Raw genomic sequence first — 72089 nt, 5'->3', positions numbered from 1 at the left:
GTGTATTATCGTACAGCTTATCAAACAAGAAAGATAATATTGTGCCTCACTTTTCACACTTTTGTCGATTTGGAAACAAGAGACTAGACCACAAAATGATTTCAAGAATCCTCATACATGTGTTATACCCCAACTTGGTTGTCGGACCCAGCTTATGTTGAGACTGTCCCAATGGGCAGGCCTAACTTGGGTTGGGCACTGCTACTCATACATGGATGTTAGAGGGCGCGCATTTACCAACGAGCGTACACGATGACCACATCCACGGCCATGTGCTGCAAAGTGTCATCAGACAAACTGAGCCATTTATACAACAAGGCTACCCTGGAAGTTGCTGTAAAAAGACGACATGTTTGATTTGCCTCTGAGCTCCCAGGCCCGGCCTGAGCGTGTGCCCTTGGTCCTCCCATCCGGACAGTAGGACCAAGCATCCTACATGTAGCCCTGTCCAGCCAGTCCTCATCCCAAGGGCCTACTTTAATTTTATCATCGTTTTGCTCGACAAAAATCATGGCAATGGTTGCTGCCCAAGTTGGGCCTGCCCAACTGGATCACCCAAGTTCGGACAGTCCCAACATATATTGGGACCGACGACCAAGTTGGGGCGTAACACACGTAGGCTAAGCAAACTGATGCGGCTATTGTAACTGCTTAATCTATTGAACATCCAAAAGCCCATTACTTTTGTAACCTTCATATTTTCCTAATAAATACAATGTTGTGGATAATGTATCATAGCAGGTTCAATGAACTTTGATGTTTCTTAAAAGTAAAAAAATATGTTCCTCAATAAAATTCACTTCATGGACGTTGCCAACGTACAGGATTTGCAGGTCAGCATTTTAGCGTGAGGTAGGCAATTCGTTACCGACACCGTGACCACGAAGTAATCCTCAGTTCTGCATGGGTGCCAAGCACGCATGCATTTTTTTTTTTACAGAACCATGTTATTTTCGTTTTCACGAAGTAACAGCCGGCACAGTGTGGCACCGGATGCGTGCAATCCATACATTTTCTTTTTCACGAACTAACACTGATTTGTGATTTGTAGACTTGTTTTGCGGACTTTTTGATTACAAGGTATTTATATGTGGGAATTTCTATGTGCTTGGCTGAATGTTTCAAACCGGCTAGGGGCATGGCATGGCCCTCGCCTTCGGCTGGGTCATTATTGGCAACCAGACACTAGCTGGTTTTAAACGTACTTGTTTCAAACCGGCCAAATGCATATTTATTCCATTAAAATGGTCATTAAGTTCAATGCTTGTTCATATTATCCCTTTATTTTTGCGTGCCTTTTGGGGGGGGGGGGGGGGGGGGGAGGGCGGGGAATGAGTAATTGAGAGTGACCTACAATACAGGCATTTTCATTAAAGGGAATATACATCATTTGCTTTTGCTGTAATTTTCAGAAATGGATGGAATTGGGGGGTTGGAAATATGAAGCAAATATAGTTACACTGACTTTTTGGAGGTTTGGGTTCGAAAATGCTATAAAAACCAAGAAAAACGATCATTTTCCTGTAGTCTGGTTCCCTGACTCCATATAAGAAGAAACAGAGCAGTTTACATACAATGGGGAATTGTAAGGTCAGGGAACCAGTCTAGCTGGCCCGTACCCGTTCATAGGTTTGTAATCGATTGCAAACAAGTGCAATGGTCAATTGTGGCCAGTATTTGAAAAAAAACCAGTTGTTTCCAACGCTGATCGGCCGATCAGCGTTGGAAATTGATACAAAAATACCAATTTTCTTGAAAATGACAGTATACCAGGTGCCATAATTTTACAGGATGCTTTAGACTGTCATTTACCAACATCCTATTAAGGTATTTCGCAAAAACTTGGTAGTTTTATTTTTCGATGTTTGCAAATGTTGTATATTCCCTTTAAACTGATTCAGTCCAACGTGTAAAAATCAAAACATATACATGTATAAGGTCAGAAACAAAACAGGTTGCCGCTTCTTGACTAGCCTTTTACTTGTGCCGTGAATGAACTAGCCTTGGTCAAGGTGTTCGTCAATAGTGCTTTATACAGTGCATAGCGCATGCCCAGCGCATGTCAGATACCATCACAGACATTATCAACGAACACCTTGACCAAGGCTAGTTCCAACGCGGTGCAAACAAATCGCAGTTCAACTTGAGGCTGGCCTATGACCCATCTCCTTCATTGAAGTACTGGGCTGTGAGTTTACAGATAGTAGGGTAATCGGGTATCTGATAAACACATGGGCTGGATTGTGTTTGAATATCTGTCAAAGAGGACAGGGATGATGGTGGATTTGAACCATTCAATTCTGAGCAAACCAGAAAGTCACACACTATACACTCTTCCTCACATACTCATCTTAAGGTAAAATGCAATACAACAGAATGTGACTGACACAAAATGATCACACCAGAAACAATTGTGAGATACTAACATCATGTATTTTAATATGGAACCTGAATGCAATCCATATGTCTACTCCATATTACTGGGCAAGTCCAAGAATTCACACACGCTACGTCCTGGGAAAGTTTAATCCTCTAAAAAGCAATCATCTGTGTGTGCTTTTTCATTCTACTATTGGGCATCTGAAAGGAAAATATACCGTACAAAAAAACAAATTTGTGTTAGTTTTTGTGATTAAGAAGACATTGTACGTTACGTATGGGACCACAGGGACCTTTTCTTGGACTTGCCCTACTTGCAAAAAAAAAGAGAATTTTCTAGTTATTTTTTAAAAGTAGGTTAATTAATATGTGAATACAGATATAAATGCCAACAAAGTCTTTTAATTGAAAAACTTCTTAAATAAAGAAAATTTGCAGCATTTTCAGCCACTGAAAAATACAATCAGTGAATTTGACATTACTCTCATTTACATCCAAATATGTCAGAATATTCTTTGGATGTTTTTACAATACAAACAAAATTGTATGCAACTAGTCAGTTGCCCTTTGTGATTTATTTGAAGAAGAAAAAGAATATCCTTTGTTTTCATATTTCACTGAATAATTTTAATTTTCAATGAATAGGCTCACTCAATGATGGTCATCTCTGTAGGAGAACTGCAACTGCGTATTTAACGCACATGGCGGGACTGTAGGAAATGACGTCATTTGAACGAGACCTATACAATGATCCCGAAAACATTTGCTAAGGTAACCACCCCCCCCCCCCCCCAATGCTGGTCAAATCAGTGATTCCTTCATCTTTTGCAGTTTTTAAAACTGATCTTCCCACTAACTTTTGCACCAATGTTTACACAAAATATGAGCAAAATATAAAATTAAAATTCTTAAAAACATTATTTTCAACAAAAGTCACTATTTTGTGGTTGGAATAATCCCAAACTACTCTTTTAAATGTCTGCCATAAGTACAATAATATTCAGGCAGCCTAATATAGGTTTTCTCGGTCAATTTCGGCAAATGAGCAGCCGATTTAATTTTTGTGCGTTCGAATTGAAGCTATTTTGCCTCTCCAGTTGTTACTGCGTTTCAAATTCAGAATTCGGCGATTCAATTTCGTTTTGAGGCATTCAAATTCCTTTAGCACTGTGTTCAATTTAGCATATCGTCTGGGAAAACTGCATCACACTCTTGAATTGTGTCCGCAAGAAACTCCTCGAATCTCTCTCGCGTCACAGTTTCGAATGCGATTCGGTGGTGCACCAAGCCTACTTCACTAGAAACAGCGAAGGTGACATTGCAATTTCTCCCTCGTTGTCTGTCGACGACTCGTCTTGCAGCGATCCCTCGTGGAGCTCTACCCTGGGAGCGTCGAGTCCAGACGTTATAACCTGTCTCGTCAATGAAGACTAGATGCGCCAGAACACCATGCTGCAGGAACCACTCACCATACTGGACGCGTTGATCAAGAACTTCAGGGGAATTTCTTGCATCAGGGACGTCCTCCACTAGTTTCAGTGTAATCATCATCCCATCCAAGGCCCTGGCTATGGTGGCAGTAGAAACCTGGGGCTTCTCTGGCAGATGCTCACTCAAACGAGCCTTCATTTGTTGAAGTGTCAAGACGGGATTAGCGTCAAGGATGCCTTGCAGATGGTTTCGCATGTCATCATCCATCTTGCTGTGGGTTGCTCCTCCTCTTGCCAGCGTCTCTCGCCTTCCAGTCCTCAAATATGTTGCAACAATTGATCTGGCTGTGGATTTGTTGATGTTCAAATTGACCGCAAGCTGAAGGTAGTCTTGCTCGTTTCCCTCGAAGGCCTCAATCAACCTTTTTCGATCTACCTGGGCCACTCTAACGTAGCGACCACGAGCTGCCATTTCTAGAAATATGCGTGTAAAACTGTAGCGAAAGCTCGTCTTCGAAGTACATCGGCAAAGTGACTCAAGTGCCAAAAAGTGAACCGTATTTATGCCTTCAGCATTCTTAAGGAAACAAAAATTTAACAAAGCGTTTTTTAGATTGCACAAATTCCAGAAATGACTGCCCAAAACTGAATTTGAATGACTAAACGCACGCCTCAAAAAGCTCCTGCGAATTTGAATGCTGCTTTGTTGAATTGTTAAATTGCATGATTATTTTGTTAAATCGAATGACGCAACAGTACATTTGACTGGTCATAAAACGAAATCGAATGACCCTTTTCAGTAGCATTTGATTTCGCGCGAAATAGAATAGCGTAGTGGTTAAATTAGCTGCTCATCTGCCGAAATTGACCGAGAAAAACTATAAACAAAATATAACATAAACATTCTTTAAAAAATTATTTACAAAAAAGTCACTAATTGGTGGCTGAAATAATCCAAAACTACTCAGGGTAAAACTTCATTTTTTGATCCGTTATACAAGCACAATTAAGCCACTTGGCCAATGAGTCTCCAAAAATATACTTTATTAACAAAATATACATGTTTTCCATCTTGGAATAATTACATACGATAACTTCTCATTGTTTAAACGTGATACATCAATACAACTGTTGTCAGGTCAACAAGTCTCAACTTGGAAATGGACCAAACCAACCATACAGCCTCCGAAATCAACAAATACCATATATCCACTGGGTTTTCGAATTAGTGATGTTTTCATGCACACACGTAAAGATTTGAGGTCTACAGTCATTTTGTTTGCCACTTCAAAAAGTTTCCAGATGTGGAATCTCCACTTATTCACAAAATGGAGATTCACAAAATGGTAAACCAGGGATCTTATTTGCATCAACTAACGTTTTCAAAAAAAAATTTTAAGTCCGAGAATAGACAGCTTGGAACTGTAGATTTGTGCAAGATTTGCCCCGTCCATTCTTAGCACGAATCTACAGTTCCTTGTCCATTCTCCTTGACCCAATCAGCAAATCATAGACACTCTCATATGTCATGGGTCAGATTCGACCCAAATCCAGCTCAAATTTGACCTGACATTTTTCCGGGTCAAAATCACGCTTCTCTTGAGTCACCTTTCAAGCCATTTGACCAAAAAAATTTATTTTGACCCAGATTTTGGTCCAATCTGTCCCGGATGCAGGGTTATATCTAAACCTGGGCTTTAAGAGTGTCAGTTTGACTTTGATGACAAACTACGGTGTCATGTGACCCTACTGACCATCTGAATCCAGAATGTGTTATGATGTTTTTGTTTAAATTGCAAGCAGACATCCTGGAATAACACATTTTTAATTATCTGTTTTTGGAATTTGCACAGGTCCCTGATTTTATAGTATTGTTTTTTCAATGGTGAACAGCTAATTGTCTTACATGCAGGATGAACCTACTGATGATCTATTGTGAGAATGGTCCTGCTTAGGATTGAAACATTAGACCCTCTAATTTTGTTGATTTTCTTGTAAATTTCATTTCCTTTTATTGAGAATGTTATCATTTTGATATTGTTATGCCTAGTACATGTAATTCAAAAGTGAGCTTGGCAAGGGAGAATTACAATGCAACCCTAAGTGATGGGAAGAAGGACTGTAACTTATCCCATCCATACAATGCCCCGTTGCCAACAAGATTCAAGTCAGTCAGTCTGGGCATGTTACCTACAGCCGAGGCAATGTGTGGAATGTCTGACCTTGTCAAATTGCAACTGCACAGGTTCAGCTCATTTAAGTGCATCATTTTGGGTAATTCCTTGGCCCACACTGCAGCACATCCACCCAATGTCTCGTTGATACCAAGATCCAAGTCAGTCAGTTTGGGCATGTCACCTACAGCCGAGGCAATGTGTGGAATGTCTGACTGTGTCAAATCGCACCAGCTCAGGTCCAGCTTATTTAAGTGCATCATTTTGGGCAATTCCTTGGCCCACAAGTCATTGGATTCGCTCAATGTCATGTTGGCAGGAAGGTTCAAGGCAGTCAGTTTGGGCATGTCATGTACAGCCGAGGCAATGTGTTCAATGTCTGTGCTCTGAAGTTGGCACCACCTTACTCTAAGTTTCTCAAGGCTTGTCAAGTGTTTGATATGAGGGGCCCATTCTACAGCTCTACCTCCCAATGTCATGCAACGCTGTATGACAAGACTGGTCAAGAGATAGTTGCATTTCAGTGATGACAGGATTTTCTCAAGCTCACCCTTCACTAAAGGACAACCCCAGAGCATCAGATGACTGAGGTTTTCCATGTAACCCACGGCAAAGGCTAAACCACTGACTGAAGACACCTGAGAAGAAACCCTAATGGTTTCAATGCGTGACAGTTGTGGTGCCTGGACTTCTGACCTACAGATGATTTCAAGAAGGTATATGAGAATGCGGAAATCAGTATTGTTATTCACCTTGATATCTGATGGGATGAGTGAGTAGCTGGTGAGACACCGTGGGACCTTTTTGGATTGGCTTTCAAAAAAACATTGTCTACTGATAGCTTGTGTAACAGCTTTTTGGTACATGCACCCGGGCTTATTTTGCTCCTTGAATTTACGTTCAAGCAAGGTTACAATGTCTAACATACACTTTTCATTGTCACCACAACAAAAACGCAAAAGGAAATCATTTGAAACAATACCCTCAATTGTCTGACATAGTTGCCTTAAATTGTTTTGAAATTCTCCAAATGGAACAAATTTGTAAACTGTACGCTTTACAAATCCTGGGTTTGACATATGTACACTTTGCAAGTATTTACTAGCACAGTATTCCTGAATAGTCTTGTGCATGAATTGTATGTTGTTGTGGCATTTGAGGTTTTTGATAACTCTCTGCTGGGTTAGGATGCCCGCTTTCAGTGCCAGGTCCAGCGCATTTGGTTCAAACTCATCTTTTTGAAATGAGAAATTCTGGTCGGCACTTACGAAACCACTCAGTGCAGTTTTTCCTATAGCAATCACTGTTTTTGATGCATCTTCGGAGCTATATCCTTTTCTTGTGAACATGTATTCAACTGCCTCAGTGAAGAGGCGTGAAGTTGTTTCGGGGAGTTGTTTTTTCTCCCTCCACAACAAACACATGAGAAGGAGAAGCATTGGATTCGTGGAGAAATCGAGCAGTGTGTTGGATTTTTCAATGTTTTGGATCAGTGCACTGCCACTATCAGGATCTTCGTAATAGAATTTCTGAATGTATTCATTAACATCTTCCTTGGTAAACCCCAGAACCTCTACGTGTGTGCAAGGATTTTGGACAAGTGATTTTGACATCAGTGTCTCAAGATGAGAGGGGCGGGTTGAGACAAAAATGCAACACTTCCTGTATTCTGTTCTATTGAGCGCTTTTAGGATAGAGCCGAATGAGGCTGCATCAAGTGTTTTGGTCCTCATTTCATCAAAACCATCCAAAAGTATCAACACCTTATTTGAGTTGTCCTGAATATATTGATCAAGTTCATCTTTGGCTACTCCTGACTTTACGCCTAAAAGTTGATCAAAAATGGAATCAACAAGATCAGATTCTTGGAACAGGGCATACATCTTTAAAAGAAAGACAAGCTTGAATCTTTTCAGGATTTCACATGCCTCATCGGCCCAGTCATATGCAATCTTGTCAAAAATGGTTGACTTCCCGACACCACCAATGCCAAATACAATAGCACGATTGAACTCAGTCTCAGGCCAATCTTTCAATACTTTCTCATACTCTGTGGAATATACAGTTTTGTCACAGAATTCTTCTTCTAAAGTACCTTTCTTTGTTCTAACCCGCAATTTAGTGTAAATGCCAACAATAGGTCTTTGATCATCGGGAGCCCCAGGGTTCAACTGAACATAGCTACCCGTTGTCTTGTAACATGTCCTCAAAATGTCCCTGGTCTTGTTACCGACGTCTTGGTTGAGATCCCCCACTCTCGGTACTTGGTCTGGTTCCTGATTCTGCGGATGTACTCCTGTTGAGGTCAAACAAGCAACAAGTACATGTTATAGTAAGCAGGAGGTCATAGGTTCGAGTCCCACCAAAGTGATTTTTTCTCATGAACACTCGAGACAACACTCAGTATAGTGGAATCCAGTGATCAGAATCAGCTTTTACTGCGGTGGTGTCACGCTCACGCGCATGCTGCTCGCGTTCTTAAAGACGAGGCGCGCGCATTTTGGTATTCCTGTTGGTGGAAGGAGCCCGAAGTGTGGGTATACATACCTGAGCGCAACTCGCGCGAGCCTTTTTCGACACTGCAGTAAATGGCTGCCCCCAGATTTGTCTATACAGTGTTTATACAATACATGTATGTCGGTGGAGGGCAAAACCCTATATTGAATGTACATGTATTATTTCAGTTTAACATTGTTTCTGAAATGATTGAATAGTCTTCCTCTACTGAGGCAAACATATAAAAGAAATGGTGACTTGAGATTTACAGTTCGTTAGTAAGGCAGTGTAAAAAATAAATTTGCCCCCCCCCAAAAAAAATAATCAAATGAATATTTTGGCTTTTGTACCATCTGTTCGACACAAACTTGTCAGATGTTGTTTAATAGTATTTACACATTGTTTTTTTTTACACTGACAACAATAAATTCAGACAAAAAACTGGTAACTGCATTTGGAGGCCTCCAAAACTTGATTCCATTTTTCCCCCCCACTTTTTTTTCTTCCCAATGTGACACACACAATACGGGGTGCCATTTGGTGTGGGTATATAAAGAACACATTACAAGACTCCTAATGTCGTCACCATATCTTATTACAAACTGGTTTATATCGTAGCAACAAAAAATGTAGACTCTTTCGTGGAATTGGCAATCCGTCTTTTGTGTCCATGTTTGTGTAGTCTATCATCTCCATCCCCCTCCCCTACAAAATATACAATAATATCTGATAATATAGATATCAAGTAGTGTAACAAACAAGATCATATTTACCTGCTCCATCTGACGACAAGTTGTAAGTGACAGTAACTTCACCTGAACCAGTAATGATAGGATTGTTTCTACCGCTGACTGTGCCCATGTTTCCGATGGCTCCAGTTTGTTTTGGGGAATCTAAAATCAGAAGAATTCAAACATCCTTTAAAGGATACCGACAAAATGATTCATGTACTTTAGTACATCTCCAGTTGTCCGTTTTTGGAAGGTAGAGACTTCTCTACACATGTAGATCATTTGTCAGGCCAAACAAAAAAATGGTGTGTTTACGGTAACGGCCTGAAAAAAATCCAGGTAGGTAGGTAGGGAAATAATTTTATTTTGTATTTTTTTTTTTCATTTCAGTTCTGCATGCCCATGTGTGTTTTTTCGCAAAAAAAAATGTATAAAAAAATTATTCAATTATTCAAGCATTCAAGATATTCAATCGATACACTTCATTCCAAATTATAAATTTGTACCGTCCCAGGGTTCTCCCCAGGATTTTTGCAACCTGTGGGGAAGTTCTGCTGCGATTCAACAACCTGCGAAGCCATGGCCTGGGGTTTTGAACTTTGGAAGCTCTCTGGTGCACTTTAGAGCAAATCTGGGGGTCTTTAACTTAAGATTTCTCCTTAAAATTCAGAGGAGATCCTGTAGGCCCCTAATATTTTTGTAATTAAAGAAAAAATCAAAATTGTTAACTTAAAAAAAATCAACATTTCATAACCTGTGTTTAGCTTCCTGAACTAGAAAAGTATGGATTACATTTACAAGTAAGTTTCAAATTAAGAAATTAAGGTGAAGAAAAAAACACTTTTGCTTCCGATTACATGCCTTTCAAAATAGCGTCGGTAGGTCGGAAAATTTATTTCACCACTTTTTTTGGGGGGGGGATGCTGATTATGGAGAATCATGATAGTATTAGTATAGAGCAAGGAATCATGTTTATTTTGTGCCTGGCCAGCAAAATTGATTAAAACTTGCCTCACCTAATTAAAAACAATTTGAGGTGGGTGATTCGGCGTAAACACACCATTTTTTTGTTTGGCCTCATATTTGCATTTGTTTCTTTTGAAGCAACAACAGTCCTCAAAATCTAAAGATGGGTGCTCAACAACTAACCTGCTGAACTTTCAGCTCAGTGAATGCTGTTTATTCCGAGAAAATCATTTTTCAGGATCTCGATTTCAAATCAAAGTTGCAGAACCTTGTTTTGAATTGATTGCAGCCGATTGCAACGACGCTATGTCACGCACTGACCAAACAAATAATAGCAACCACGCACGCATGTGCATCGTGTCAATGCTCACGCGCACCCATTCACAGATTCACCCAATTACAAACCAACTACTAATGGAAATTTCCAAAAATTGTTCAATGCACAATCTTTGGTAATGACTTCTTTTAATGTCTTCTTTGTCCAATTACTATCTTTAAACCAAAGTAAGCTTTCAAAAATAATTTGGTCAGTTACTTTTTGGATAGCTGCAAATGATCTACTCTACCTTTAAAGAAGATACATGTATATAGAGAAATCTGATTGTCCAAAGTTGAAACCTGCAACTTCAAAAAAATCTTGGGGAGTGTGTGAATGTGTGAGTTGAGTGGAGAGGGGGAGTTAATGCCCCTCCCTCCCTCATTGACCCCATGCAAATGGTCTAGCTACTAAATGTACTCACCTGTTGCAGCTGAGGGGGTGGGTACCTGTGCCTCCTGTTGCATCGTGGTAGGGACAGCAGTCTGGCAGGCTGCTTCAGATTGAGCAGCCATGGTACTTTGGATCACCCAGCCACAAATGGAAGACCTGTTTGCCAATGATAAATGAAAAGCTGTAACACACTGGTCTTCATTCCAGCTTCAATCTCATTCTTTAGCATGAAAACTTGTACCTACAATGCCATTTATGTTTGGAATAAAGACTAGAAATTCCACGCGGAAGTGATCTTTAGAGCTACATGAATCACAAGCTCAAATGTGGTATGAAATTAAAGGAAACAACAAGACCTTTTATTTTAATGGTGTGCCAGTGAGTTGGAATTGGAAAGTTAGAAACTGCACCAGAATAATTCACAGTTGACTATCAGTCAGTGCAGCTATTTGTAACCTGAGATCACTGTATATGGTTCACTCTTCATCCGGGATCAGTTCGCTTTGCCTTTGTGACATCCGTGGCATGTTGATTTGTTTTTTGTTCAACATGATTTATTGCACACACATCCGTGTTTCAGTCTCGGTACCATGTGGTACCACGGATACAAGAAAGTCATAGCCGAAAGTTCAACAGGTTACCAAACTACTAGCCTTTCCAATGGTCCAAGGGACTTGCTATTTGTAACATGAGATCACTGTATATGCTTCACTCTTCATCCGGGATCAGTTCGCTTTGCCTTTGTGACATCCGTGGCATGTTGATTTGTTTTTGTTCAACATTTTATTGCACGCACATCCGCCGCTTTTCAGTCTCGGTACCGTGTGGTACCATCGATACAAGAAGTTCACTAGCTGAAAGTTCAACAGGTTACCAAACCACTAGACTTTCCAATGGTTCATAGGACTTGCTATTTGTAACCTGAGATCACTGTATATATGGTTCACTCTTAATTTTGCTTAATTTTGTATGCTTGTAATAAATCAAGGAACCATAATTTGAAAACAAAAACAGATTCTCACTTAGAAAATTGAGTAAATATACACCAACTTTTGTTTCACGAAACTCGAACAATTCATCGAAATAAGAGTGTCGTAAGATTATTATACAACATTTTTAAGCCGAATCGCTTAGAAATTAAACAATAAGTGATAATTTAGCCTGAATGTGCTCATTAAATGTGCTCTGAACACTCAACGATACTTTCCTCACTTTTAATGTAACTTATCCAGCAAAAAAAAGTTTTACAGAAATTAGGGTGCGAAACCTTAGATCACTTTTTTTGCTATGTGTAACTAGGTTTTACCTTTCATGTGCATGCGCGCTAACTTAATGGCCACCGTGAACACACGTTGGCACACCCAGACTTGTTTCACATACCTAGTGTGGACTTTCCTTTCTTTTCGTGTAGTTAAGGAACACCAGTGGAAAAACTCATTTTTCTCAAACTGTGAAAACTCTTACAACCCAATTTTTTTTCAATGATTCCCTTTAGTGTTTCTCTTCATTCTGCTACAGATAAACCTAACCCAAAAATGCCTCTAAACCTGTTTTCCAGAAATGGGGAAACACTGTGTGGACGTGGGCAAGTCCACACTTCGTCGCTGCTACCTACATTATGTGGACGTCTTTTGTTCGGAAGTCCACACTGCGTATGTAAGACAAGCTCACCATCACATGTTGCTTTCCTAGCCTGTCAAACTCAGGCCAGTATTGCATGTTAATTCATACTGGCTATACACCCAACAAATCTTATCCTTATTCAGTACAACGCGAAGATGTATCTACCTACCGCTGATGCATTCTAGATTTAGTCGGGCTTGCTTTAATGCAGTCCTTATCAGCTATCACTTCAATTTTTTTTTCTTAAAAGCTCATAATTCTAAATTTATTTCAAAAGTGTTAAACCCTAAGATTAATATTGTCCTTCTGTTTAACTTTTACTTTTCACCTTTTGACCACCATCACTTTCTATCATGTGACCCTTCCTTCCGGTTAAAACCGGAAGTACCTTAGTTTTTAAAATTGGCAGAAAATACGAACTTGCTTTCAAACATGTGAGTGTCTGCCTAGGCTGTACTTCAGAAATATATTACAGGTGACGTCATCAAATGTCAGAGCGTCCTCTAGCAGCAGGTTAAAAAACATCAAAAACGCATTTTCACTTGATGTCTGTGGCGAAGTTTGCGGTATTCACTTCAAAATTAATGTACATGATGACCTTAAAGCAGACAAGACATATGCGCGAAAAAAAATGATTACGTCATCAGATCGGAAGTTACAATAAAAAGACCTTCAAAAATCAACCGTGATAGATATAATCCAGATTGGGCTATAGCACAGTTGAAATAGCTCTTGAAATTTCTGGTAATAACATCACAATGACGTCATCAAGTATCATATTGCAAGCAATCAAAGATTTCTAGATTTAATCTTTGAAAATCAATATAAAATCAAATGCTACAGATTTGATTTTGTTTCTTATGGCAATCGATACAATATTGCAGGGTCTTCATTTTTGGTATTAAGTGCAAAATCACTTTATCCTTCCTTCCGGCCCAAACCGGAAGTGCCTTATAATTTGAAATTGGCAGAAGATGCGAACTTGCTTTCAACGATGTGAGTGTCTGCCTAGGCAGTACTGTACAAAAAATTTACAGGTGACGTTATCAAATGTTAGAGCGCCCTCTGGCGGCATGTTGAAAAAGTCAAACATGGATTTAAACATGCATATTTTGAGTTGATGTGTGTGGCATGACGTGAACACTCGTCCTAAGACCAACCCGACCAACCATATAGGCAACTCCGGTTGGAACACACCATTTTGGAGAGCCTAGCTGCCCTAAGAGATTAAGATATTTATAAGCACTTATCTTATAATTGATTCCTAATAGGAGTGAAGGTCACTCTGCCTGAGAGATTTCAAGCATAATATTTGGTTGCTAAATTTAATCTGTCGGCCAACAAAAGTATTATATTAATGATGTACCTGAAATGTTAACTTGTTTTATATGTTGAAATGTGAAAATCCGTGAATAAATGGCTGAGAACGATCTGTTACTGTTATGCTAGCATAAAACCACATTTCATTAGAGAGTATAGTTCCAGAAAGCTGTGTGGCTAACAGGTGGTATTTCATTTAACCCCAAGTCATTATCTCTCTGGGACTGTGGAGCAGGGAGTGGAGTTTGGTTTACATAAGGGCTCCCCAGGGGCTACCAACAGAGGTCCAAAATGGTGTGTGAAACTAGCAAAATAGGTTTAAAGGACTTTTTATTGTAACTTCCGGTCTGATGACCTACTCTTTTTTTTTTCACGTACAGCCGTTGTCTGCATTAAAGTTATCATGAACATTAATTTTGAAGCGAATACCGCAAACTTCGCCACAGACATCAAGTGAAAATGAGTTTTTGATGTTTTTTAACCTGCCGCTAGAGGGCGCTCCAACTCTTCATGGCGTCACCCATTATTTTTTTGGAAAGGTCAATCCAGTCAGACCCCAATATCGTTGAAAGCAAGTTCATATCTTTTTCCACTTTCAAATTATTAGGCACTTCCGGTTTCGACCGAAGGAAGGGTCACGGATTTTACGCGCACAAGATTCATGTCGATTCCCGCAAAATTCAAGTTCCGGTCTCTCGAGGTTGATTTTATATTGAATTTCAAAGAATAAATTTATTATTTTTTGAAGTGACGTCATGTGACCCATGATGATGTCATGTTGACGTTATTGCAAAAAAGAACATCTTCAGTGGGTTGTGCATTCATGAATTGACAAATGAAGTTCTTATATGTTTCCATTTTTCCAAACACAACCAATCAAAGTGATCTTACTCAGCTGATAGTAGAGTCAATTATCAGTTCAGTTTGTGGCCTCAAACTACCACAGTTCTCCCAAAATGAAGTCTTTCCGATCAATGACAGCCGTCACGCGTCATGTTGCTTTTCACTTACGTGTTCGTTACTTGGTTACTGAAAGAACGCCCTCCATCGGCACTTGCAACGAATGTAAACAAACGTTCATTCATAAATGTTTCTGTCCGGAACAAACGTTTCAAGACGTATACGGCGTCGTCAACTTCACATTTCAAGGGGGCTGCATGACATCTAAAAGTTCACTTATTGGCACGAAACATGAGGAAGTTTTAGACCTATTTCTAATCTGCCATTTAACCAACAAAAAGAGATTAAATCCCTCAGGGTTGATTTTCCAGGAATGTTCAAAGGAAAAAAGGTCTTTTCCTTTTAAATTCCGGTCTGATGACGTAATCATTTTTTTTGTGCATACAGGTCTTGTCTGCATTAAGGTCATCATGTATATTCATTTTGAGGCAATTACCACAAAATTCGCCATAGACATCCACTTAAAAATTTGTTTTGGACATTTTTTTAACCTGCCGCTACAGGGAGCTCGAACTGTTCTTGGCGTCACCGATCACGTTTTTTTTAAATGTCAACCATCCAAACACTAACATCATTAAAAGCAAGTTCATATCTTTTTCCCTTTTAAAATTATTAGGCACTTCCGGTTTGGACCGGAAGAAAGAATCAGGTGATTTTGCACGCACAAGATAAATTGAAAGTCATGTCTAATCATGTCGATTCCCGCAAAATTCAAGTTGCGGTCTCTGACGGTTGATTTTATATTGAATTTCAAAGATTAAATTGATTAGTTTTTGAAGTGACGACACGTGACCCGTTCTGACGTCATAATGACGTAATTGCAAAAAAGCACATCTTCCGTGGGTTGTGCATTCATGTATTGACAATTGAAGCTCACATATGTTTTCATTTTGACAAACTGTTTCGGAGAAGAATTTGCAAATTTTTGCATAGGAGAATAGTCAACAAACACAAAAATACACTAGAGGTTGTAGGAACAACCACACGGTGTTGGGCCATTGTTGATGTTGACCTTAATTGTTGATGTTAATGTTGATGTTGATGTTGAGGGTTGAAAGTTGAAAAATAGCGCGTGTAGTAATTATACAGAGGATAGTTAAAAAGAGTCAGGTGAGGATCTGCATGCGCATATGCTGCTGTACTGTAAACTGATCAAGTATATAGACCAGGAGCCAGGGGGGGGGGGGTCAGCCTAGCTGGAAAGTTAACCAATTTTCATGTATGCAGCAATGATCCACATGCATACCAATGTAGGGAAATGGACGTCTGCCGGGCACACTGTGGTGGGTATGGTCAGGAGGGCCATGAGAAAGGGGCCACAAAATTGAGCTAGATCAGCTGGTGAGTTAACCCAATGAAACCTACTGGAAAATGTTGGGCCTAGTCCCAGGTATCATGAATGGCCACTGCCAGACATTTTCAGTGGTGGAAGGTGCCCGCCAGACATGAAAAACCTGTTTAGGAGGGGGCGTGGCCATAACCCCCTCCCATTCCTTTTCGCCGATAAAGTAGCAACGCATCGATATAGAAAAATGTAAAACCAGTTTCTATATGTGCCCTGACTCTTGTAGAATACAAAAATATAACTTACGAGTAATTTAAGATCTGACTAATTAACTTAAGAGCGGCGCGAATAGCTTGGAGGGGGCGGGGCTACCACCCCTCCAAGCATATTTTCGCTTATATCATTGCAACGCATTCTATTAATTCTGTCAAATTTTCCTGGCATGTTTGCCGATGCCTGTTGGCTATTGTGTATCCATTTTTAACAAAATAAAGCACACTGTTCTCATCAGATGTCTATTTCCCGAAACAAATAGGCTATTGACCAGGTTAGCAGTACATGTACATTAGATTACACGTGCTGGAGTCAGAGCTTATAGAAAAGGATACAGATAGTAAACACTTAAAAACTTACAAGAACAGGTTTTTTGCACCTTTTCCCCTGTTCAATTATGCTTTAAAATACATTTGGGCACAAGGTAAAACATTCTCACGTTATAACACTTGTTATTTTACCCTTTTGTGGGCGTGACCTAAATATGTAAATCAGGGTGTGATTAAGAGCACTCTGATTCAAACAAGGTCAATTTGTAATTTTGCTGACAAATGACAGTGGTACTGGTATGTATATAAAGAAACACGTGCCATTGGGGGACACACGGGCATGTAGGGATGGATGGAGAAACATATGAGAGAGATAAAGAGTAAGGAGGGGGAGATACATAGGGTAGGCCTATTATGCTTGGGTAAGAATGGAGGAGAGGGGGTTGGGAAGGAGGGGGCACAGGAGGAAAACAATACCCAATTTTTAAGTCTCCTATGATCCCACTTCTTGCCACTCTCTTTATCCCCCAGCCTGATATCTCTCTCAACCCCCGCCCATTTCGTTTATCCTCGCCCAAACAAATTTCTTTTGTCCGTTGCCGGTCATTTCTTCTTTATATGATGTTCACCTGTGGATCTCTCCTCAAATCCAATAATCCCTCTTTTGTGTGCTGGCCCTATACATTTTTCTTGTAAATGCCATTTTGAGTTTTAATAATATCGTATTTATAAACGCTGTGTACTCACACGAATTTAATACACCTGCCACTTTAATACGTCCCTTCTTCCTTTCTGTTCTCTTCGGTTCTGATAGAAATATTTAACTAAATACATGTAGCGTTTTCCTCGTCAAGTCGAATTTCTATAAACTGACTTGTTGGGTACCATTGCCCCTAATTTCTCCTTTGCTCCCGGTGCGTTCAAATGCACCTTTCCGTAGTGATGGGAAAAACACTTGTTGCTAGGATGTATTTGTAGGGACAGAAAATTTGGAGGACAGCAGGAAGTCGACATATCTCATTCCTAAAATTTGCATAAAAAATTAAAAAGAAACTTCCCCATAATGTGGTGACATCCCGCCCAAAGTGTGTATTTACGTGCAATCGTCGAAATCGCCCCTCTTCTGTTATTACCTTTACTTTTTAGGAAGACATCCCATTTGTTTTGTATTTGTTGAACCCAATAATGTTCAACGTCCCCTATTGAATGCAGAAACAAACACGGTTTGTCTAATTGGAATCTGATGTACGGTACCAGCAGGCAGGGACGGTGGAATGCTTTCCAAACTGGGGGAGGGGGGGGGGGACACCAAAAAGGGGCAACTGCTCAGAAAATGGGGCACCTTCAGTCGGTGTGAAAGTGAGAGCTCTTCGGCCTCCACAATGTCCGATCTGAAACTCCTTTTTTTTTCGCAGGAAAATGTGGTCCCCCAATAAGTGAGTCCACAAAATCTCGGCACGTTGGGTTCAGGGCCCGCTTAAGGGCCCGGAATAAAATGGATTCTAGATGCTCTGTTCTGTGATGAGATCTGAGGCAATTTCTGACCACTTGTAACCAATTTGTTTTTAGGAAAAGATGGTGGTGTACATAGTGGCTGCCTTTTTGTGACATCACTAAAAATACAATTGGGTTCGTTATTGTATTTTATTATCACTAAAAGTACAATTGGGTTCGTTATGATTGTGGGGAAGGCATGGGCCCATTGCCCCTCATCCTCTTGGATCCGCCCTTGGACATTCGGCACACGGCACATTATACGTCCTCCGCCCCCGCCAGTAACCTCTGTGGGTCCCCCCATGAATTTGACTATAGTTATGTAGAGAGACCAATTTTTTTGGGTGGAGGGGCACTTTTGATGGCCTGGAAAAAATCTGGATGGGGGGGGGGGGGGGGGGGCAAGTGTTTTCCCCCCGTTCCGTGGCCCCTGCCAGCAGGGACTGCACCAAAACTATTGAAGCGATGGAATTTGCATAGGAGTGATGTAAATCAAATTTGAGGTTTTGCCCTTCATTAACGTTTTTATTTACATTATAAACACTGTACATGTACATGTACATGTAGGCCCACACAGGCCCCAGAGTATAATATCTATAATATCACAGTTATTTACCAAAATACGTGCCTATTTCAAAACATAACTCCAGTTTATTTTGTTGACTTATATAAAATGATTAAAAATGAAAGTAACAATGCACAATAATCATTATTTAATAATGCTGACTCTGTGTTTGGCCAGCAAAATCATACATTTTCCTTGTTTCATTCAGAATGCAATTATTCACACCCTGATTTAAATATTTAGGCCACGCCCACAAAAGAGTGAAAATAATATGTATTTCCATGTATGAATATATTAACTAGTGTCAAAGTGTCTGCCAAAGCATACAAAAACAAGGGAAATGGACCGCAAAAAAACAGGTTTTGTAAGTTTTCATTTTCTGTACCCTTTTTAAACTATAAGCTCCGACCCCGGCACACATGTACTGTTCATATTGAACATAACCTCCTTCTTTTGGCAATGACATCTGATGAGAACAGTGTGCTTTATTATGACATATGGATACACAATAGCCAAAAGGCATCGGCAAACATGCCAGGAAAATTTGACGGAATTAATAGAATGCGTTGCAATGATATAAGCGAAAATATGCTTGGAGGGGTGGTAGCCCCGCCCCCTCCAAGCTATTCGCGCCGCTCTTTAGTTAATTAGTCAGATCTTAAATTACTCGTAAGTTATATTTTTGTATTCTACAAGAGTCAGGGCACATATAGAAACTGGTTTTACATTTTTCTATATCGATGCGTTGCTACTTTATCGGCGAAAAGGAATGGGAGGGGGTTATGGCCACGCCCCCTCCTATACAGGTTTTTCATGTCTGGCGGGCACCTTCCACCACTGAAAATGTCTGGCAGTGGCCATTCATGATACCTGGGACTAGGCCCAACATTTTCCAGTAGGTTTCATTGGGTTAACTCACCAGCTGATCTAGCTCAATTTTGTGGCCCCTTTCTCATGGCCCTCCTGACCATACCCACCACAGTGTGCCCGGCAGACGTCCATTTCCTTACATTGGTATGCATGTGGAACATTGCTGCATACATGAAAATTGGTTAACTTTCCAGCTAGGCTGACCCCCCCCCCCCCCCCCTGGCTCCCGCTCTAATACAGAAACCCATTAAATAGCTAAAAGTAAAGGTCGTACACCATTGGCGCAATACAAAATATTGCTTGCTATATCCTTTTACCCTAATGCGCATGTTTTTGGACAAAAAAAAGCGCCCAATTTAAAAAAGCGCCCAATTGGGCGGTTTTGCCAGCCCAATTTGTGAGTATCATATGACGTCATCAGAAGTCAACAATGTGCTTGCGTTAAGAAGTTTTCATGTAAACGTGTACAAAACACTGGTAAACACTTAAGATACATTGGTTCATCAAACAGCCGTTACATGAAGCTCAATAGTTAACATACAACAGTCGTAAAACCAGACACTCAGAAAGCAAGCACTGGGAATTCCCTTTTGTACGGAATCATAGCACACTGGTTTTCAGGAATTTCCCTTTGTACGCAATCATCCCCAGCAGTACACACAATGTACGTGGCATTAAATGCGCGTTTCAAGACGTAGGTGCGTTCAACTTCAAATTTCAAGGGGGCTGCAGGGCATCTCCAAGTTTACTTATTGAAACGAAACTTTGAGAAGTTTTAGACCTATTATTAAAGTGCCATTTAAAGCACAAAACTTGATTATATCTCTGACGGTTGATTTTTCAGCAATTTTCAAAGGAAAAGAGGTCTTTTCATTGTAACTTCCGGTCTGATGACGTAATCATTTTTTTTTTTACGCACAGGTGTTGCCTGTATTAAGGTCATTATTTATATGAATTTTTTGGCGATTACCGCATATTTCGCAACAGACATCAACTGAAAATGTTTTTGACATTTTTTTAACCGGCCGCTAGAGGGCGCTCAAACAATTCATGACGTCACCGATCTTTTTTTTTGAAAGGTCAATCCAGGCAGACTCTAACATCGTTAAAAGCAAGTTCATATCTTTTCCCACTTTTAAATTATTTGGCACTTCCGGTTTCGACCGGAAGGAAGGGTCACGTAATTTGACGCACACAAGATAAAATGAAGATCATATATTATCATGTCGATTCCCGCAAAATTCAAGTTCCGGTCTCTCACTGTTGATTTTATATTGAATTTCAAAGAATAAATTTATTATTTTTTGAAGTGACGTCACGTGACCCATGATGACGTCATGATGACGTAATTGCAAAAAAGCACATCTTCAGTTGGTTGTGCATTCATGTATTGACAATTAAGTTCATATATGTTTTCATGTTAACAAACAGTTCTGGAGAAGAAATGTGTCTTGAAGAATAAAAAGAACTAGAGTTTGAGGACAAACACACGGTGTTGGGCTAGAGGTTTGGCTTTTTCACATTGTTGATTGTTGATTGATGTTGATTGTTGTTCTTGATTGTTAATGTTGATTGTTGATGTTGATGTTGATTGTTGATGTTGCTGTTGATTGTTGATGTTGATGTTGATTGTTGATGTCGCTTTTGATTGTTGATGTTGATGTTGATTGTTGATATTGATTGTTGATGTTAATGTTGATTGTTGATTGTTGATGTTGATGTTGAGGGTTGAAAAGTAGCGCTTGGAGTAATTATACAGAGGATAGTTAAAAAGAGTCAGGTGAGGATCTGCACGCGCGTATGCTGCTGTACTGTAAACTTATCTAGTACAATTGTTACAAAAACCCATTAAATAGCTCATATCTCTAAAGATATTGCTCGCCATACCCTCTTTACCCCAATGCGCATGTTTTTAGAAAAAGCGCCCAATTTAAAAAAGCGCCCAATTGGGCGCTTTTGCCAGCCCAATTTTTGAGTATATATGAAGTTCCCTTTTACGCAATCGCAGCACACTGTTTTTCAGGATTTTCCCTTTGTACGCAATTATCCCCATTTGCTGTACACACAATGTACGTGGCATTAAATGAGCGTTTCAATGCGTAGGCGTGTTCAACTTCAAACTTCAAGGGGGCTGCAGGGCATCTTCTAGTAAATTTATTGTAACGAAACCTTGGGAAGTTTTAAACCAATTATTAAAGTGCCATTTGAAGCACAAAACTGGATTATATCTCTGACGGTTGATTTTTTAGCAATTTTCAAAGGAAAAAAGATCTTTTCATGGTAACTTCCGGTCTGATGACGTAATTATTTTTTTTTCGCGCACAGGTCTTTTCTGCATTAAGGTCATTATGTATATTAATTTTGAAGCAATTACCGCAAATTTTGCCACAGACATCAACTGAAAATGCGTTTTGGACATTTTTTAACCTGCCGCTAGAGGGCGCTCGACACACTTGATGGTGTCACCGATCATTTTTTTTCGAAAGATCAACCCACCCACAGGCTAACATCGTTGAAAGCAAGTTCATATCTTTTTCCACTTTTGAATTATTAGGCACTTCGGGTTTCGACCGGAAGGAAGGGTCATGTGATTTTACGCTCACAAGAGTAATTGAAGAGCATATAATTATCATGTCGATTCCCGCAAAATTCAAGTTCCGGTCTCTCACGGTCTCAAAGATTAAATGTATTATTTTTTGAAGTGACGTCACGTGACCCATGATGACGTCATAATGACGTAATTGCAAAAAAGCACATCTTCAGTGGGTTGTGCATTCATGTATTGACAATTGAAGTTCATATGTGTTTTCATTTTGACAAACGGTTCTGGAAACGAATGTGTCTTGGAGAAATTTAAAAAAAAAATTTAAAAAAATAGTAAATTCTTACAATAACAATAGGTGTTGGGCTCAGGCCCAACACCTAACTAGAGTTTGTGGGAACAAACACACGGTGTTGGGCCATTGTTGTTGTTGACGTTGATTGTTGATTGTTGATGTTGATGTTAATTGTTGATGTTGAGGGTTAAAAAATAGCGCGTGTAGTACGATGAACTCTCAAACTATTTAACAGTCAAACATGAAACAACATCAGAACAATCCAACGATTATAACTACAGCGATAAGCAAATTATTTGCAAATATTTAAGCGACGAAGAAGCAACCAGTGCAAAACCAAAATGGCACTTCTTACACAACTAATCAAAGTGATCTTACTCAACTGATCGTAGAGACATTTACCAGTTCAGTTTGTGGCCTCAAACTACTACAGTTCTCCCAAAATAAAGTGATTTCAATCATTAATTCTCTACAAAATAACAGCCGTCATGTCGCTTTTCACTTCGTGTCCATTACTTGGTTACTGAGAGAGCGCCCTCCATCGGCATTTGCAAGGAATGTAAACAAAAGTTCATTCATAATTTTTTCTGTCCGGAACAAACGTTTCAAGACGAAGGCGTTGTCAACTTCACATTTCAAGGGGGCTGCAGGAAATCTCAAAGTTCACTTATTGCCACGAAACATGAGGAAGTTTTAGACCTATTTCTAATCTGCCATTTAACCGACAAGTCGAGATTAAATCCCTCAGGGTTGATTTTCCAGGAATTTTCAAAGGAAACGAGGTCTTTTCCTTCTAACTTCCGGTCTGATGGCGTAATCAAATTTTTTTTCGCGCACAGGTCTTGTCTGCATTAAGGTTATCATGTATATTCATTTTGAGGCGATTACCACAAATTTCGCCCAAGACATCCACTGAAAATGCGTTTTGGACTTTTTAAACCTGCCGCTAGAGGGCGCTCGAACTGTTCATGGCGTCACCGATCCCTTTTTTTAAAATGTCAACCATCCAGACACTAACATCGTTGAAAGCAAGTTCATATCTTTTTCCACTTTCAAATTACTAGGCACTTCCGGTTTGGACCAAAAGGAAGGGTCACGTGATTTCGCAAGCACAAGATAAATTGAAGGTCATGTCTTATCATGTCGATTCCCGCAAAATTCAAGTCGCGGTCTCTGACAGTTGATTTTATATTGAATTTCAAAGATTAAATTGATTAGTTTTTGAAGTGACGTCATGTGACCCGTTCTGACGTCATAATGACATAATTGCAAAAAAGCACGTCTTCAGTTGGTTGTGCATTCATGTATTGACAATTGAAGTTCATATATGTTTTCATTTTGACAAACTGTTCCGGAGAAGAATTTGCATATTTTTACATAGGAGAATAGTCAACAAACACAAAAATACACTAGAGGTTGTAGGAACAACCACACGGTGTTGGGCCATTGTTGATGTTGACGTTGATTGTTGATATTGATGTTGATGTTAAAGTTGATTGTTCATTGTTGATGTTGATGGTTGAGGGTTGAGGGTTGAGGTTTGAAAAAAAGTGCGTGTAGTAATAATACAGAGGTTAGTTAAAAAGAGTCAGTTGAGGATCTGCGCGCACGTGTGCTGCTGTACTGAAGTCAAATATGTGCTTGCGTTAAGAAGTTGTCTTATAACCGTGTACAAAACACAGGTAAACGCTTAAAGTACATTGGTTCATCAGTCGTAATACCAGAGACTGGGGAACTGGGGGAAACCCCTTTCGTACGCAATCATCCCCAATTTGCTTTACACACGCCATACAGTACAATGTACATGTACATGTACATGTACATGTACATGGCATGCAATGAACGTTTCAAGGCGTAGCCGTTGTCAACTTCAAATTTCAAGGGGGCTGCAGGGCATCTTGTAATTAATTTATTGTAACAAAACCTTGGGAAGTTTTAGACCTATTATTAAAGTGTCATTTAAAGCACAAAACTTGATTATATCACCGACTGTTGATTTTTTAGCAATTTTCATAGAAAAAGGATCTTTTAATTGTAACTTCCTGTCTGATGATATAATCATTTTTTTTCGCATACAGGTGTTGCCTGTATTAGGGTCATCATTTATATGAACTTTGAAGCGATTACCCATATTTTGCCACAGACATCAACTGAAAATGCGTTTTGGACATTTTTTAACCTGCCGCTAGAGGGCGCTCCAACACTTCATGACGTCATCGATCATTTTTTTTGAAAGGTCAATCCAGGTAGACACTAGCATCGTTAAAAGCAAGTTCATATCTTTTTCCACTTTCAAATTATTAGGCACTTCTGGTTTCGACCGGAAGGAAGGGTCACATGATTTTACGCACACAAGATAAAATGAAGACCATAAATTTTCATGTCGATTCCCACAAAATTCAAGTTCCGGTCTCTCTCGGTTGATTTTATATTGAATTTCAAAGATTAAATTTATTATTTTTTGAAGTGACTTCACGTGACCCATGATGACGTCATAATGACGTAATTGCAAAAAAGCACATGTTCAGTGGGTTGTGCATTCATGTATTGACAATTGAAGTTCATATGTTTTCATTTTAACAGACAGTTCTGGAGAAGAATATGCTGAGGAGAACATTAATAATAGTAAATTCATACAATAACAATAGGTGTTGGGCTGAGGACCTAATTATGTGGCTACAGCTAGTCACCATTATGCGTATAATCGATCATGCGCAAACGCACAAGGTTTCTGCCAAAGCTAGCCGTAGCCAATTCAACGTAGTAGTCAGATTATGTACGTCAGCGCAGCCGGTGCAAGGGTCGCCAGAACGATGGAACATTAACGGCGGTTATTCTTGGGGGATTTGGATTTCGTTAGGTAACAACTGCAAGTGCATTTTTATATTGGTCTCTTGTTGGTCTCGGCCCAGACAGGGCTCTGGAGTGCTCTGAAATGTGCAAAACTAAATCAGGCCCACTTTACTCACAGTTTAGCCAGCAAATTTCTCCAAAAATTCCACTGGGGCAAAGAAAATGGAGCTGGCGCCCCAGTTAGTGGGACTAGGCCACATTAGTTTAAGTTACGAAGTGGCTTTCGTTACAGCAGCCGTTGTTTAGCGCCCTCTACGATACTTTTTTGATATGCACGCAGGTATAAAATTATTTGTTTCCCCACGTTTTAGCGAGCAGTGCAACAGCTCAGTCGATAGGCCTAGAGGGTAGGATGTTGCACCGCGAGGTTGCGGGTTTGCATCTTAGTTTTGCACTCGAATGTTTTGCACTCGAGGCTTTGGAGGATAGCCATAGCCACTGCGTTTAATTTATGGACCGGGCTACGTAGAAGTAGGATCGCGTACATAGTTTTGAAGGGTCTACGGAAAAATTCGGCTACCCGATCACCACTTTTTTCAATTAATTTTCTAGCGCCAAAAGTTACATCTTTTATGGTTATTCCCTCCACTTTCCCTCCTCTACTCTCACCCGCTCCTTTCCTTAAATTCTATTTATCAATCAGTCACTTACTTCATCGAGATTCGAACCTCGGACGCTTGCTTGATACACGAGACTCTTAACCGCTAGGCCGCGCACGATCGCTGTTGCAATGATTAATCTTTGGACGTATTTGAAGTATCCATTGAAATAAACTAAATATTCATAAGAAAATAAATATTCATAATGACGTATTGCACTATCATTGGCCGGCTCATGCGACGTCATGGTTATCGATGTCATGCGTATAACGTACCGCTGTTCCAGACACTTCAATCAGTTTTGACCGGCTGCTTCAACTCAGATCTGCACTACATGTGCATGCAAAATTAGCTCTACTGAGTGGAGCGTTGAATTACGGGTACAAACGCTCCACCGATTTGCCATACTTTGGTGACACCGTCACAGTAGCATAGTCACAAACCCACGCGAGGACAGAAAGACCCCCAAAAACCGGTAAAGAGAATACACATGAGAGAGACAGTTACCCTGGATTGATCTACACATTCATGATATTCCATCAGACCCCTTATATTGTTCCCAAACAGCGAAAATTTTAGGGAAAAAACAGCAAAATAGTCGATCGAAGAAAAACAAGTCGCGCTTTATCAACGACTGTTTCGAGTAATGATACGTGCTCCGATCCGCGCCGTACGACAGTAAGGGCTTTGAACACACCCTTACCCAAGGAGCACGTATCATTACACAAAACAGTCGTTTTTATGTACAACTTTAATATTCGCTATAAAAGATAATTTTATTTATGCATTATTTTATATTATTCTAATACTTCATTCGATTTTATGTTATTACCTTCAGCAAAGTGTTAGTTCGAGGTAAGTCGAAATACCTCATAGTGTCTTCCTTTTCTACCATCGGGTGTTACAGGTGAGCAAAACAATAGTTTGTTATTCTTGACCCGCTTGTTTGAAAGTTAACTTTACAATCCTCGCGTGCCTCCCATACCTTTCATTGCTGATGCACATCTGGACTAATTATCGACATCAAACAGTCGTCTGGTGTAGTACATAAAACATGCAAAAATAATGGTGGCGGTGGAAGCGCACCCGACCATTGCTTGGCGCTGGTAAACAATGCGTGCTACTTAATGCAAAGTACCTGCATTGACCTGTGACATGTGTTTACACTCGACAGTCATTTTGAGTGTGCTTCAGTGCGAGTTGACAAACACAGACCTCCAAAAAATAGCTGGAAAAACGTGAGTTGTCATGATTTTCATATCCATCTTTTCATCATTTGGTGCATTAAAGGTCTATTCTTCATACTGTATTAGTTATACTTCAGTATTTAATATATTATAAATCTTTTCTTATATGAAAAAAATATTGCCAGTTTTGCTATTGTATGTTTCCTAGCGTTATGCATAAAACATAACGCTAGGATCATCCTAGCCCCATAAATGTGGCCTATTTACTGGACTGCCTCCGTAAACATATATAGGCCACACATCCACATGTACAAAAATCGTGTCGAAGGAGCCAAATTTTGATTTTCACATTTAGGCTTAGTTTGTAGGTTTTTTTTGCTTTAGAAGCATACTCACCCTCTTTATAGGCTAATCAGAAAGTGCTGCCTTTTTCAGATGTATATTTTTCGTGAAATTTCCAGATTCATTTTTACACGTTTGCGTATCCAAATTTCAACATGAAATTTCACAAAAATTAGACATCTGAAAAAGGCAGCACTTTCTGATTAGCCTATAAAGAGGGTGAGTATGCTTCTAAAGCAAAAAAAACCTACAAACTAAGCCTAAATGTGAAAATCAAAATTTGGCTCCGTCGACACGATTTTTGTACATGTGGATGTGTGGCCTATGTTTACGGAGGCAGTCCAGTAAATAGGCCACATTTGGGGCTAGGATCATCCTAGCTATGTAGCATCTAGACCCGTGAACGTGGCGTTGTATACAACGCCACGTTCTTGTTTCATTTCGAACCTGGCGAAATCGATCCGACAGACATAATTCCGTATGGGTGTTGAGTACTCACCTAGAAATCTAAATTTGCCCGTCCGATTGTTTCGGCTGTGTAATTTCGACGAAATTTGCCCATCAGTAAAGACCCATACGAACGTGTAGAAATTAGATTTTAACCTGACCCTGACAAATAACCCCGGACGCGTCTGAGTCGCTTGGTCAGATTGACGGCTGTTTCATGTCGCAACCCCGAAAAAAAAAACCCCGCAGACGATTGGCTGCTCGGCTCATCTCGTGTACAGTACGTGTGTGCACACACACGCGGGCGCACGTGCGACCGCGTGCGGTGCGGTGAGAGAGGAAAGGACTTGAAACTTGTCTAAAACGATGTCTGTTTTAGCTGCGACAGTAAACAGCCGTCAATCATACGAAAATAAAACGCAATGCGCGTGCGTCAGTTGGGAGAAAATGGCAGCTAGCAGTAGCGGACGGACTTCATGAACCGGGGCCAGAATTTTCCTCAATTTTCGTCAAATGCAAGTTTTGACGTACAAATAGAATTCAAGACAGCTTCATATGTGAGTACTTATTACATAGGCAAAATAACGTCCAGTGTGTGTAACGGAGGGAGTCAGAGGGACACGTTCGCCAGGTTCGAAATGACATAAGAACGTGGCGTAGTTTACAAGCCACGTTCACGGGTCTATGTAGCATCATGCTCCCCCTCCCCCAATTCCCCCCCTCCCCCAATCCCCCCCCCCCCCCCCAACCACCACCACCACAATGGACATGTGTACATGTATCATTTTTTGTTTGCTGGCTATGCTGCTGGCATGATTGCTGCAGGCGCTGCGTGCACTCGACTCCCCCTGTTCTGTTGATTATCAACATTAACTAAAGTAAACAACATTGGTATTCTTACTTTTTATAAAAGAATCGGTAGAAAGGTCGATAATTCGTCAGTTCAGTCGGACCGTACTAAAATCTGATTTTCATTCAATGATTATTCTTTAAGATATACTTACGGGAATGTCCGAAAGAGCAGTTTCCTACCTCCAAAGTCCCATCAAGTTCAGGGTACTTCATGCATATATTATTGAGCACATGTCATGTATGTATTTTTGTTTTCACCATTGGCGCAAGAGGGCGCTGTTAATAAAAAAAACTGAGCGAAGGGCAGCAAACGTCACATAATGCTCAGCTAGGCTGTTAGCTGTCAAAAATAGCAGACAGCAGTTTAAAAGTTTTTGAAGGTTCAATTTTTTAGCTTTTTGGTTTTCTGTTACCAGAGATACAGGTCATGTTTTTCTGTAATGGCTGGGCAGACCAAAAGCGGACATCCGCTTTTCTTTTGTCAGAGCAGCAGAAAATTAGATCCAAACAAGATGGAATTTGCGTCGGGTGATATTTGATCCAAACAAGGCAATTATTGCCATCAAAGACACTGCAAAGCCACCGGTTCACACGAACAGCAATACGTACGCCAATTTATTCGTCCCCCGAACCACGAGTGGCTGGAATTTAAGAACTAAATTGGAAAACTTCAAGCCAACAATCAAAATCAATACTAGTCTCGTGGAGGAGGTTTTCTAGAGTAGGCCTACCCCCCCCCCCCCTTAAATAAATCGAGGTTTTCATTATTTCAACCATGGAGGAAGGAATAGGTGAAATATATTTTCAGTTTCAGAAAACAGAAAGGCAGAAGACGGCACATTTAATTCGTATTGTGTAAGTTGGGTCTTAACAGCCAAAAACATTCCGCAAACAAAACAAAATCATTTACATTATTGCTAAAGAAATAGATTGACCTCGTTTAAAAGTAAGCCATAATTGTACAAAAAATAGCATACACCTAAACCAACAATGGGAGGGGGCGGGGCGGGGCTGGACGGGATGATATATGGTATTAAAAAGGAGCGACAGTTCATTCAACAATAACACGTTAAAAGTGTTAATCTTTTGAGGTACAGAAAAGTCCCAAAGCTGTCGTGCTTATTTTTGGTTGCGTTAATTGGAGGTAATCAAGCTCGTTGGAGTTTCTTTGGTATAATGCAAGTGCAAGCAGTGAAAGACAATCTGATTGGACAGTGCTAGAATCCTTGCGCTTTGTTTTCTTATCACCAAATTTAGCATCCACCAATAAATAGGGGGTTCAAAATGTAAAAAAAATCGATAAGTGTTTCCATACTCTCATCATAAAACCAAACACGAAAAATATAGACTATAGCAAAACTCGCAGGGGGAAAAAAGACATTTTATCACGATTTGAAATGTACATTTGTGGAAATTCGCCCAAAACAAATTGCACTTAAACTTTAATTCAAACGAGAACTATTCCGAAAATATATTGTTCTCTTAATTCATCGTAGAATTTTAACAAAAAGGTTTCAACTACAGAAACTCTGTTTTTCTCACTGTCAGCTTCACGGTGATTATACCTCGGCCGCCAATGAACCCTTGGGGCGAAACGAGATGCATGTTATGTTTTCCTTTTTTGTTTGTTTAGGTACAAAGTATCATTTGCATTTATCCCAAAGTACCCTACCGAATTGTTATCAAAAAGCTTTATGGGCGTCAATCGGTGTGGGACAGAGTGTGGACACGTTGTGGGACAAGTCCCCCCCCCCCCCCCACTTTTTAAAGTGGGGCCGGGGATATCTTCGTTCTCCCCTCCCCACATTTTTCGTCCCCGAATACAAATTGTATGTAGCCTGCATATGATTCTATAGCTCAGAACAGCTGATTCAATGATTCCAAACTCGAAAAGCATGTTTAAATGATGATTTTTTTTTGCAAAAAAAAAGTTAAAGTGGTCAGAAATTGCCTCAGATCGCACAACAGAGCATCTAGATTACCGGAAAATTTTCGGAGCCTTTAAGCTAAGGCGGGACCCAAGGGCTTCGCGCTTGCATTGGTTCTGATCAAGGTATGTCTCCCCCCCCCCCCCCCCCCCTCCATCCCACTTTCGAGGAGCGATTGACGCCCTTGACTTGGATTAAATATCGTACAGGTATTAAACAGCCCGGAGAAATCGAGAAATGCATGCGATTTCCAACGATCTATCCATTGACTGAGTTTGGGAATAAAGATCACAGGAGCAACGAAGATCACCCAAGACTGACCCCCTAAAAGCTGCCTTTACCATTTAATAAGTTTATTCAGTTACATCAACTGAATAAGTTTGTTTAGACCCTTACGGTCCTTTCCTGGGCCAACACATTTTCCAAAAAATTATAAGAATCTTCTGGAATCCCCCAGCTGCCTACATATTCTTTTTTCTCTCAAGGGTTTTTGACGTCTTTCTTCACATAAGTATTCCCTTCCACAATTTAGTGAAAGTTCTTTGGCAAATTATATTTTCCATCTAGTGCCAAGTATTGGTCTTCATGTGCCTCTTGATCTGCTTGCGACTGTGATGACACTATAACTTCAATAAAATAGAGGAAATTATAGATGTGATTATACTTCCAATTATTACTACTTCAGAGGCACAAGATCAACATAAACAAAGATTATGACATAATCAATATTATTATTATTTATTCGACCCAAGCAACATAAAGTTACAAAATGAAATTAAATGAGGAAACACAAAAACGTAAACACTCAGGATTAATAAATATTTAGATACCTTTTTGGAATAAAAAATATTGCAGGATTAATTAAACAGAACCAGAAAACAAAACAAGCTTATTTATGAATACAAATTAAAAACATAATATGCAATCAAATAAAGAACTCTTTAAGAACAAACTCATTAGAAAGATACAATTAATTATTAATTAGTAATAATTGATAATTAATAAGACTGAAATGAAAGCACATGAGTAATTACTGGTCAAGATAAAAAAAATCTTGAGTGTACGACATTCGTATTTTAATATAGGTTTTCCCGGCTATTTTAAAACATTATTTACACAAATTCACCAACTTTAACATTCAATTTCGTCCAAGAAAAATTTCACACGCTTTTAACAAAACCAATTAAGTCATTTACCATTCAATTTCAAAGTTTGGTCACCCTCTTTGGTCACTGGGTCGAGAATATTCGTCATTACCCATCAAATTCGTATAAGCTGTTGCCGAATGGCAGCATTCAGAGATCGAATTCGTCTGATATAAATCAATTAGACGAATTTGAATTCTGAATAACAAGGTTTGGCGTGGACGAGACGAAATCGAACGTGTGCTCATTGTTTGAATTTGTTTGAACTAAATTTAAAATTGTCTGACAAAAGACGAAATTAAACACTGGAAGTGCACTAAATCGATGTTGATTGACGAATTTGAATATTAGCAACGGTGAATTCGAATGATAAACATTTTAAAATAGCCGGGAAAACCTATAGACAAATTTGCCTTTTTTTTTTAATAAGGTAAATATGAGATTCAAGTATAATTAATGTCTTCATTCAAATAAAAAGAAAAACCCAGAAGTTTCCTCTATCTTATCAACTATTGCCACTGATTTTGAAGCATAAACCAATTTTAACATTTTAAGTGCAGATTGGCTAAAGAATGCCATGGTCCTGTGGTTACGGTGTTCGAACCCCTGCCAGGAACATGGTGTTTGTGTCCTTGAGCAGGACACTTTACTACAATTGCTTCTCTCCACCCTGGATGCAAGGCTGTGAAAAGAGTTTATGAAGAAACCTATGACAAGATGTGAAACATGTTACAGACCAGTACTAATAGACCTTATGCATTAGGGCGGAGTTAGAGGGCAATGGTTTGGTGTTGCTTGTCTAGGCATGAGTCTACCTTGTGTGTATTCATTGTTACTAGATTAAAATAACAACGAACAGCCTCTGAGATGCCTGTGATGCATGAGGTCTATGTGTTGGACTCAAAGCAAAAGTCTGTTTTCTTGTGCGGTGTGGTTGCACTATGTTAAGATCTAGGTTTCTCAGTACACGGTATTCGAGAGTGTAAAGTCACAGTAAAGTGGCTTGCTCAAGAACACAAGCACCATGCAAACACTAGGCTGGATTAAGAATACCAATCAGAAATTTGGCAACATTGTAAGCATGCATATGGGCAAAGTGACGTGTCCATGTTTAAAGTCTCTTTCAAAGCCCCATTGACTATACATCACTGCTAGACTTCAATCTGCAATTGCTAACATTTCTTAGAAAAAAGTAACATCAATTTTGATTCACATTTTGTAAAACAGCGAAAATAGTAAGTATAAAAAATACATTTTTAAGATTAACAAAGTCGTTATTTTTGTTCAAAGGCATTTTGGCAGGATGTAAGATGAATAAAACACTGCTGTCATGCTTCAGTCAAATTACCAACCACATCATGGATTTTCTACATTGTAACTGCTATACACTTCGAAAAGACTTGTAGAAACCTCAGAAAATTGTGTTGTTTTTGAAACTTGTGCATTTTTAAGTAAATCTTACTTAAAAACTTAAAGTAAATTTTACATAATATCTACAAGCCTACATTTTGTGCAAGTTCACAATTCTACAACAAAAACATTCTTAATTAAGTTTTCTTTTGAACTTAAAAACATTGCAACAATTGGAATATCGCAACAATTGGATCGTATGGAAGATTGCAAAAACTGGATCTTATGGAAAATTGCAACAATTTGGATCTTATGGAAGATTGCAAAAACTGGATCTTATGGAAGATCGCAACAATTTGGATCCTACAGAATAACAAACAATTGGATCTTATGGAAAAATATTAAAAACAAAATCTGAGATGGTGACCATCCGACCCATGGAATGATCCAACTTCTTGTGACCTCAAAACCCTCATCATGAAGTAGTTTTCATGTTTTTTTAACCTGATGACAAACTGAAAGAGGAGTAATCGTTAATTGCTGTTTTGTGCCCCATTTACATTATTTTGAATCTTTCCAGTCACTTTGTTTATGCTAATTTCCAAATTTTCTATGAGCAAAACAGTGAAGTCATCTTCAGCATGAAGCTTTAGCGTTACAGCATGAAAGTAAATTTTCTGATAATACGACACAGGAAGACCATATGCCTTTGTTGTTAACATTCGTAAATGTCGGGCAGAAAAGAGTCAGTCCCACTTGTGCAAACGTTGGTAAGCTTTTGTTCACATATTACCCCTGGTCTTACTGCCTATAGGAAGAAAAGCCGGTCAGCCAACTCAATCCGGGGCTCTTTATGGAGGCTTTGGCCAACAAGGAAAGACAGCTTGTGAGCGTAGAGGCAGGGGGCCGGTACACGAATGGTTCCCTGCAAAACAACAGAAGAAACAGACAAGATGAGTATGGAACTAGATCACTGAACTCTATAATTACCGTACTGTCTTATGACATGCGCATACTGAAGCAGCAATCTGCCATCTTTGTTCCCTCATGACATGTCTTATGACATGCACATACTGAAGCAGCCGTCTGCCATCTTTGTTCCCTCATGACGTGTCTTATGACATTGCACATACTGAAGCAGCAGTCTGCCATCTTTGTTCCCTCATGACGTGTCTAATGACATGCGCATACTGAAGCAGCCGTTCGCCATCTTTGTTCCCTCATGACATGTCTTATAACATTACACATACTGAAGCAGCCGTCTGCCATCTTTGTTCCCTCATGGGATGTCTTATGACATGGGCATCCTGAAGCAGCAGTCTACCATCTTTGTTCCTTCATGACATATGTCTTTTGTCATTGCACACACTGAAGCAGCCGTCTGCCATCTTTGTTCCCTCATGGGATGTCTTATGACATGCACATATTGAAGCAGCAGTCTGCCATCTTTGTTCCCTCATGACGTGTCTTACAACATTACACATTCTGAAGCAGCCGTCTGCCATCTTTGTTCCCTCATGACATGTCTTATGACATGCACATACTGAAGCAGCTGTCTGCCATCTTTGTTCCCTCATGACATGTCTTATGACATTGCACATACTGAAGCAGCCGTCTGCCATCTTTGTTCCCTCATGACATGTCTTATGACATTGCACAAATACTGAAGCAGCCGTCTGCCATCTTTGTTCCCTCATGACATGGCTTATGACATTGCACATACTGAAGCAGCCGTCTGCCATCTTTGTTCCCTCATGGGATGTCTTATGACATTGCACATACTGAAGCAGCCGTCTGCCATCTTTGTTCCCTCATGACATGTCTACTGACATGCGCATACTGAAGCAGCAGTCTGCCATCTTTGTTCCATAAGGACCTCCAGTTTTCCTCCCTTTGCAAAAATCAACACTTTGGATCTCTTGCTGTGCTCCGTGGTCAGACAGGGGTCATACGGCGGCAGCTTAAGGCACCTTTACATGCCTTTGGCAAGACCACATTGTAGCTACGTGCATTACAATTCGGGCGATTCACAATGCAGTGCGCCACCAAGAATTTGCCACGGAGAGTTAATTTTTCCCAGTGCATTGTGGGAGATGGTCAACAAATTCGCAGCGCGGGACATTAGAAATTGTTTTTTTTTCGGTCAGTGGTTTCGTTAGTGTATGATTCGAGGCACTGTTTGTTATTCCTTTTCTTGTTATCAATATGGTGTTTTTTGTAAGGCGGCAGAACGCGATGCCCCAATCTATGACATATCAGCTCAAGTTGTCTACCGACACTCATTCAAATGGGTCATGTTTTGTCGACCGTAAACTTAAAAAATGGACTCTCGGTGGCAAACTCTTGGTGGTGCACTGCATTGTGAATCGCCCGAATTCAGCTCATGCTGCGAGTAAGGACGATAATAGCCCCCCATATATACAGGATAGTCACAGTGCTTTGGAATGCCGTTCATAACTTGCCCCACTCCTTACCGGCCAATTGAAGTACAGATGGGTGAGCTTGTAGGTCAGGCTTTGCATGCTGTCTGGTGCCAGACCCGAGTTGTCCCAGATCACATTGTAACTGGTTGGAGTGACCGTGCCCTGGCGTACAGACTGACTGACAAGGAAGAAGTCGTATCTGTGGACACAAAATTGAGACCGGTCAGAGTGATAGAAATGGCGCGCTGTTCTACCGAAGGCCAAGCAATTTGCCCGTTCCAAACAGGCACATTTTGAACGGGCACTGCACTAGTAGTCTATAATAACAGAACAAACTTATGATTTTCAGAAGTTTGTAAGTTTTTGTTAGTTACAGTGTACAGGGATAATAATTTGTTTTCTGTTTTGATTTTTTTCCAGTGAGTTGTTTACTTACAAGTCTGGTTTGGTGACCACCGAGTCGATCACCGTTCCTGGGGATGGGTTGATGAGATTTCCTTGGTTCAAGGAGCAAAATCTATTGTTGATTCGCTTCTTAACGACGACCACAGCGCACTTAGGGCTGTACACAAACGATTAAAGACAACATTTATTGGCACAGTCTTGTCTATCATGACATGAGACACTAGTAAACGACACTTCTATGTCAAAAAGCAAAATGTGAAAGATTCAAAACGAAAATATAATTTGAGGCAACAACACAGATATACCATGTAACATATTTTTTTGGCAGAGTTGTATCGAGTCACTGTTTTTATGACTTGAATTGAGTCGAGTTATTTCAAAGTAGTGACTCGAGTTGAGTTTGTAATTTTAAAGAAGTGACTCGAGTCGAGTCGAGTCGAGTCATTAGGTTGAACATTTCAAAACGAAACTTGAAATGAAGAACAATTATCTGAATTCTTTTAAGGTGTAGTCTACATGGATCAAAAAGAATAGAAAACACAGAAAGTAAAAGGCAATAAGATCGTCGCATCATGAACATGATGAACCATTTCCACATTAGAAAAAAATTGGCATGATTGATTTTCCTTGAAATCAGTTAAATTTGCTTTTGATATGCCTTTATTTGAACACAAATCATTTCAAAACTTTTTTGAAAATCAAACCAATACTTACCAGGGATAAACTTAGGATTCCAAGCTTTAAAATTATATAAAAATAATGGCAGTACGTGTTTCAACAGTGACGCTAGAGCCTCGCAAAAGTAGGTTGCGGGGATTTTGGGACGCGCTGTAGTTTGGTCCATCACAAGTCAATCACAAGCCATGTCACAAGCTATTCAAACAAACTCTACGAAAAAATACATTCCAATATCACTATTTATGCTATTACCTACGACTGGACATGTGTGATGGACTGGTGACGGACTCAACTACAACACCAGTGAGAGTGTTCAACCTACCTATAGTCTGTTCCTATCATCCTGAAGGTATCAATCACTTGCGGTAGTTCATACTCCACCACAGCCGGCAGTTGCCCATCGCCGACGCCATCGCGATAGATGATGACTCTCTCGGGCAACTTACCGTTGATTTCTTTAAACTTCCTCAATGCACCTAAACAAAAAAAAATATATACATGCAGGGAAATGACCAGCAGCGTAACCAGGGGAGGGCAGAGTGGCAGATTGCAATAGACCTTTATCATGCTGCCACCATTTCAGTCATGTTCCCTGTATCCAATAACAGTACTGAATGATAATGTTTTTTGTGCAAAAAGGAACCAGACTATTTTTCCCTCCAGCCTCGCTTTGGTTGCGTTGATTTGAATGGGAAAAAAATCAAGATAACCGCAACGTGATAATGGTGTAAAGCATGGAGATTCGAAAAGCAAAATTGGGACGCTGATAGAAGCAAAATCGGGACGGAAAACATTTCACACCCACTGTCCCTCAAAGCATGTGTGCTCCCATCAGAAACTTACTTGTCATGCAGACTTTGAGACCATCAAGGAGCTCCTGTCCTGTGTGCTGGAATGTACATCGTGAAAAGTACCTGTAAACACAATAACATGGTGAGCGACAAATATTTTAAAAGGTCCATAGGATCATTTTTGTGTGCAATTTTTTCCGTTTGAAGAACCCAAAAATTGCTTAAAATCTTAAAGAAAGGTGCATAACAACTTAACTCGTTGAAGCTTCAGCTCAGTGGATACTCTACATTTTGAGAAAACAAAGAAAATGCATGCACAATTTGTTGGTTTCTAGTAACTGGAATTGGTAATGAAATGCACTTTAAAACACTTTTTTAAATCCCCTTCAAAAACTTTTTTTTTCAGGGTGACAAAATTTCATGCGGAATTATTTCACAGGGTTTTTGGTACGAGTCCGATCTCCACATTGAACAAGGATTTTGTCAGTAGAAGGTAGAGTAGATCATTTGCAGCTATCCAAAAAGTAACTGATGAAATTATTATTGAAAAGCTTACGTTGTTTAAAGAGATATTCATAAATACCTTAGACAGTTTAGCTATTCCTATTGGTCGAGAGCCCGTCACGTGGCCGGTCTTAAACGGATGATAAAGACATGGCTAGCTGGTCTTAAACACTTTTCCAGTGTCACAATAAAATGTGGACTCCTAAAAATCCAGTGCCTCTTACCGATTCATTGGTTGAACGTTCACAATCCTCACGTAGGCATGCGCAACACTACAAGCGAGTCAGAATTTTATAGCGAGTCTGCGTGACATCGCGCAGAACATGCTACGCGCACATCAATCTCCATAAAAGGGTTGTTTACATCTTACTCGCCAGCTGAACACTCCATTATTTTGCTAGAGGGATGTTTCAAAAAGCATGAAGTGAACTTGTTGAACAAAATCGGGATTTTTTGAACGAATAATTTGATATTTTTTTACGGATAAGGTATTTATGAATGGGAATAAATATGTGCTCGGTCGGTATTTATCACTCTGTTTAAGACCACTTAGAGTATGGGTGCTGATAATTACCCTCGCCTCCGGCTCGGGTAATTATCAGCACCCAGACTCTGAGCGGTATTAAACAGAGTGATAAAAACCTCTCGAGCACACATTTATTCCCTTAGTAATGGCACTATAGACTTCCTGTGAAATTATTCTTTCTGGCATGCTGTCATTTGGAAGAAAACAATAAAAGAAGGCCATTTCCAAAGATGCATCAAGTGACGCATTTTGGGATATTTCCGTTAGTAGTTGGTTTGTAATTTGGCGAATCCATGAATGGATGCGCACAAGCGTTGACATGACGCACAGGCATGCAAGGTTGCTATTATGAGTTGGTTCAGCGCATGACATCTGTGATGTGATTTTAGATTGTATCAAGCTTATCCAAGAATGATACCAATAGTGGGTGTTTACAAAGCGCACGTACCTTCCAGGTACCAGCGCTCATGGTGCTACATCATTATTACCCCTGCTCATTGGGCCCATGAAACATTCCAAATACCATCTCAGCTCCCTGGGGAGTATACAGCTCAATGCTGCCTGTTAGGCGCAAGGAAGCTAATTCAACCACAATAACTATCTCTGCCCTCACAGGTACCCATTTACTCCTGGGTGGAGAGAAGCAATGAGTGACAAAGTGCCTTGCCCAAGGGCACACGCACCATGACCCCAGGCTGGACTGGAACCCACAACCTGCAGCTTTACCCACAGACCACAAATCCAATGCCCGTAACATGAAAAGTAACATTGTAAAACGATGACCAAGTAGGATACTTACCTGCTAAGGTCATGATTCATGGAAGCGACAAAGCCACAGACAGAGCGCCCTCTAGTGGCGGAGTCGTGATAAGAGTCGATTCCTACCACCATCATCAACATTTTGGACTGAAGGTAATAAATGGAAAGACAAACGGAGACAGAATGAGCTAAAGACAAAGCTATTTAACTTTTGTAGAACACCAATTCATTGTATTGCAAGCACGCATCGATACATGAATTCACTGGAATGTGTGAATAAACTCAAGAACTGTAATAGCTAGGGTGCATGTAAAACTATCTGCACAAAGCAACTGACTTACAAAAAGTGAAACATTTACATAACATGTAAAGGAATTCTCCAACTCTTTATTTGGCTGTGTAGATTGACAAATGTTCACAATAAGATAAGGATTTAGGGTAGCACTATGTGACAGGGAGAAACTCAACGTTTCGGACAGTATGCTCTGCCCGTCATCAGGAGACAGAGCATACTACATGTATACATGATATCTTCACAACTCGGAAAATGTTGCTAACAATGAAGCAGTTTCTCACAAATGGCCAACACGGATGAATATGGGAGCACTTTTTAACGTTGTTTTTGCAAGTTTCTACTTGAAATAATGGTCATGTTTTAAAGGTCTCTCAGCAGCCCCATTAAAAAATTGGAGCATTTTTTTGGCGACTCACAGTTACACAGACCCTAGTGTGTACCAGAAATTAAACTTGTCACTGATTATTTTTCATGTAACGATACATGTAGTAAGCTCGCAGTCTGGGAACCAGACACCAAATTTATCTATAGCACTTTAAGTAATAAACACATAACATTGTAATACACTTATTTTGGCCTGTAATACACTGTATTTACTGCAAAGTGCTGAGGTGGTTTTGGGCGGTATAAATAGGTAACAGGTAGGGTGCTTTGGGGCGGTACGGGACTAAAGGGTTAAGATGGCATTGACTCACGTCTAAGCCCGCCGTTAACAATGAAAATGTTTGCCAATGTTCGCCAACAATTTCTCATTTAGATACAAACATCACAACTGCCAACATTGGGAAACAACCTTGTTTGGAATGTTGTGTTAAAAGTGTACAGCTCATACATATTCATGAGATTGAATACCATTGTATCACTTACTGGAATTAAAACTGTCCACAACTCTCCGCCCATCTTGCAGTTAATTTGCATAGCAATCTTGGTAGCTACGGACATGACGGTCTGTTTCTTGTTGATAGTGCGACCCACAATGCACTGGCTGGGTACCGGGGCCTCTAGACAGCAGAACTTCTTGATGGCGTCGTAGCGATCCTTACGAATAGTTGGTAGGATACACACAACCTGGGTAACGGTGGAACAAAAATATGAACAAAATTCTGAATACTGCTGGTAAAAGTGCTTATTAGGCTTTGTGAAAATAAGGCGATGAGGCGACTGAGCATGCAAGTTCACTTCAAAAAACAGCTTCCAATGACATTTGATGGGAATACTAGCCTTGATCATGACCAAATCTGTCTACTTGTTCCCGTAACAAGCAGCCGCTACATATTAGCCTGATTTGCGTACCCGTTGTACTGTACATGTGAATTGCCACAGCACTGTGCCGTGCACAGTAGCCTCAACGATCCCCTTGCTTATCTGCACGCTTAATTACGCCCCACACACACATATCTAACTTTTTCCCAACAGTCAAGGCGAAAGACAGCCTGGACGCAAAGTATATGCTCACTATGATAAGTAGGTCAGGCTATGGTAAACAGTCTTCTCTCAGGGAACAAGTAGACAGACTTGGTCAAGGCTATGGGAGTACAGGCTTTCAAGTCACAATTGAGAAGGCAGCCTTTAATCACACTCACCATCTGTGTCTGGGGACTCAAGTTCTGTCGGATAGCACGGATAAAGCTTTCAGTGCGGTCATCACGTAGCTCACATCTAAAGAACACCAAACAAATAATGAGAGAGAGAAGAAGGATAGCAATAAATTCTGCACTTTAAAGCCCTTCAAGATTGGCAAAACCACTTTAGCCAATCGAGTTGGCATCCACACTCCAAATTATATTGTGAAACAATCTTCTGTGGAGTACGGAAACACTTCAAATCCCTGCACAATATTTTGGTGTCGTTAAGCTCATGGCAAGCAGGCAGATTCAGTCATGCTTCACTGCTCTCCACAGTGCATTTTTTTGCAACTTGAGACTCAGACTCGGACTCGACCAAATTGCTACCAAACCTGGACTCAGACTCGACCCAATTGCTTCCAAACTTGGACTCCGACTCGACCCAACTGCTTCCAAACCTTGACTCAGACTCGACCTAGTTGCTTCCAGCTTGGACTCCAGACTCAACCCTATCACTTCAAAACTTGGACTCGGACTCGACCTAACTGCTTCCAAATTTGGACTCAGACTCGACCCAACTGCTTCCAAACCTTGACTCAGACTCGACCCAGTTGCTTCCAGCTTGGACTCCAGACTCGACCCCATCACTTCAAAACTTGGACTTGGACTCGACCTAACTGCTTCCAAATTTGGACTCAGACTCGACCCAATTACTTCCACACATGGACTCAAACTCGACCCAATTGCTTCCAAACTTGAACTCAGACTCGACCCAATTGCTTCCAAACTTGGACTCAGACTCGACCCAATTGCTTCCAAACTTGGACTCAGACTCCACCCAATTGCTTTTAAACTTAGACTCAGACTCGACTCAATTGCCTCAAGGCCTGGTGTTGGTCTTGACTCAAATAACGCAACTAACAATCTTGTAAGCAGTCTTACATTAAGGGTGGTCTGGTTTCCATTCCCAAACGCGGCGCCACTGTGTTGAAGGCATTTAGGAACTCCATGGCATTCTTGCTATCACGCGCTGTGTAGATCAGCAGCCAGTTGTGCAGACCAATACAGCTCAGCAGATCCTTCCGCAGATCTCTGCTCCACTCTGCATTCTCACCCAAGGAAATCTCCTGTTGGTGTTTACAGGCATATAGGATCATTTTCTTTTCATGCATTTTGTTCAAAATTCCAAAGAAGAATGTCCAAAATTTAAGCTGTTGAAGTTTCAGCTGTGGATATTACACTTTGCGAGAAAAGAGTGAAAAAACATGCACAACTTTTTGATAATGAAACACTATTTCGTCAACAGATCTCTTTATTTTCTGAAAAATCAGTCAATTGACTGATCATTGGATATCACCTACATTTCTTGATTTCTTCTAAATGACAGCAAGCCTGACAAAACAATTTTACAGATTGTTTAGTACCAGTACAATCTTTAATCCAAGTAAGCATTTCAATGATTCAGAAGGTTACTTTTGAGACAAATGCAAATAATCCTCTATGCCTTTAAAGGGACACTAAGTCCAGGAACAGCCCAATTGGGCTACAAAACGTGCTTTGAACGAGATGATGTTAATCGGAAAGAACATGTAAAAGTAGGATATAAACATCCACACAACTATCCTTTCAAAACTGGGTGTTTTTGTGTTATTCCTGTATTATGCGTGCAAAAACAAATTTTGGGGTCCACTTTTGCGACCCCATAAATTCAAGCTATGTGGATGCTAGTTGTGATTTCATTCGTAAAGTGTTTGCCTTTTGCGGACGTTAAAGAAATGTCATTCTTTTTACTTTGGTGATTGGTCACTGCTGTTCCCGAGACACACAACGTGTATATCGTATACCGAGAACGACACGAAAAACGTATTCGTACTCCATCGTGTGCGATATAAACAACTGGGGATTTTTACTCTTTTCTCGGGAACGGTAAGACATTAGGTTGGTTTCCTTTCAACCAGATGTTTGAAATAGGCTAAGTAAGCAATCCAAAACATGAAATTTGGGGGATTTCAGGTACTAGTACTACGATCATTTATAAGCAAACGAAACATAGTACTGATTTCACAAATCTGATTATTCCAATGCCTGTTCTTTTTCTTTTCAAATACTTTGAGGATTGTTTTCAATTACCCAAAAAAGTTTCTACTGAATTAATGTCAGTATAAACCTTGCTCAAAGTGAAGAAAGGACTAGTATCAAATATCCTGAGAAATTATTTCAACTAAAATGCTAAGCTGAAACTTCAAAAGGTTAGTTTTTAGGCACCCTTCTTTATTATGAACAATTTTGTTGCTCCAAAGAAAAAAAAAAGGAAATAGAAATATCCAACAAACCTTTCTAGCCAATTTTACGACAAATGTTTCATGTCAAATTCACTTCGCATTCACAAAAACTACATGTAACTTAAAAACTGGTCTTCATCTCGACGTCCCAATCTCTTTGTCAGACTCACATTCTTTCCCTGGTGACCGGTGAGGATTTTCTCCCGATCCATGATGCGAGCGTTGATCCTGACTGGCTGAGCTTCAAAGCTCACCTGCCACTTTTGCAGGTAAGTACTCGCCTCTTGATTCCTGAAAGAAGGTTAAGAACACAGGTCACAAATCATTATTTTTCTAGGTCAGCCTGGGCCCGAATCAAATATTTTGTGATTGTGGCATTCAGTTTTGCCATTGACAAGCTATGTTTTCAATTACCAGCAAAGGTCCAGTCTATGCACTGAGTATACAGTGTTTATACATCTGTGAAGGGCAAAACCTAATATTAAAAGTCCACTCTGTAAAGCATACACATTATTATGTTTCATGTCTCCAGTGTTGTGGTTGAGTCACTTGAGGGTCGAGTCCGAGTCGGAGTCTCAAGTCAATGGACCGATCCAGTAAGCACCGCCCCATTGTATTCTGATCAATCACAGCCGTGATTTATGTCCGACGTGCGTGCACAAACGTCCGACATGCGTGCACGCGCGTATGATGTGCGCGGCAGGAAAATGCAGCGTGGCATTGGAGAGGAGCACGTGTTTAAATAATTTGCCCACGTGCGCAGTGGGAGGGGCTTACTGGATCGGTCCATTGGGTCGTGGCTGAGTCCAAATCCAAGTCCAAGCGACGAGTCATTTCATGGATGAAATATCTATGGATCAATGGAGTGGAAGAAAGCGATTGGTAAAATATGAGATGTTGCAGGGAGGGGTGCATTTAATGACAATTTTTCATCATTTGCAACACCACCTGGAGTGAGTTGTGGTACATTTCATGTGCTTAACGTTCTTTAGTGTTACTGAAATGTTACTTTGGGGGGAAAAAAGAAATATGCTTAAATGGTTTGTTTTTGGTGTAAATAAATATATGATTCACTGCTCACGAGTCCTGCGTCATTAGTGTCAAATCGGAGTCATGATGGCCAAGTCTGAATCCAAGCCCAAGTCTTTTACCTATGTGACTCGCGTCGAGTCAGAGTCAACAAAATTGCGACTCGAGACAGACTTGAATCCGAGTCCTGGGCTCCAGTTCTACATCACTGGATGTCACTGAGTCAAAATCAATACACTCACACGCTGGGCAGGTTATTTTTGTGTAAAGTGCTGGCTTACTGTTAAAATGGTGCACAAAAGTTTGGCTGAATGTAGATTGCCATCAATTGTTATTGAACAAAATTTTTCTGGATGTAAGGAAAAATAAACCTTACTGACCTGGGAAAGCTGCCGATGAAGTTGGTCAGCTCTTTCATGCGGACGTTGGGCGTGATGCGAGTGTACACAGACAGGTCCTTCATGACGTGGAAATCACTGCGCATAGCTTCGCTGAGCCCCGTCAGGGTACACAGCTCAGGGATCAGGTGGATGTGATCAATCATTCCCCGGCGCTGATCCTATTACAATAAAAAAAACACAAATAAATCTGCCTGTGATTATGGACTGGCTCCTGGTCCTTACTTTGTGGTTGATGGGCGAGTGTTGTGTGAAATTCGGACTCTATGAAATACAGATACATTAGTTGTATTACGCATGCCTAATAGTGAAGATAATTAGGACACTGACAGATTTAATGTTCTATTCAACGAGGCGAAGCCGAGTTGAATGAAACACTCCATCTTTCAATGAATGAAAATATTCTGACAATTGCACTAATGCAAGACATTCATTATTTGTTTTGCACAACAACCAATGAGATCTTTGTCATTCGATTGGAGGATAAGACTTTAAGAACAAACAAAACTCACAAAAGTGCAACATATCCACTACTTTTTTTCAGCTTGGTCGAGGCTAACAGAGGTTTAAAAGTCAAATCATTGACCATAATGAAAATTAACATTGTTATTTCTTAATCCTATGCAAAAAAAACCATCTATGCAACTGCATCAACTTCAAAGGCAAGTTTTATACTGCCTTTATGCATGATAATGGTTTAAATAGCGCAAAGATTGTATAGCGTTGGGCTGCTGCACGTCGTAGAGTGCGCGCGGCGTGCAATAGATCAAAAGAGATGGGACAAAAATGCAGGGTGAATGGAACCAAAAATGAATGGTTTTGACATAGGCCGTGCAATGGTTTGTTTATTGAATGCCCCTTGACCTACAATCCTCCAATCAAATGACAAGGATTTACTTGGGTGTTATATAATGCCCTTTAATTAAGATCTGAAATAACTCACCCTTTTCTTTGGATTGCTGACCAGCAGTGGCTGTCCTAGATCACTGATATTTAACCCGTACGCATCCCGGTAGTACTGGGCGTAGGTTATTTTAGTGCCGTCCAACTTGTCGTATGTGTTCATGGGATCGATATTAAAGTCGATGTCATCCACTCGGTAGGTCTTGTTGTTGTACCTGAATGACAGCCATCCAGAATTTATTTGGTTACTTTTTATATCCAAACCTCTCTCGGTCCACTGATCTTATCAACCAGGCATGCAACTGGGAAGTCACAAAAAAAAGAGAGGAAATTGAAATCTTTCCAAGACTTTGTACAGTGTTTTTCTAGTGAAAAAAAAAGAGGAAATTAGCTGATCCGAGGAAAAGTTGCATGCCTGATCAACTGATCTCAACCCAACTGATCTCAATTGAACGATCACAACCCAACTGATCTCAATCCCCAACTTATCTCAATCCACTAATATCCAATGCCGTAGCCAGGGTTCTCATCCTGGGGTGGGGGGGGGGGGGGGTCAGTGGGGGGGGGGTCTTGAGGTTACAAAGGTAGACAAGGTTTTTCACTGGACACCCGCCCTCTGTACAACCAAATAGGGGGGGGGGGAGGCTTGACACTATCTTCCCATGGGGGGGGGGGGGGGGCATTCAAAATGTATATCATGGCTACATGTACATTAGACAATAACTACCGCCACTCGCTTCTAAGGGACGTTACAATGAACAGCCACTAGCAAAAAAAAAAGTTTTGCAAAAAAATATGCACAAAATCGCAGAAAAAAAGGGACTTAATTTTTTTCCAGCTAATCATGGTAACAAATATGGCTGTGCATTTCTCCGGATGCCAAATTTTCAGTGGGGGTTGGGGGATTTTTATGGGGCGCCCCCATGCCCCCCACGCGCCCTCATGGCCCCCTGTAGCTAACCCGCTAATTATATCACCCAAACTGATCTAAACCCAACTACCATCAATTCATTGATAATCTCAACCCAACTGATCTCAACCTAGGCCAACCCAACCCTACCAAACCAAATCAAGCCAAAGCCAATTCAACTAAACTGAATCAAACCGAAAAGATCTGAACTCAACCAGGTCACACTCAAACAAACGAAACTGACCTGAATCGATGCAAACCAAATCAAACACAACTGAGTTGATGCAAACTGAATCGAACCAAACCATTGTGATCTCAACCATACCAAACTGATTAGAACGGAACCGAACAGAACCGAATACATCGGACTCAAAAGAACCAAACTCAAGTGAACTGAACTGATATACAAGGTGAGTCAAAAGAAAAAGAAACCCAAATGTCGGGATCATTTTTTTAGTGAAGTTCTGCATGTAGCACTTTCAAAATCTAGGATATGAAAGCCCAATTCATATAAAACTTTCTTTTGAGTACAAGAATCATTCAAATCACTCATGCAATTTTCAAGTTAGGGAAATTTAAACACAACCACTGTTTTAAACTTCTGTCCATGGATCACAAAAAGGTAAGTGTTCTTTCAGCAAAACGAAACTGAATCACATATAGGGATGTGAAAGAACGCACACCTTGTTTGTGATCAGTGGACAGAACTTTAAAGCGTTGGTTGTGTTTAAAAATCTGCAACTTGAAAAGTATGAGAGCGATTTGAATGATTCTTGTACTAAAAGAAAGCTTATGAATTAGGCTTTGATATCCTAGATTTAGAAAGTACCACATGCAGAACTTCATGAAAACAATAGTCCTGACATTTGGGTGTTTACTTTTTTTTGACTCACCCTGTATGTACCAAACTTAACCCAATGGAACTGATGGATCTGAACTTGACCACACCTAACTAACTCAATCCAACCAAACAGACCTGATCTGAAACAAACTTAACCAAACAATGCTGTTCTCTTACTTGGTCAGGACAATTTCTCCCGCCAGTACTCTCTTGGCCGCATCCCTCCAGCCTGCTCCCTTGGTCTGCTGAATCTCAGCCAGCATGTCCAAGACTGTCTCCGTTCTCAGGATCTTGTGAGAGACGTCCGCCATCAGGAGAACCTCCTGCTCATACTGCAAGATGGAGGTGATGAAACCGGGCAGGAGCTGGATCCTAAAGGGATGAGGGGAGAAATGACAGAGAGAAAGGAGCATCAAGGAAAGTGGAACAATCAACACAATAAACAACAGTCTAAGAAACTTTGTAAGCAGAATTTAATTTGTTTCTGCCATTGTCAACATTTGATCTGCCAAATGTGACCTACTGTGGCAAAATGAGGAATGTCCCCCACAACAACGCCTGAAGTTGGATACACTAAAAAATCATATCAAAATCAATGGTTTTTTAAGTTATCCAAGATTCACACTATGCCTTTTTGTTGGGAAACAAATATCCCTAAAAGTTGGAAACTGAAGAACGTTTTCCACTGCCGTTTGCAGCGCAATGTGCATTTCTTTCTTCAAAGCCGTTTTTCTCGAAATGAGGTTGGTAAAGTTCGGTGGGACACTGTTGAAGTTCCTGCGACATATCTTTGGAGTACATTAAGCTACAGAAATAAATTTGGTATCATTTGAACGCTAATGATTTACGCTTTAACATGATGTACGTTACTTGAAAGTCAAAGGTGGGGGTTATTCCTCATTATGATATGGCAGGTTACATATAGCAAGTTTACATGGGCCAACATGTGCAGTACTGTGTCAAATTTCCTCACTTTACTACCAATCCTGCAAAAATTAAAGATGTTTTGCAAAATCCACACAAAAGGCTCTCACATTTAACGGCCATTCATATTGCTGCTAATGGCTCTGTCTATTGATATACAATCTCAGCCACTTCAAACAATTTTTAATGAAACTCAAAGCCAAGCAGACCTACTGCTACAGATATTTCACATCTACGTTCAACTTAAGACATGAGCCAAATCGTTTCACTTACTTGTGTTGCTGGATTTCCCTTTTGGCGTTGGGGTTGAAATAGTTCCGGCCAATCTGCTCAAAGCCAACCAATCCAAGGATCCTAAAACAGAGAAAGTAACAATGTGATAAAAAATTGCAAGCATAGATTACGCTTCATTGAATTCCTTAAAAAATATATACAAATAAGCAAAATTGTATCTTTGTTTTTAAGAGGCCATGAAATGAAAATAACACTTGAACATTTTGTGCAAATAGCTTAGAAGGCATTGTAAAGGTGCATCTTTGTCACTGTTAACAACTTGTTGATAATTTTCAAAATAAAGTATTATTTCCATAAAACAGAAATAAAATGACAGCAAACTAATTACTTTCCTACTTTTCCACACAGACTCAACTTTCTTCAAAGTTTTGGAGATTTGTCAATCAAATTTGTCATTTTTCACAAAGGAGAATACAAATAATCATTTCTGATTGATTTCTAAGTCATTTCTGACTGATTGTTTCAGCTTTTCACGGCTGGTCATTATTTAGTATGCCATTAAATAAAAACCCTGGGTCTCATGTGTTCTTTAACCCTAATCCTCCAAAATCCTCTGAATGGTTTTTGGAGGATTGAGGATGAATGGTGGAATTTTTGCGTCAGGGTGATAAATTAAATTATAGGTTTTGCCCTTCACCGACGTTTAAACACTGTATACTCAGTGTGTTACCTCCCGAGTGAAAGTTGGAAAAAATCACTCGGGTGGGACTCGAACCCACGACCTCAGACGTCTGCACTAGAAGCAGGAGGTCGTGGGTTCGAGTCCCACCCGAGTGATTTTTCCAACTTTCACTCTGGAGGTAACACACCGAGTATACAGTGTTTAAACGTCGGTGAAGGGCTAAACCTATAATTTGAGGATGAATGGTGTTTGAGAAACATGAGGATTTGGGAGGATGGAGAATGAATGGTGTTTGGAGGAGGATTTTGGAGGATTGAGGATGAATGCATTTTTTTGTCTGACAATTTTGAAGGATTGAGGCGCAGGGTAACCTACATTTGAACATAGGTGCAACATTTTGGAGGATTGAGGATGGTTCCCAGCAAAAAGACCCTCGGGGGTTTAGGGTTAATTTTAGCAACGATGAAAAAAAGAGCAAACCTACTTGCGGAAGATGATGTTGTAAACCTGCATGCAGGTTGGTGAAGTAGGAGGCAGTGCATTCTTGAGAGCCACAGTAATGGTGATGATGTCATCAGAGTCACGGCGTTTGGTTTGAAACCTGGTCACCTAGAGTTTGCAAAACAAGGCAAAAATAAGTATAGAAAATATATATGCATCTCATGAAAACATCTTTACAACTTTGCATCTTGTGTTGAGATTGATTGTTTCTGAAAAATACAACTCTACAGTGTGAGTACAAAACAAATGAAACCCAAATGTCGGGATTATTATTTCAGTAAAGATCTGCATGTAGCACTTTCAAAATCTAAGATATAAAAGCAAATTCATAAGCTTTCTTCTAGTACAAGAATCATTCAAATCACTCATGTACTTTTCAAGTTACGGAATTTTAAACACAACCACCGTTTTAAAGTTCTGTTCACAGATCACAAAAAAAGGTGTGCGTTCTTTTAGTAAAACGAAAACAATTCACACACATCCCTATGTGATTTGTTTTCGTTTTGCTTAAAAAACATTTACCTTTTTGTTATCTGTGGACAGAACTTCAGAACGGTGGTTGTGTTAAAAATTCTGTAACTTCAAAATTACACTGAGTCATTTGAATGGTTCTTTTACTAAATGAAAGCTTATGTATTGGGCTTTCATATCCTAGATTTTGAAAGTGCTACATGCAGAACTTCACTTAAACAATGGTTCCTACATTTGGGTTTCAGGGGTTTTTTTTTACCTACCGTGTAGTGAAAGCCCTACCACTCTCAGATCCTTCTGCAGTTTTGAGGAAGGTAGAGCCCAGCTAAATTCACATGACATGGGGCAGGTACAAAGAATGCAGCTTCGATTTCCCACACAGCTGAGGATTTTAGAGGATTGAGCGAGGTTCCTAGAAATACGCTATCAAGCCGGCATTTATCTCCCGTTAAGAATATATTTTTTCGAAATCAGTGACATACTTTTGCCATGTAGCCTCAATCCTGCAAAATCTTCCATTTTTGCAGAGAGGATTTTGAAAGATTTGGGAAGGTTAGGGTTAAAAAGGCATTTTACATCTACTCACCGGCTCATCAAGCCTTCGCAGCAGGAACAACATCATCCCATCAAAGGCCATGGGGGTGCCTAGGATCTCAGAGTGAGCCCGTAGCAGGGCATGACGTGCCCTAGGGTTGTCCACAACGGGGCTGAAGTCCACGCTGTACTGGTGCAGAAGCCACTGATCAGCAGCCTTCATGCGGAAACAGTTGGTCAAGACCTCCACTGGCTTTCCTTTCTTGCCTGGAGGATTATGAAAAAATGTACAATGGAGTTTGTGCACGTGTTCTCACTCAACTGTGACAGAGAGATATGACTTCAAACTTAAATGCTGTTGTTGCTGTGAGGTAGGTGCCTGTGCAAAGGCAATGCTGGATACTGAATCATTCTCTTGTCCCAGACGCTGATTTAGGGCGCAATTTAAAACATGACTAGGCAAAAAATTGGGGACCCTATTGTCCTCTATTGTCCCTTATTGAATGCAGAAACAAACTATACCCACCAACATAGTGAGCTAAGGCCCAAGGCGTATTTTCATGGCGCCGTGGAAAAAAACTGCACTAATGACAAATGATCTACCCTACCTTTAAAGACAGCTTTTAGATGAGAAAATGGAATATTTATTGGCACATCAATCAGGGATTACAGGGCACCAGACCTACCTCTCTTATCAATGGGTCTGGGTGCTTTTTGTTCTCCGTAGCGGAGCTCTGTCTGTCTGCCGCGGCCACTGACTCCCCCTCCCTCAGTAACCTGGGCCCCGCCCACGCTCAACGCTGCCATCTGAGCTGTAGGGGGCACTTCAGCTGGCATTGGCCTCGGGGCATGAGGATGGTAACTCTCGGCCATGGCCGCTCTTTGCTCCATGCTTATAGCAGCTGTGTAACAAAGAAAGTAGTTTAAACAGTGCGAGTATAAACCAGTTGGCGCAAGTCAGATTTCACCTGCCCCCTTTAATTGTCTCCTGTGCAGTTATGCATGAAAACTAATCCAGTGAAAATGTCACCAAAAGAGGCAGGAAGAGTTACTCTAAAAACTATATATGAAAATATCTATATTGCTACAGAATGAAACTATGGCCAATTATAAAAGTGTATAGTTTTTTTTACTCATACTGTATCTATAGGGTCATTCTATAAATTTGGGGTCCACCTTTTTCCTGTCCCTGTTACATCTGACATCTTGATTTGATAATTTGGATACACTCCTAAATGCAGTCATCTTCTTCAAATGGTTATGAAGAGCAAACCACTTACCCAACAAATACCAATTTCTGGAAAATAAAGCACCAAGGGTAGGACAAAAGTGTCAAACTCTGAACCCTAAACTTATAGAATGATCCAAGAATTCATGTCTTGCATCATCATATTAGAGCATGTGCATGTATATGTAAATTTGCTCGAAGTTTTTTGTGTTAAGTTTCAACCTCCAAAAAATAGATTTTGTTTCTAAATTGCAATTTTTTAGCAATACAAAAGATAATCACTTTCATCACAAAAAGTTATCACTTTTGTATGAGACATCGCGCCAAAAAATTCCATCCATTCTTATTAACCCTCCTGCTATCTAAACAGTCACAGACAGTCAAACAAATCAATCCTCTTCCCTGCTATGCATTTTACACAGGCTAGTCACCAACTGTCAGACCATATTTCAAGCAAGCACTGTAACTAGCCAAATTCAGTCAACCGACAAAAGCAGGCAAGTGGCTGGCACAGCTGGCTTATCAATCACCTACAATCAAAGCATAGCTGGATCAAGTAAACAGTCACAGCCAGTCAATCCTGCTTTATGTACCGGTAGGCTGGGAGCCCTTAACTGTTGAAAACAGTCACTTGGTTGGCTTTGACTGAAAGGACAACTTGGCACATATTGTATGTTTGCATACTTGCATCAGAGGGTTAATTAGTTTACAACTCTCAAATTGCTTGCAGCTGACAATAATTCAGGCATATGTTTTATACATTATGGGCACAGGCACAAAACAACCCAAAATAAAAGTATATTTTCAGATAAAATGAATAAAATGAAAATGCATAAAACTGCTGCAAACTCAGTGCTTTGACTGGATTGACCTGAAATATAAAAAATGTAAAAATGTAAGCAGCCTGACGTTTTGAACTTAACAAGTTCTGGCTTCATATTTTCAGAGGGTTGAAAGTGTCTACAATAGACCAAAAAAGAGGAGTTTTTCCATCTTAAGATTCAATGCAAAATGAAAACACATACAAAATGAAAGTGTAACTTCATGAAATTGTGGTTTATTTGAAAAATTGAAAATTGTTAGAAGAAAAAAATCAAATTATGTTGAAGAGCATGGATTACATGTAACTCTCAGCCTGAAAAATGTCTGTCAATAGACACCCACCTCCTGATCCAGGGACCTGGGAAGCCCCACCCCTGGTTCTGCCCCTCCCTGGGGCAGGCATGGCTTCAGCATCACCACTAGGCATGGGCGTGGCAGGCGCTGTCTCCCCTGGCCTCCGGGGCTGGCCCTGCTGCTGCCCTGCAGAGGCCCTCCCACGGCCACGGCCTCGCCCCCGACCACGGGCACGCCCGCTGCCAACGCCTTGCTGACTGTCGGCCATGTTGGGTGTTTCCAAACTTCTTTGCTCTGGGGAAGAACAACAGCTCATGTGGTGATGAACAGAGTTTACAGCAATTATGATTGGTAAAGCGGTGAAATGGCAACACCAATGAACAGTTACAAGCATTTGGTTAATGGGACACAAAGTCCTGAAGTTTATACTTTAGAGTGCTTACTTATCCTATTTTAACAGTCTGGTTGAAAGGAAACTAACCCAATGTCTTACTAAGAAAAGGTACCCTCAATAAGAGGTTTTTTGCGTATGAAGAAAGAGAATAAAATGCTCCTTACCACCAATCAGATATTGTGTTGACAAGTTATGGCTATTTAAAGTTCACTCTCATAAACGTGTAAAAAGAAGTAAAGTGCTGAGAAAAAGACATTTAAAGTTTCAAGTTTGTATTCGTGACAATGAAAGATGCCAATTATTTTTTTCCGTGAAAACACTTGCACTCCACAACTTGTAAGGTATTTCTATAAAATATATGTAGTAGACATATCAAAGATTACAAATATCAATAAATCTGAAAATCCCCCCCCCCCAAAAAAATCCACTCCCATTCAGTTTTGTTTTTTGGCATTTTTTCCCCGCCACGGCCTGTGTCCAGATCCGTTACATTTTGCCAGAATGCACAATCTCTCAATACTCAATGAACATGTTCTTTACATTTCTCAAGTCAACTTACTTTTTTACAGATGATTTTCTTTGTTGCTTGGATCACAAAGAAGCTGGATGTTGTCCACCATTTCTATCTGCAAGAACTTTTTCCAGGATACAGTAGGTCCCTCAGCTGGATACATCCAGACAATTAACTGTGGGAAAGATGAGAAATATGAACAGTCAGGAAATTGACAACTAACAAGTACAAAGAAACACCAATTTTTCACTTAAGTAGTAATTTAAATTAAAATTACTACATGTACTTACATGTAGGTGAAAACTTGGTGTTCTTTGTACATATTAGTTGTCGATTTCCTGACAGGTGAGTTACCACTGAGTTTACTGGTCACAAGTAAACTCAATGGTAACTCACCATAGGTTTAAAAATTAAAATTGAACATTCTCCAAAAAGGCACACAAGGGACTGTTGGACTCTGATTATTGGTGGTATGCCTCAGTTTACTGGTGCAGTACTCGTCCTAACAGATTCCAACAAACCCTGGTGTTGGAGTTTGGCTGGAGGGGTATTGTTAGGGTTAAAGTAATCTTACTGTACCGATGTAAAGTACCAACAATTAGGTTCTGTATTAAAAAGGCCTAATTGTCTCTGGCAGGTAGTGTGGAATCCGGTGACCAGATAGTTTTCACAAGCCTGACTTGCCCAAGCCTTGCACCACTGCAGAAAATGGCTGCCGCCAGATTTGTCTATAGCGCTGGCCCTTACCCAGTATTATGTGGGTACTTCCAAGTCACTGAAGTGAATCGCTTTATGCCCTATACAGCCAGCTAATATCCAGAATCAGACAATGGAGAAAAAAAAACTGGGCATCAAGAAGCCACATCTGGTCACATAGAAAACCACTCACTCATAACAATGGAACAGGATGGGTCCATTCAAACTGTTTCTTAAAGTGGTCGTTCGTGATAGTGATTGTGCATTATTATAGAATTTACTATTTCGGGAGCCAAAGAGGATGCGTGTTATAGCCAACTGTTTGTTATAGCAGCGTTCATTATAGTGGTGGTTCACTGTATGGGGACGCCTTCCCTCCAACAGTTGAAGTTAAAGACCCCCCCCCCCCACATTATACCCGACTTACAATGTAATAGGATCCCAAATCTTATGACAAATTGCTAATAGAGAACCAGGTTCTCATCTCTCAGGTTTTTGTACTTTTATACTGTGAGATGACCCAAGGTTTTAGGCAGAACAAGACCCTGACTGGTAACATTCTCGTCAGTTTAAGCACAAATACAGAAATAAATTAAGGCCTGGTAAACATTACATCCTACATTTGGATAAAAAATAAGGGTAATGAGCTGGTAAAATATATATTTTCAGCTCCAAGTTTCATAAGCCAGAAAAAAAATAGGTGGGATGATGGCCATGCAACTCATTTAATTTTTTTTTTTTTTCATTCTCTCAAAATTAAAAATTTTCTTTCTTTATTGTTTTTAAATCAAATCCTACAATACATTTAATTGCAGAATATTTCATCTTTGCTATCTGATTCGTGGCTCTGGAGGATTTTTGAATGGAAATAAAGTCCAAAAGTGCAATAGGTCTGATTCCCGTCTCCGGAATACGAAGTTCCAACGACAATGTAAGCGTGAAACCATCAATACACGCCGGAACCAGACAAAGATTCGTCATGGTAACAATTTGAAAGTCCAAAACAACACTCACTGTGCATGTTCAGCGTAATGCTGGTACAACATGCGCATGTAATGTGAAGTGGGCTGAAGATGGCGATGGGGCATAGAGGAAATGGGCAAAAGGCGAAGGGACAAGGGGCCAAGTAGAAATGGTAGGGAGGCCAGCAAAACGACCCTTCAGAAATTTATATCTATGCACGTACCTGTTCCAGGGTATGTGTACAGGTACGTGCACAATAACGTTACATTCAACGAAAAAAACGTATAATGTGAGACCTTACTTTTCTCATTGAAACGGTTTCCGACTTAAATGATATTTATACATCGCACTTTCCGTGGCATCCTTTACCATTTATCAGTGAAGACAAGTTTACAATTACTCGGCAAAACTGAAAAAATATCCCCTAAACTGTCGCCTGTTTTGAATTTGTGACCCAATACTTTTGTACTACACGACATGGAAAAACAACAAAAATGCATCAAATACTCTCTGTTTTTTTGCGCTAAGGTTTGCAAAAGTGACTTTGATTGCCTTAAATTCCTGTCCACGTGGAATTTTTTTTTATCAAAGTACTTCGAGCGTGATGTTGACCGATACTTCAGTGGGTCAAACTGCGACCGCAGGCATCCATGTTTGCTGATTATCAGTATTTCATATTTTGAGTGCGCATGCGAGCAAACTAAATGAGCGGCTGAAACATACGTGCACCGCAATGTACTGTGAAAGCACAAGGCGCGCCGAGTTGCACAGTACCAACCGCAAACATGGTAAATTCCGCATGAAAATTGTAACTTCTACCCCAGGAAACTGTTGAAAATTACAAAACAGGTGTCACTAGAATTGGGACAAGTCTTCTTCAGGTTGAAAAGGTCATTTTTGAATAACAAAAAACACCCTTGACTCTAATTTGATTGAAACTAAAGAGGGACCCGTAACAACAGGATATCGCGGTAGTTTTCCCATGTCTGGTGGTGTGCAGTCTGGCATTGTCTGGTCGCAACACTGTGTGGGCCTGGACACCAGTCTAGGAGCAGCTTAACGAGGCTTGTCTATTCATGTCAGTCATGTATCATCTACAGTGTAATTCGCCAAACAAAACTAAAAGCCATTTTTAGGTAGTGCCACACTCACGCGCATACTGAGTGCTTTCTTAAAGACGAGATGCATGTGCCTTGGTAACCCTATTGGTCCAAGGACCCCTACTCGAGGGTGTGCGTACTACCTGAGCGTGACTTGCACGAGCCTGGTGCTACCGCAGTGCCACCTCAGAAAATGACTGTCGTTGCATTAGTGGATACCAGATGTCCATTAGTCTGTACACAGCTCATTTCTTGTAACTTCATGATACATGTGTCTGCAGTAAGTCAAGTCTCCATGCGAGGACCGACAGTGAATCTCTCATTTCCATCACGTAATACCACTACAGCTTAGTCTACAAACTTTTGAGCCATTTTCAATCCAATGAACGGGAGGTTTGCGGTAACACCATGTGAATGATATCTCTTTTGAGTTGTGTGGTTCTGAGAAGAACCAGTTGTTTTAACTTGACCTTTTGAACAGTATGCTCTGTTTGTCATCAATCTCCTGTTGACAAACAGAGCACACTATTCGAAACGTCGAGTTAAACCTACTGGTTCTTAAGTAAGATTTTAGGCTTTGCATGGTGGAGATACTAATGAATAAAAGGTTTGCGGAAACACCATGTGGGAATAATTTTTTCAAACTTTCAAACCAACTGGTTCTTCTGAGAACCACACATTACAAAGAGATATCATTCACATGGTGTTACCACAAACCTCCCATTTATTGTTCATGTCCACCATGCAAACCTTCAAATCTCATTTTCAATCCAATGACAAAAAGAATATGCTTTCCGCTCTGTGAATTTTGTCAACTCAGCTTTACTAGACATGCATTATCTTGTTGAAAAATACTTGGAGTTTTTTCCCAGCACCCACCTTGTCCCAACTCAGTCAGCACTCTCCTGAATCCCTGCGTGCCTGGTAGGTAGGCCTTGTGCCCCAGCTTATCACAGTCAATCACTGCAGCACCGAGCCCCTCCAGCCGTCTACATACTGAAGACTTCCCGCTGGCTATGCCACCGGTCAGACCAATCACGTATGGGGTGCCAGGTAGATCTTTATTCTATGGGGAAATTTATAACAATTGATAAAAGGTGAAATCCAATCTATCCAACCAATTAAATCGAAAGGAAAACCGAATGCCATGCAGATATTTACTTTGTTCCCCACAAAGAATATTTTTGCAAGTACCGATTTCAATCTTTGGAGGACTATAGAGAAACCATTTTTTTTTTTCATTTTTGCAAACCACTCATCTTCCTTGTTACTCAAAATGCTACAAATACAACATTTCACTGCAACAAAAACCCGATGAAAATCAGTGCTCTATCCTTATTTTTGCTCTATCTTATCTTTTACTAAAATGTCTTTTTAATAAGAATACTTACACCTCTGTTTTTATTTTAATTATTTAATATAACAGGTTGCAGCCATTTTAAATCAAGTGGTTTGAGAAGCATATTTAATTGAAGTTTAAAGGTAATGGACACCATTTTGCTGACTCAAGGAACAACAATTTAATAATTCTGAAGCAGTTTATTGAACAAAACTAACTTGTTGAAATTTCAGCTCAGTAGATATCGTACTTTTTGAGAAAACTTCAAAAAAATGCGTCGTCACTTTTCAAAGCATAGGTTTACATTGGACAGTATGATTGTTTGGAAATGATGGTTATTCCTCTTCTCAAAAATGGCCCCTTAGTAGCCACAATGATTTCACAGGACGCTTGATCCTATTATTTACTTACAATCGAGTATTTCATGATGCTTTGACAATTTCATTTTTTAATGTTTGCAAATAACTGTTAAGTCTCGATACTATTTTATTTAGAATGTTTGATAAATTTTGTTTCTAAATTCATCTTTAACTCAGTGTTTCACTGCAAAATGTGAATTATTGAATATAATCCATCATTGAATGGAATTGGCAAATGCACTGCAAAAAGTGGTCTCTTTGTGTTAATCTGACAGTACTGAAAGGTAGACAGGTTTTTTTTTTTCACCGGACACCCGACCTTTGTAAAATCAAAAAGGGGGGGGGGGGAGACATATTAGTAACGGTTCAACTTTTCTTCACCTTTGTTCCCTTGTATGATTTCACTTGTTGGGGGGAGGGATGGGTGCATTTGCAACTCTAATTGCTTTTTTTGATTGGTATTGCTTCAATGATTTGAAGGTACCGGTAGTACATATCATTTGTCGTTTGTGTATTTGTTTTCGTTTGAAGCAACAAAAGTGCTCAAAATGTAAAGAAGGGTGCCTAACGACTAACCTGATGAAGTTTTAGCTCAGTGAATGCTGTGTATTTCGAGAAAACAATATTCTAGGATCTCAATTTCAATCAAAAAAATGCTGAGTCGTGTTTTGAACTGCACCGGAAATCAGCATCCGGGACATGTTCTCATTCAGCCGATTGCAGCTACACGATGTCACGCACTGAACCGCGGAATTATAGTAACCACGCGCACGGGTGCGTCGTGTCAATGTCTGCGCTCACCCATTCACTGGGTTTACAGACAATGTTTGTCTGCTTTGTCACCCCAACACATTAATTAATGTTTATGAGTGAGTACAATGCTCAGAATAATTTCATGAGGTGACAGATGGAATGTTCCACTCCACAAGGCAAAGCTGAGTGGAATGGAATATTCCATCCATCGCCGAACGTGAAGCATTCATTACTTGTTTTATACAACGCCTGAATAAATTGCTTGTCATCTGATTGGTAGCACTGCTTATAGTGCATGTGACCGTGCAAAGGAACTTCAACTTTATCTTTGAATGAACTCTGTTTTTGACGTGCGACTCGGCTGTAGGTTGGGACAAATAATTCAATGACCCACCCATCAGATGAGGGGGATTTATTCAGGGATTGCAAGATATATACTGATAAGTGGGTCATTGATCACGTGTCATTGAATTATTCCTCCCAATGGCATGGCCACACGGCAAAAAAATAGAAGTTCCATGCCACAATAAATGGAAATTTCATTGCACGGTTACAGTTTTGGCATCTCTGACCAATCACATGACGAGGATTTATTCAGGTGTTGTATAAAACACATACGGTAATGAATGATTCGCATTCATGCAATGGAACTAATTTCATTCAGTGACAGATGGAATGTTCCATTCTACCTGGTTTTGTCTCTTTGAATGGAACACTCCATCTGTCACCTCATGAATTATTCTTACCATTGCACTCACAAACATACTGAACACCATACATGTATGACCCACTCTCAGCTAAGTGAAAAGAAAGAATGTAATAAGGGTTGTGTTACATGAATACTTGAATTGATGCGTTCTTACGTTGCAGCATGGATATGTCTGTCACACCAACTGTAATCTTCTCTTCTGCTCTCATCGCCGACTCACTCAGCAGGATTTTATGTCCAGCGTGGATGCCATCAATTGTTCCTCCAAGAACAATGCTTCTGTAACTCTTAACTGACAAACAGTCTAGTACCGGTACTTCACTCACATCAGCAATGACTGGTGCAGAACTGTCCACATTTGTCCAGACAGACTCTGGCATGACTTCCACAACAGGATCTGTTGGGAATACAAACCACGACTTGAGTAAATGCTTGGAGTTTGTTTGGAGTGGAGCAGTCAGTCACTTACCTATTGAGCATTCTAGGGGGAGGTAAGGTGCCAGACCGGTTGCTGATAGTGATATTGTCCAAGACGACTCTGACATCTTGCCCTTGTAGCTGTGCTGACTTTGCATAGATTGCATAACGGGAATCAGTCTCTGTTTGTACTGTTCCCGTTCGTGGTCAAGTTCCCGTTCGTCGTTCCCGTACGTATAGAGTATTTCCAATATGCAGCTGGCGGCATGGCACAGTATTGGTCTGATTGGTTTGACGAGTTGGTTTATCGGCGAGGTTAAGATGAGAAGCCCTGTTTTCAGCTGCAATGGGGGGCATTTTGGTTCACTGGAAAGCACAGCTCAAACCTGCACTGTATAAAAATAGAAAGAACAAAAATCAGATATTCAATAAAATTTTAACCATGGAGGAATAAGCAGGGATGAATACCGGCAGCTGTGTTTGAATCATTTGCAAACTCAAGTAAAAACAAGAAAAGTAGTTAAGAATTCCTCTTCTGGGGTATCGTTTTACAAAGGCTGAATTGTGTTTACCACTGTTTACCGGCAGGGCATAAAAAATTTTAGGGGCGGATCCAGGAATTTTTGCAGGTGGGGGGTTCAGATTTTTTTACATCAGTAAATCAGTGCTGAAATGTAGACAGGTTTTTTCCTCCGGACACTCCGGGGGCTGGTACCATTCTTCAAATGGGGGCGCTGTTCAATTCAGACAAGCAGTCCCTATATCACACAATAGTGTACAAATACCCCCCTTACCCCCACTGGCTATGCCTCTGTGTTCGAGTGTTGCGCACAGGCGGACATATAGGTCAATATTATTAGTCAAGTTGTTTTTGTTTTTTGGTGTGAGCAGGGGGGGGGGGGGTACCCTCAACCCCCCCCCCCCCCACCCCAATGGATCTGCGCCTGCCTAGCTGTACCTTATAAAAGTTGTAATAAAAGTACTAGCATTGTAACGTTCCCCTCTAGTACATCAACCCCACACTGAACACTCCTCACATACGGCAATCTTGTTCCGTAGCTTTGGGGACCACACACCTGTTGAGCGATAGTTATTATGGGAACTGAAGACACTATACGGGGAGCAGAATTAAAGTCCCCATAACTCAGTCCTAATTTCCCCGTTAGGACATTTCCCATAACTTTGTGCCGGTTAGGGCACAACACTCAGCTGAGAGTAAATGTGTACTTCAGCGCTAGGGCCCAAGCACTGTTAGAGAACTGTAAGCTGTACAGGGTGATTCAAAAAGATCAGTACCCTGTAAACAGATCGTTTTTTTCTCGTCAATTTAAAGACAAATATGAACCAATTTAAAGAAAGAAACACAAACTACAAGGTTTTAGCAATCACCTCATTTTTGTTTCATCAACTTTGCCTTTGAGGTTCGGGAGATAGAGTTTTTTCCCAACATTCATGAAAATCAGTTTGTCCACGGATCACTGAATCAGGCTAAAACACATCTGTGCACTTCACACCTTACACATGATTGAGAATCCCGGGACATACCGTTATTTCGTTTTACCGTTTTGGATTTCCTCAAAAACAAAAACAGTAAATGAACCATTGATCGTTATGTCGTTTTACAGTTTTGTAAAACGGCCAAACGGTTTTAAGATAAATACGGTTATTTCGTTTTGCAGTTTAGTAAAATTCATTACAGCATAACGATCAATGATTTTTGTTTTTCAGTTTTACACAAATAACTTGAAAAACAGCAAAACGGTCAGTATTGAATACAGACTGTTTTTATTTTTTATTTCAGTGTCATAGTTAACAGTCTGTGGTGCATTTTGTGGCGGTGGACAAGGGGGAGGAGGGTGGAGGGGGACCATGCCGTGCACGAAGAAGTGTTACCTCGGCATAATTAATGTGTGGTGTGATTCCTGGCGTAACCCTGACCCCCATCTACTGAGATTAATTGGTGGGGCTTAAAGAGTTGCAAGCAAAAATGGCGCTGGAAAATTTCAAGGAGGAAATTTCAGAAATGGATACAGAGTGGTAAGACGTATGAAGAAATTGCAGATATTTTGAAGGAAATTGGAGTTTGGCGCGGCTCTTCAATAGCCAATATTCGCAAATTCTGTCATGAGAACGACATCATTGTAAGAAGGGCAACTTCCCAGGTAGTGAATCGATCGCAAGGTCGACACATTAACATTCCAAGGTGCATTGCTTAATTGCCAAACCTGAATCCAAAAATGGTCGACAAGACTATTGACCGTTTTGTCATTGTCATGTTTTTGTAAAACAACACTCTAAAAATAAAGCAACTAACCGTTTATCGCTTTTTACAATTTAAAAAAAATAACAATAAGGTCATTGTTTTTTGGTGACTTAATACCGTTTGACCATTTAACAAAACTGTAAAATGACAAAACCGTCAATGGTTCGTTGACTGTAATTGTTTTTGAGAAAATCTAAAACGTTAAAACGAAATAACGGTTTGTACCGGGATTATTGAGTCAATCTTTTCCGTTTCTGATTATTGCAGAGCTGATAGATTACAAACATTTGACATGAAAACACTTTCTAAAACCATTTCCGTCTCGTTTTGTTATTCCTTTCACATGACTGAGAATGATTAAGGATTCCATTTATGTGTGTGTGTCATTCACGTCTAGCCTGTAAACCAACACTTTGCATATTGGGTATCCCGTGGATATATCATTGTTTTCCCCTATTTTTTCAAAAATGTTGTAACTTTCAGAAACTTTGTCATATTGTGTTGCCCATGGATGTCACCAGATGACAGCTATTTACAGGGGTTTCTAGAGATGTATTATTTTCAATGGCCGTTTTCAAAAAATATATTTATTATTTTTTTGAAATGGGGTACCCATCTTTCTGACTCACCCTGTAGATGTAATAGCTGGCTATGTTGACAAATGACAGGAATGTGGTGAAGAGAGCAAGGTTTCAATTATTTGAGGGAAATTTGTAGGTAAAATAAGGGCGAGTCTGACGAAATGCAACTGTTGTCAGATCAACCCACGTAGTGCACCATAAATGCCTTGGTTTACATGTCACCAACTTCAAAACCAGGGCCATATAATGTATACAATTTTTCAATGCAATCCTTGAAAGTGCACCTTTGTGTCACATTTAACCCTATTTTTCATTTTGCTATTTTTTTCAAGGTTATTTTTTGGTGCCTTTATAGCCTCAATGTTACAGTTATTTAGTTATTTCAGCACCAGATGTTGGCAGAATTTTGAATATAAAACTTTCCCAAGATCGTTTTCACACACAATTTTCAAAACAACAGAACTCAGTGATGCACGCATAACAATAGGAATGTATACAACATATCAATGGAAATTAAGCCAGTGTTAATTCTCACTAGGGGAGCAAGTTAGGGGAGCGAGTAGGGGCTGGATGTTAAAGTGGGGGTGGGGGTGGGTTTGCCTAATTTCTGTAGCATCCGAGGGGGGGGGGGGAATTGTGGGGGCGATTTTTAATTGGAGAGGGGAGGTGTGCAACCCCCCCCCCCCTCCCCTCCCCATGCACCCCCTTGGCTGCACCGCTGGTTTTAAGCCACTGATAAAACAACAGCTGGTTTTAACACATTTCTTTGAACTGTTTCGGTGACTTGGTCCAACATGTAAAAATCGAAGCGTATAGCTTAGTGCAGAAACAAAACAAGTTTGTTGAAGGCAACGGCTAAACTAAGACCCATCTCCCTCAATGAAGTAGGGCTGGGAGTTTACAGATAATAGGGTAATCGGGTATCCGATAAACACATGGGCTGGATTGTGTTTGTTTGAATATCCGTAAAAGAGGACAGGGATGATGGTGGGTTTGAACCATTCAATTCTGAGCAAACCAGAAAGTCACACACTATACACTCTTCCTCACATACTCATCTTAAGGTAAAATGCAATACAACAGAATGGGACTGACACAAAATGATCACACCAGAAACAATTGTGAGATACTAACATCATGTATTTTAATATGGAACCTGAATGCAATCCATATGTCTACTCCATCAGGCTATTACTGGGCAAGTCCAAGAATTCACACACGTTACGTCCCAGGAACGCTTAACCCTCTAAAAAGCAATTAGATCAGTGGGTTTTTTTGTATTCTACTGTTGGACATCTGAAAGGAGAATACCGTACCCACATGAATTTGTTGTTAGTCTTTGTGATAAAGAAGACATGGTATGCTATGTATGGGACCACAAGGAGACCTTTTCTTGGACTTGCCCTACTTGCAAAAAAGGAGAGTTTTCTAGTTCTAGGCCTATACCGGTATCAATGGAAACAAGTCTTTTATTTAAAAGTATGTAAAGAGAAAATTCCACCATTTTCATTCACTGCAAAGCATAGAAAGTGAATTTGAAACCACACTTCATTTACATCCAAACATGTCAGGATATTGTTGTTTATTTAATTATATAAAAAAATATGAAAAAAATTACAACGCACCTAGTCAATTACTCCGTGCTTTATTTGAAAAAAAACAACTATTGGTTTCATATTTCCTTCAGTAGTTTTAATGTTCAATTTATATAATTCTAAAAACATTTTCTGTAACCATCCCCCCCCCCCCTGCAATGCTGGGTCAAATCAGTTATTCCTTCATCTTTTTGTAGTTTTTAATATTGATCTTCCCACCAACCTTTGCACTAATGTTTATGGGTCATTCCATGAAGTTGAGGAACAGGCCATAATTTTCTGAGGTCTGATTATAAAACAGTTTTTTATTTGTTATGGAATGGTTATTTCTAAAACAAATGTCATTTGACAATAAGGCTATAAGATAAGCTTTTAAATGATACCATGCTTGATGATATTCAAAAATAACTTTCATAACCAAATTCTGTAAATGTTAAGACGTCCGGCATAAAAAAATGAGGAAAAAGTGTGACAAAGCAACCTAGAGTTCAAAAATAACTCATTTTGAAAAGAAAACAAGTGGACTGGAGTTGAGGATTTACACAAATTATAGCAAGCAGATGTACCCTTTCTATGAAACAAAAATATCAGATGTTAAAATGTTTTGCCAAAATGGCATGCACAATTTAAAATGGGTTGTGGATGTAACATATGGTGTGCCATGTTTCATATTACGTGACATTCACAACTGGCTTGTGCAAAGTTTTCTTTTTGCAGCAATTTTGGTCGGATTGACCCCAATATTTCATGATTGAACTGGTATTTGTAAAATACAATGTAATATGATCGTAGTCTATGCAAATAAATGTTTTGGCCAAATATAAAGAAAATCTTATGCCTGTGGGCACATGGTGTCGTTACATCCACAACCGGTTGACATGGTCATGCCTAAAATAAGTATGAAAATCATGACCTGCAATCTGCAATTGCCCTTGAAACAGAGATTTGGAAACAGCATTTCTAAACACAAAAAACATTTAGTTCCAACATTTCTAAACACAAACAACATTTAGTTCCATTCAAACACAAACAACATTTAGTTCCATTCATATCGAGGTGAAGAATACCGCATTGTGATGTAGTGGTGTCCCACATGTTACATCCACAACCATTATTTTTTGTTGTTATTGTTGGAAATAACAATTTTAGCATTCTTTAAAAGTATACAAGTATGGATATTATTAAATGAAGCTATTTGATGATAAACTCAAGTTTGGTGTGAATTTGAAGCATTTGAAGTATTATTTATGAACAAAACAAGGTTTGGATGTAACAGGACGGTAGCCTCCAGTTACATCCATAACTTCTCCATAGTCATTACATGTAAATATATATTGTGTACAAATTTACCAACTTTCCAAAATCATGTGACTTAAATTTGAATGAATTGTTAAACCACAATGTATGGGCTATCAAAAAATGCATAATCAAAACTTGTACAAGTAATTTGAAAATTTGACCCCAATGTCACACTTTGTATCTCAACTTTGTGGAATGACCCATATACAAATATGAACAAAATAGAAAATAAAAAATTCTTTAAAACATTATTTTCAAGAAAAGTCACTATTTTGTGGTTGGAATAATCCCAAACAACTCTTTTAAATGTCTGACATAAGTACAATAATATTCAGGCAGCCTAATAAACAAAATATAACATAAACATTCTTCAAAAAAATATTTACAAAAAAGTAAATGGAACCAATATACAGGCACAATTAATTAGCCACCTCGGCCAATGAGTCTCCAAAAATAAAATATTATTTACAAAATATACATGTGTTTTCCATCTTGGAATAATCACATAGCTTCTCACTGTTTGAATTTCTTATTGTTTTAATGCGATACATATAAAGACAACTGTTGTCAGGCCAACAAGTCTCAACTTGGAAATGGACCAAACCACCCATACAGCCTCAGAAATCAACAAATACCATATATCCACTGGGTTTTCAAATTAGTGACATTTTCATGCACACACGCAGAGATTTGAGGTCTACAGTAATTTTGCTTGCCCCTTCAAAAAGTTTCCAGATGTGGAATCTACACTTATTCACAAACTGGAGATTGTGGTCAACCAGGGATCTTATTTGCATAAACTACTGTTGTTTTATGAAATAGTTTAAGTCAGAGAATAGACTTGGAACTGTAGATTTGTGCCAGATTCGCCCCGTCCATTCTTAGCTCAAATCTACAGTTCCTTGTCCATTCTCATGGACCCAATAAGCAAATCATAGACACTCTAAAAAGTCCCGGGTCAGATTCGACCCAAATCTGGGTAAGATTTCACCTGACATTTTTCCGGGTCAATATCGTGGAATCTCCAGTTATTCACAAATAGTTTAAGTCAGAGAATAGACTTTGAACTGTAGATTTGTGCCAGATTCGCCCCGTCCATTCTTAACACAAATCTACAGTTCCTTGTCCATTCTCATTGACCCAATCAGCAAATCATAGACACTCTAAAAAGTCCCGGGTCAGATTCGACCCAAATCTGGGTCAGATTTGACCTGACATTTTTGGGGGTCAAAATCATGCTTCTCTTGGGTCACCTTTCTGGCCATTTGACCAAGAAAATTGTCATTTTGACCCAGAAGAGAGTCAGGTCCAATCTCAGTCTGAACCGGATTCAGGGTTATATCTATAACCAGGTATTGATGACAAACTACAGTGTCATATGTAGAGGGTGAGCAGCTAATTGTCTAACACGCAGTGTGACCCTACTGTCACCATCTGACTTGAGAAAGTGTTATGACGTTTGTTTAAATTGCAAACAGCCATCCTGGAATAACAAATTTAAATTATCTGTTTTTGGTTATTTTTAGAATGTGCACAAGTCTCTGATTTTATAGTATTTTTTTTATGGTAAACAGGTAATTGTCTTACATGCAGTGAGACCCTACTGACGATCAAAATGGAGAATGTATTACCATGTTTTGCCTTTGAGAATGGTCCTGCTTAGGATTGAAACATTAGACCCTCTAATTTTGTTGATTTTCTTGTAAATTTCATTTCCTTTTACTGAGAATGTTATCATTTTGATATTGTTATGCCTAGTACATGTAATTCAAGAGTGGGTTTGGCAAGGGAGAATTACAATTCAACACTTAGTGACGGGTAGAAGGACTGTAACTCATCCCATCCACGCAATAAATGGCTGCCAAACACGATCAACCTAGTCAAGCTGGGCATGTTACCTACAGCCGAGGCAATGTGTGGAATGTCTGACTGTGTCAAATCGCAATAGTTCAGGTTCAGCTTATTTAAGTGCTTCATTTTGGGCAATTCCTTGGCCCACACTGCAGCACATTCACCCAATGACTTGTTGCCACCAAGATTCAAGTCAGTCAGTCTGGGCATGTTACCTACAGCCGAGGCAATGTGTGGAATGTCTGACTGTGTCAAATTGCAATGGCTCAGGTCCAGCTTATTTAAGTGCATCATTTTGGGCAATTCCTTGGCCCACAAGTCAGCGGATCTGCCCAATATCTTGATGCCAATAAGATCCAAGTCAGTCAGTCTGGGCATGCCATGTACAGCCAAGGCAATGTGTGGAATGTCTGACTGTGTCAAATCGCAATACCTCAGTAGCAGATTATTTAAGTGCATCATATTGGGTAATTCCTTGGCCCACACTGCAGCACATCCACCCAATGACTCGTTGAGACCAAGATTCAAGTCAGTCAGTCTGGGCATGTTACCTACAGCCGAGGCAATGTGTGGAATGTCTGACTGTGTCAAATCGCAACGGCTCAGGTTCAGCATATTTAAGTGCCTCATTTTGGGCATTTCCTTGGCCCACACTGCAGCACATTCACCCAATGACCTGTTGTAACCAAGATCCAACTCAGTCAGTCTGGGCATGTTGCCTACAGCCAAGGCAATGTGTGGAATGTCTGACCTTGTCAAATCGCAATAGCCCAGGTCCAGCTTATTTAAGTGCATCATATTGGGTAATTCCTTGGCCCACACTACAGCACATTCACCCAATGACTTGTTGCCACCAAGATTCAAGTCAGTCAGTCTGGGCATGTTACCTACAGCCGAGGCAATGTGTGGAATGTCTGACTGTGTCAAATCGCAATTGTTCAGGTTCAGCTTATTTAAGTGCATCATTTTTGGCAATTCCTTGGCCCACAAGTCAGCGGATCCGCCCATTGTCCGGTTGCAAACAAGAATCAAGTCAGTCAGTCTGGGCATGTCATGTACAGCCGAGGCAATGTGTTCAATGTCTGTGCTCTGAAGTTTGCGCATCCTTACTTCAAGTTTCTCAAGGCTTGTCAAGTGTTTGATATGAGGGGCCCATTCTACAGCTCTACCTCCCCATGTATTGCAGCCATCTATGAATAGATTGGTCAAAACTTGGTTGCATTTCAGTGATGCCAGGATTTTCTCAAGATCACCCTTCACTAAAGGACAATGGAATAGCCGCAGATCCCTGAGGTTTTCCATGTAACCCAGGGCGACGGCTAAACCACTGACCAAAGACACGGAAGAAACCTTAATGGTTTCAACGCGTGACAGTTGTTCCATCAAGCCATCTGACCTACAGATGATTTCAAGAAGGTATATGAGAATGCGGAAATCATTATTGTTATCCACCTCAACAGCTGATGGGATAAGTGAGTCGCTGGTGAGACACTGTGGGACATTTTTGGCTTGGCTTTCAAAAAAACATTGTCTACTAATCGCTTGTGCAACAGATGATTGGTACCTTGACGTACTTGTATATCGATCCTCAAATTTATGTTCAAGCAATTTCACGATGTCAGTCATGCACTTTTCATTGTCCCCACAACAAAAACGTAAAAGGAAATCATTTGAAACAATGCCCTCAACTGTCTGACAAAGTTGCCTTAAACTGTTTTGAAATTCTCCAAATGGAACAATTTCGTACATCGTATGCTTTCCCAGGTTCGACACATGTACACTTTGCAAGTATTTACCAGCACAGTATTCCTGAATAGTCTTGTGCATGAATTGTATGTTGTTGTAGCATTTGAGGTTTTTGATAACTCTCTGCTGGGTTAGGATGCCCGCTTTCAGTGCAAGGTGCAGCGCATTTTGTTCAAACTCATCAATTTGATATGAGAAATTGTGGTCAGCATTTATAAAACTACTTAGTGCAGTTTTTCCTATGGCAATCACTGCTTTTGATGCATCTTCGTAGCTACATCCTTTTCTTGTGAACATGTAATCAACTGCCTTAGTGAAGAGGCGTGAAGTTGTTTTGGGGAGTTGTTTATTCTCCCTCCACAACAAACACATGAGAAGGAGAAGCATTGGATACGTGAAAAAATCGAGCAGCATGTTGGATTTTTCAATGCTTTGGATCAGTGCATTGCCACTAATAGGATCTTTGTAATAGAATTTCCGAATGTATTCATTAACATCCTCCTTGGTAAACCCCAGAACCTCTACGTGTGTGCAAGGATTTTGGACAAGTGACTTCAGTGTCTCAAAATGAGAGGGGCGAGTTGAGACAAAGATGCAACATTTTCGGTATTTTTTTCTATTGAGTGCTTTTAGGATAGAACCAAATGAGGCTGCATCAAGTGTTTTGGTCCTCATTTCATCAAAACCATCCAACAGAATCAAGATCTCATTTGAGTTGGCCAGAATGAAGTTATCAAGTTCATCTTTGGCTACTTCAGATGTTTCACCTAGAAGTTGATCAAAAACGGCATCAACAAGATCAGATTTTTGCAACAGGGCACACATCTTTAACAGAAAGACAAGCTTGAATCTTTTCAGGATTTCACATGCCTCATCAGCCCAGTCATATACAATCTTGTCAAAAATGGTTGACTTCCCGACACCACCAATGCCAAATAAAATAGCACGATTGAACTCAGTCTCAGGCCAATCTTTCAAAATTTTCTCATACTCTGTGGAATATACAGTTTCCTCAGAGTATTCTTCTTCTGCAGTACCTTTCTTTGTTTTAACCCGCAATTTAGTGTAAATGCCAACAATGGGTCTTTGATCGTCAGGAACCTCGGGGTTAAACTGAACATAAGAACCTGTTGTCTTGTACCATTTCCTCAAAATGTCCCTGGTCTTGTTACCGACTTCTTGGTTGAGATCCCCCACTCTTGGTTCTTGGTGTGGTCTCTGACTCTGTGGAGATAGTCCTGTTGAGGTCAAACAAGCAACACGTAAGCAGGAGGTCAAGGGTTTGTGATTTTTCTCATAATTACTCGGGACTACACTGAGTATACAGTGTTTATGAAATACCACGTCAGTGGAGGGCAAAACCCAATATTGAATGTATTACTTCACTGAAACACTGTTTCTGAAATAATTGAATAGTTTTCTCTACAGAGGCAAATATGTAAAAGAAGTGGTGACTTGGGATTTACAGTTCGTCAGTAAAAATAAAATTACCCAAAAAATAAACACAAAGAAATTTGTGGCTTTTGTACGGTACTTTTGTTGGACACAAGTTTGTCTCCGGTTGGTTTAAATAACATTCAAATTTTTTTCACCAATAAAAAACAAATTAAGACAAAAACTAGTAACCGCACTGTGATTCATTATCCTATTCATTCATTTATAAGTGCAAAATTAATACATGTATGCGACTTCTGTAAAACTATCTTCACTTTTTTTCATTTTCTTTCAAATGTGACACAAAATAGGGGGCGCCATTTGGCGTGGGTACATAAAGAACAAATTACAAGACTTTACCCACTGTAAATAGCGCCCTCCTCAGTGTGCTCACCATAGGCCTATATCCTATCACAAACTGGTTTATAGTTGTACGAAGAAATTGGTGACTCTCTCTCTCGCATTACCAGCAATCCACCCTTTGTGTCCCTGATTGTGTAGTATATCACCTCCACCCCCCCCCCAATACATTAACACCTGATCTAATATATCAATTAGTGTAACAAACGAGATTATATTTACCTGCTCCATCCGAGGGCGAGCTGTAGAAGTTGACACTTGAACCAACAATGGTAGGATTGTTGCTACCGCTGACTATGCCCATGTTTCCGATGGCTCCAGTTTGTTGTGGGGAATCTAAAATCAAAAATATTAAAATATCTCTTGAAAGGATACTGACAAAATGATTCATGTACTTGATTTCATCTCTAGATGTAATCCGTGCTTTGAAAACTGTGAGTTTTAATGAAGATATATAAGGCCAAACAAAAACAATGGTGTGTTTACAGTAACCCGACCCACCTGGGATTTTTGCAGCCAAACTGCCGACCTCAAACTGTTTATTACCATTTTGCTAGTTGACAATTTTAAATTAGGACTGTGCATCAGAACCTAATTTAAATTAGGGCTGTGCATCGGAACCGGGTACCCGAGTAA

The 72089-nt window shown here is 40.0% G+C and overlaps 3 protein-coding genes across 3 annotated transcripts; all 3 read right to left on the bottom strand.

Moving 5' to 3' along the window:
- Window positions 1-4785: 4785 nt before the first annotated feature.
- Window positions 4786-28892, bottom strand: LOC119719592 (NLR family CARD domain-containing protein 4-like). The gene is made up of 4 exons (XM_038189070.1): window positions 28814-28892; window positions 10917-11041; window positions 9253-9372; window positions 4786-8279 (listed from the first exon to the last, which is right to left on the bottom strand). The coding sequence occupies exons 2-4, from the start codon at window positions 11005-11007 to the stop codon at window positions 5896-5898; spliced, it is 2595 nt and encodes an 864-aa protein (XP_038044998.1). The 5' UTR covers window positions 11008-11041; window positions 28814-28892; the 3' UTR covers window positions 4786-5895.
- A 3284-nt stretch (window positions 28893-32176) lies between these two features.
- LOC119719539 (piwi-like protein 1) lies at window positions 32177-54803 on the bottom strand. Its single transcript, XM_038189001.1, has 20 exons — window positions 54568-54803; window positions 54037-54163; window positions 53132-53377; window positions 51426-51641; window positions 50792-51006; window positions 49718-49842; window positions 48591-48671; window positions 47571-47765; window positions 45683-45857; window positions 44722-44900; window positions 43483-43603; window positions 41973-42157; window positions 41049-41124; window positions 40333-40533; window positions 39211-39317; window positions 37434-37504; window positions 36913-37066; window positions 35944-36069; window positions 35559-35706; window positions 32177-34009 (listed from the first exon to the last, which is right to left on the bottom strand). Exons 3-20 carry the CDS (start codon window positions 53349-53351, stop codon window positions 33893-33895), a joined length of 2712 nt encoding a protein of 903 aa, XP_038044929.1. The 5' UTR covers window positions 53352-53377; window positions 54037-54163; window positions 54568-54803; the 3' UTR covers window positions 32177-33892.
- Window positions 54804-57765: 2962 nt separating this feature from the next.
- Window positions 57766-60378, bottom strand: LOC119719540 (phosphopantetheine adenylyltransferase-like). The gene is made up of 2 exons (XM_038189002.1): window positions 60062-60378; window positions 57766-57813 (listed from the first exon to the last, which is right to left on the bottom strand). The coding sequence occupies exons 1-2, from the start codon at window positions 60285-60287 to the stop codon at window positions 57809-57811; spliced, it is 231 nt and encodes a 76-aa protein (XP_038044930.1). The 5' UTR covers window positions 60288-60378; the 3' UTR covers window positions 57766-57808.
- Window positions 60379-72089: the final 11711 nt, after the last annotated feature.

The sequence above is a fragment of the Patiria miniata genome, unplaced genomic scaffold (assembly GCF_015706575.1).
Source record: "Patiria miniata isolate m_02_andy unplaced genomic scaffold, ASM1570657v1 HiC_scaffold_8, whole genome shotgun sequence".
NCBI lineage: Eukaryota > Metazoa > Echinodermata > Asteroidea > Valvatida > Asterinidae > Patiria > Patiria miniata.
Note: the sequence above shows the minus strand (reverse complement) of the source record. Positions and strands in the feature narration are given on the sequence as shown.

Excerpts from the sequence above, each read along its gene's own strand:
- LOC119719592 (XM_038189070.1), bottom strand. The coding sequence starts at position 11,007 with ATGGCTGCTCAATCTGAAGCAGCCTGCCAGACTGCTGTCCCTACCACG. Across the intron at positions 9,373-10,916 it reads CACCCCCTCAGCTGCAACAG|ATTCCCCAAAACAAACTGGA; the intron begins GTGAGTACATTT and ends TTCTGATTTTAG. Across the intron at positions 8,280-9,252 it reads CTTGTCGTCAGATGGAGCAG|GAGTACATCCGCAGAATCAG; the intron begins GTAAATATGATC and ends TGACCTCAACAG.
- LOC119719539 (XM_038189001.1), bottom strand. The coding sequence starts at position 53,351 with ATGGCCGACAGTCAGCAAGGCGTTGGCAGCGGGCGTGCCCGTGGTCGG. Across the intron at positions 51,007-51,425 it reads CAGACCCATTGATAAGAGAG|GCAAGAAAGGAAAGCCAGTG; the intron begins GTAGGTCTGGTG and ends ATAATCCTCCAG. Across the intron at positions 36,070-36,912 it reads ATGATAGGAACAGACTATAG|CCCTAAGTGCGCTGTGGTCG; the intron begins GTAGGTTGAACA and ends GTTTGTGTACAG.
- LOC119719540 (XM_038189002.1), bottom strand. The coding sequence starts at position 60,287 with ATGCCAGAGTCTGTCTGGACAAATGTGGACAGTTCTGCACCAGTCATT.